General features: G+C 46.7%; 1 protein-coding gene across 1 annotated transcript; it reads left to right on the top strand.

Annotated features, from left to right (window-relative positions):
- The first annotated feature begins 15,655 nt into the window (after nt 1-15,655).
- lin7c (lin-7 homolog C (C. elegans)) lies at nt 15,656-49,964 on the top strand. Its single transcript, XM_072466648.1, has 5 exons — nt 15,656-15,774; nt 26,122-26,240; nt 29,245-29,316; nt 34,864-35,073; nt 46,608-49,964. Exons 1-5 carry the CDS (start codon nt 15,738-15,740, stop codon nt 46,767-46,769), a joined length of 600 nt encoding a protein of 199 aa, XP_072322749.1. The 5' UTR covers nt 15,656-15,737; the 3' UTR covers nt 46,770-49,964.
- The last annotated feature ends 22,125 nt before the right edge of the window (nt 49,965-72,089 follow it).

The following is a 72,089-nucleotide window of genomic DNA, read 5'->3' as shown; positions in this document are numbered from 1 at the left end:
AAGATCGGAATTGAACCCATTGACATTGTAGATGGTACACACGGCTGCCAATGTGTATCGGTGGTGGAGGGAGTGAATGTTTGTGGGAGGGTGCCAAACAAGCGGACTGATTTTTCCTGGATGGTGTCGAACTTGTTGAGTGTTGTTAGATTCTCGCCTGTTGGAGATGTTCATTGCCTGGCAGTTGTGAGACATGAATATTACTTTCCACTGTAAGCCCAAGCCTGCATCTTGTCCAGTTCTTGTTGCATTTGGACATGTACTGCTTCAGTATCTGAGTCATCGCGAATAGTGCTGAAGCTCAGCAAACATCCCCAATTTTGACGGAAGGAATGTCATTGATGAAGCAGCTGAAGGTGCCTGGGCCTAGGACTCTCCACTGAGGAACGTCACAGCTCCCAGTAAATCCCAACTGGGTCTAAATGGTCGGTGCCGAACTGGCTGACCTTATATACAATATGGATGGAGCTGATCCCACTCCCTCAATGAGGGCGTTCATACTCCGCAAGGGCACGGGGATGACAATCATCCCCGCTATGTTTGCTGAAAATCAGTGCAAATATAACCGAGTGCACTAAATGGAAAATCTATATTGATACAAAACAAAAAAGCTTCCTAACGAACCGAAAATGGTCAAATCATTTCTAAGAAAGACCAGAGCCAGTTAATCTTTAAAGAATGCAGTTAGAGAACTTCAGCTTTTCTGCATTACACTTATTTTGTACATTCCTTCTTTGTGTTGTCGACAGGATACAATACCTTCTTCCAAAGCAAAGCACCCTTTACATTGAAAGCTAAAACGTAAATTGCAAGCACTGAGTAAGCAACTGAATAGAAGTGAGTGCATATTTTCCAATACATTCACTGCGCTTGGGGTGCCTGGGCCTAGGACACTCCACTGAGGAACTCCTGCAGTGAAGTACTGCCCTCCAACAACCACAACTATCTTCCTTTGTGCCAGGTATGAGCCTAATCAGTGGAGAGTTCCTCTGCCCTCCCCCACCCGATTCCCATTGACTCCAGTTTTGCGAGGGCTCCTAGCCCGATACAGAGTCTAATGCTGCCTTGATGTCAAAGGCAGTCACTCTCACCTCACCTCTGGAATTCAACTCTTTACTCCATGTTTGATATAAGGCTGTCATGAGGTCAGGAGCTCTGTGGCTCTGGTAGAACACAAACTCAGCATCCGTGAGCAGGATATTGCTAAACAAGTGCCGCTTGATGACACTGTTGATGAGCCCTTCCATCACTTTACTAATGATCGAGAGTAAACTGATGGGGTGGCAATTGGCCAGTTAGATTTGTCCTGCTTTAAGGACAGCACGGTGGCGCAGTGGTTAGCATTGCTGCCTCACGGCGCCGAGGTCCCAGGTTCGATCCTGGCTCTGGGTCACTGCCCAGGTGGAGTTTGCACATTCTCCCCGTGTTTGCGTGGGTTTCGCCCCCCACAACCCAAAGATGTGCAGGCTAGGTGGATTGGACACGCTAAATTGCCCCTTAATTGGATAAAATGAATTGGGCACATTCAATTAAAAAAAAAAAGATTTGTCCTGCTTTCTGTTTACAGGACACACCTGGACAATTTTCCACATTGCCAGGGAGATGCCTGTATTGTAGCTGTTACTGGAACAGCTTGTCTAGGGGAGTGGCAAATGTTGGAGCACAAGTCTTCAGTACTATTGCCGGAATATAGCCTTAGCAGTATCCAGTGCCTTCAGCTGTTCCTTGGTATCATGTGGAGTGAGTCGTATTGGCTGAAGACTGGCATCTGTGATGCTGGGAGGAGACCGAGATGGATCATCCACTCGGCACTTTTGGCTGACGATTGTAGCAAATTTGCACAAAATGTGCTGGGCTCCCCCCTCATTGAGGATGGAGATATTTGTGGAGCTTCTTCCTCCATATCTGATCCATTGGTTGTGGGATTGTTTAGCTCTGCCTATCACTTGCTGCTTCTGTTGTTTGCTTGCAAGTAGTCATGTGCTATAGCTTCACCAAGTTGCCACCTTATTTTAAGGAATACCTGGTGCTATTCCTGGCATGCTCTCCTGAATTCATTGAATCAGGGTTGATCTCCTGGCTGGTTGGTAATGGTAGAGCAGGGTATATGTGGGGAAAGGAAGTTACAGATTGTGGTTGAGTACAGTCTGCTGCTGATAATGGCTCACAACGCCTCATGGGTTCCCAGTCTTGAGTTACTAGATCTGTCTGAAATCTATCCTTTGAACACAGTGGTTCTTACCACACAACACTTGTCCAGTAAAGACTGATCTATCTGTTGGGAAATATGTTTGTGGGGTTACCTGGAGCAGAATAGGAAGAATTGTTGGTCCTGATGCCAAGCCCAATGAAGCTGTCTGATTAATCAACAGTGTCTTGGAGAAACGCGTCTGATTCAGGTACGTAGAACATACAGTGCAAAAGGAGGCCATTCAGCTCATCGAGTCTGCACCGACCCACTTAAGCCCTCACTTCCACCCTATTCCCGTAACCCAATAACCCCTCCTAATCTTTTTGGTCACTAAGGGCAATTTATCATGGTCAATCCACCTAACCTGCACGTCGTTGGACTGTGGGAGGAAACCGGAGCACCCGGAGGAAACCCACGCAGACACGGGGAGAACGTGCAGACTCCGTACAGTGACCCAGCGGGGAATCGAACCTGAGACCCTGGCGCTGTGAAGCCACAGTGCTATCCACTTATGCTACCGTGCTGTAGTGGATAACAATTTGCTTTGGAGAGGATGGAACTTGTTTCCAAATTCCCACCATTGGGATTGTCATTTTAGACTCATTTTGACTTTGAGGAGATACATTTTGCCTTCTTCTTAAGAGGGATAGTCACAAGTGATCATGGCACGGCGAGAAATGCAACTGTGATCAATTCCACACACCAGGGTCCCAGGTTCAATTTCCGGCTTGGGTCACTGTCTGTGCGGAGTCTGCACGTTCTCCCCGTGTCTGCGTGGGTTTCCTCCGGGTTCTCCGGTTTCCTCCTAAAAGTCCTGAAAGATGTGCTTGTTAGGTGAATTGGACATTCTGAATTCTCCCTCCGTGTACCCGAACAGGCGCTGCAGTGTGACGACCAGAGGATTTTCATAGTAACTTCATTGCAGTGTCAATGTCAGCCTACTTGTGACACTAATAAAGATGATTATTATTACCATGCTCAGTCAGGTTAAAAGATGGAGTTTCAGCAACATTTTCTACCTTCTCGATGACCCAATCATGGATCCCAAATATTGAATTTATGATTGAATGCACTCATATCCAGCTTCCAGGTAGCTTTTGGCCTGTTTCTGAGTGTTAACTTTCCATGATTTCACATGATTCAATGACTGTAACACAACTACATCATTGTAAAATGAGTAGCATAACCTGTGGCTGGAAATGTTAACATCTACACAAAAAGCAGATCTACTTCTATCTCAAGAGGAGGTCAGCCTCTACAAGAGGTAGGTAACCTGTAATATAAATCAGACTCCCAGTGATCTTCTGGACTAGTTTTGCGCATGTAAATGGTTGGGAGATAAATTTACAGAATTTATTTTCCATGATTTTTGGGCTTTTAGTCTCCCCTGAGGAATGACATGCAATTCGGATTGGATTTGGAATTTGTTTATTGCCACGTGTACCGGGTACGGTGTAACGGGTACAGTGAAAAGTATTTTTCTGCGAGCAGCTCAACAGATCATTAAGTACATGAAAAGAAAAGGAAATAAAAGAAAATACGTAATAGGGCAACACAAGGTAGATGAGAGAGTGCCTGCATTGTGATGCTCTAGACATCACACTGTATGGGACAAGCCAGATGGACCTAAGGATATTCTCCTGTCTTTGGTTTTTAATATGTCTAATAGAAACAAAGTTAAATTATTTAATTCACCTTGAAGTACTGATTGTAGTGTTTACGTAGAACATGGAACATACAGTGCAGAAGGAGGCCATTCAGCCCATCGAGTCTGCACCGACCCACCCAAGCCCTCACCTCCACCCCAACCCCGCAACCCAATAACCCCTCCAACCTTTTTGGTCATCAAGGACAATTTATCGTAGCCAATCCACCTAACCTGCACGTCTTTGGACTGTGGGAGGAAACCGGAGCACCCGGAGGAAACCCACGCAGTCACGGGGAGAACGTGCAGACTCCGCACAGACAGTGACCCAGCTGGGAATCAAACCTGGGACACTGGCCTTGTGAAGCCACAGTGCTATCCATTTGTGCTACCGTGCTGCTTTATTCGGGAATATCATCCAGTTGCACATATTTTTGAGGTGTCAGCTATTTCACGTTTGCTCTCGGCAGAATTTTCCTTAGGGAGGTCTACATTTCTAATGAAAACTTCCCCTGTACAACTTGTCACCCTCTCATTACACCCTTCCCCAGTGGAGATGCTGCAGCACCATTAAAAGCAGCAGAGGCTAATTACAACATGACAAGTTTACACAGACAAGTTTCCTTTATGAAATTTGCAATTAATTTACAGAAATAAGAGTCTGTGATTTTGGAATTACATCCGCAACAAGGCCAGACACCCTAATCTTACTTCCTCGTGAAGATCGAGGCAGGTTTTCAGGCCCTGCCTGGGTCAGAAACGGAGGAGGACGTGGCCTGAAAATACTGGCACCGGTTTGCCGGCTGCCTGCACCTGTTTCCGGTGCTGGTCATTTGATTGTGATGAGTTTTGGGCTAGGCAGAGCCCAAGGGGCCGAATCCCCCTTACCCTTGCAAAGCAGTTAATCAATTAGAACACAGACACTGAAGAGGCCAATTCATCCTAGTCAATTGGGATTTTTCATTTGGGCTCCAGTTTCCCAACCCTACAGGGGGCCAGATTAGCTGCCTGGAGAAGGGAACCCAACTCAGGTTGAGGGGACCAGCACTCCAGGTGGGCTTAGACGCCCTCCCTGCCTGCCTAGATAGTCCAGTCAGACTGCCCTGCAGAGGGATTTCCACTGCCAACCATGCCCTCCACCATCTCCCCCCTGTCATAATATCCACTCATGTATATAATGAGATGCAGACAGGCAGTGAATGACACACAGGATGACCAGTAAGCACACAACACAGTGCAGCCAATCACCAGGACACTACCACCATAAAGCCAGAGGGCACTAGGTTTCCCGCTCTCTCGGGACCCAGCTACTGAGACAATCAGAGTGCACGAGCTAGCAAGTGCAAACACCATGCGGTAGCTAGTAAGTCTGGTCAGGCTACTAAAAGGTCTCCAGTCAGTTCAGTATAGTGTCGACCCACGGCTGAATATGTTTATCAGTTCTATCGTTGAATAAAACAGTGTTGGATCTTCTCCAGTGTTAGACGTCTGTTTCTAGCTTCCCTGCATCGAGTGCAGTCCACATCGAACCTACCTGCCTAACATATCATGGTAGCAGAGTGATACTGATCTTGACGGACCTACCTCGAGTGAATCAGCATTGACCAGCAAGCAGTCATCCGGTGAAATGGAAAACACCAGCCTCCTCCGCAGCTCCGCATCTCCGGCAACCTTGACGCCAATTGGAAAATCTTCAAGCAAAAGTTCCTCCTGTACATCGAGGCCTCCGACCTCGAAGCAGCATCGGATGCCAGGAAGATCGCGCTATTTCGCTCCACCGCGGAGGACCACGCTATCCACATCTACAACTCCCTTACGTTCGCTGACGGCAAAGACAAAACAAAATTCAAAACTGTCCTGCTGAAGTATGACAGCCACTGCGACATTGAGGTGAATGAGAGCTTTGAACGGTACGTTTTCCAGCAGAGGCTTCAGGGTAAGGATGAACCTTTTCAGTCCTTCTTCCCCCATGTCCACATCCTCGCGCAGTCACGTAACTATGACTCGACGGCTTATTCCATGATCCGGATCAGATCATTTTCGGGGTCCACTCCGACTCCCTTCGGCAGCAACTCCAGAAAGTCAAACAGTTGACCATCTCTGTCACTATCGAGACATGCGTTGTCCATGAGCATGCTGAGAGCCATTGCTCCCACATCAGAGCAGCAGAAGCTGCGAGGCTGGCCTCCCATGAGGCGGAGCGGGCACAGGCAATTTCACAAATGCAGGGCCTGAGCATCGAGGGGAGTGGCCGTTTTGCGCGCTTTTCCCGGGTCCTAATTTTGGCTCCGCCCATTTAAAGCGGCAATGTCCGGCAAAAGGACGCCAGTGTCTACAGTGTGGCAAGCTTGGCCACTATGCGCCCTTTGCAGATCTGCTCCACCGCTCAGCAGCCAGCGATCCCAGCTGTGGCGCAGAAGTGTCCGTTCAATACAACAAGGCATGCCAGATTACAATCCTGACAGCCCAACGGACAGCCTCAAGTCCCCATACCGGGTGGGCATCATAACTACACATGCGCTGCCTTCCACAACATCTACGCAACGCCTCTCGATCCTCAGTGTGGATCCCGACGATGAGTGGTGTGCTGTCCTCACAGTGAACAAGGCCCGCATCCATTCAAGCTGGACACCGGCGCATCGGCGAACCTCATCTCGAAATCCGATCTCGACACCATCCATGCCAAACCAAGCATTCTTCCACCGGCCTGCCAGCTCCTTGACTACAATGGCAACGCCATAGCTGCCAGTGGCTCGTGTCAACTGGGGATATCCAATAAGGCGATCAAGGCGACGCTGCGGTTTGAAATCGTCAGGCCTGACAGAGCATCTCTGCTCGGTGCTCGTGCCTGCAAACTCCTGAACCTTGTTCAACGCGTCCACACCATGGCATCATCACCGGCGACGGCCTCGCCCGATGGAAACTTGCAAGCCGACATAGATGACATCATCACGCAGTACCACAGCGTGTTCGATAGAATGGGCACGCTCCCATACCGATACAAAATCCTGCTCAAGCCGAACGCCAGCCCTGTGATCCATGCACCATGCCCGGTGCCGGCGCCCCTCAAGGATCGTCTGAAGAAGCAATTACAGGACCTCCAAGACCAGGGCATCATATCAAAGGTCACAGAGCCCACAGACTGGATCAGCTCCATGGTCTGCATCAATTTACCCATGTTATGCTCTTCTTGCTCAATGTGGGAGTTCAGGGATGCGGCTGATGCCCCTGACTCCTTCATGTGCGGGAGGTGTATCCAGCTGTAGCTCCTGTTAGACTGCATGACGGCTCTGGAGCTGCGGATGGACTCACTTTGGAGCATCCGCGATGCTGAAGAGGTCGTGGATAGCACGTTCAGTGAGTTGGTCACACCGCAGATTAGGATTGGTAAGGGAGACAGAGAATGGGTGGCCAAAAGGCAGAAAAAGAGCAGGAAGGCAGTGCAGGTGTCCCCTGCGGTCATGTCCCTCCAAAACAGGTATACCGTTTTGGATACTGTTGGGGGAGATGACTCACCAGGGAAAGGCAGTAGTAGCCAGGCTCATGGCACCGTGGCTGGCTCTGCTGCACAGAAGAGCGGGAAAAAGACTGGCAGGGCTATAGTCATAGGGGATTCAATCGTAAGGGGAGTAGACAGGCGTTTCTGTGGTCGAAAACGAGGCTCCCGAATGGTATGTTGCCTCCCGGGTGCACGGGTCAGGAATGTCTCAGATCGGCTGCAGGACATACTGAAGGGGGAGGGTGAACAGCCAGTTGTCGTGGTGCGTATAGGCACCAACGTTATTGGTATAAAACGGGATGAGGTCCTACAATCAAAATTTAGGGAGTTAGGAGATAACTTGAAAAGTAGGACCTCAAAGGTAGTAATCTCAGGATTGCTACCAGTGCCACGAGACAGTCAGAGTAGAAATTTAAGAATAGTCAGACTGAATACGTGGCTTGAGAGATGGTGCAGGATGATCATAGATTATCATAGAATTTACAGTGCAGAAGGAGGCCATTCGGCCCGTCGAGTCTGCACCGGCTCTTGGAAAGAGCGCCCTACCCAAGGTCAACACCTCCACCCTGTCCCCATAACCCAGTAATCCCACCCAACACTAAGGGCAATTTTGGACACTAAGGGCAATTTATCATGGCCAATCCACCTAACCTGCACATCTTTGGATTGTGGGAGGAAACCTGAGCCCCCGGAGGAAACCCACGCAGACACGGGGAGGATGTGCAGACTCCGCACAGACAGTGACCCAAGCCGGAATGGAACCTGGGACCCTGGAGCTATTCACAATGCTACCGTGCTGCCCAGGAGGGAGGGGTTCAGATTTTTGGGACATTGGAACCGGTTCTGGGGGTGGTGGGACCATTACAAATCGGATGGTCTACAGCTGGGCAGCACTGGCACCAATGTCCTAGGGGGTGCTTTTGCTAACACTGTTGGGGAGGTTTTAAACTAATTTGGCAGGGGAAGGGCACCAGATTAGGAAATTAGAGGTCAGTAAAGAGGCAGCAACTAAAGCCAGCAAGGTACAAGATAATAAACTCAATGTGACTAAGGGGAAGAGTAGACAGGGAAGAGATGGTGAATGCAAAAGGACAGGTGGTCTGAGGTGCATTTGTTTCAATGCGAGAAGTGTAGCAGGTAAGGCAGATGAACGTAGGGCTTGGATTAGTACCTGGGAATATGGTGTTATTGGTATTACTGAGACTTAGCTGAGGGAAGGGCAAGACTGGCAACTAAATATCCCAGGGTATAAATGCTTCAGGAGTGATAGAGAGGGAGGTAAAAGGGATGGAGTAGTTGCAATACTGGTCAGAGATGATATCACAGCTGTGATTAAGGAGGGCACGATGGAGGATTCAAGCACTGAGGCAATATGGGTAGAGCTAAGAAATAGGAAGGGTGCAGTAACATTGTTGGGACTTTACTACAGGCCTCCCAAAAGCGAACGTGAAGTAGAGATACAAATATGTAGACAGATTATAGAAAAATGTAGGAGCAATAGGGTGGTCGTGATGGGAGGTTTTAACTTCCCCAACATTGAATGGGACTCATGTAGTGTTGGAGGCGTAGATGGAGCAGAATTTGTGAGGAGCATCCAGGAAAGTTTTTTAGAGCAGTATGTAAATAGTCCAACTCGGGAAGGGGCCATACTGGACCTGGTATTGGGGAATGATCCCGTCCAGGTGGTTGAAGTTTCAGTCGGTGATTACTTTGGGAATAGCGATCACAATTCCGTAAGTTTTAGAATACACATGGACAAAGATGAGAGTGGTCTGAAAGGAAGAGTGCTAAATTGGGGAAAGGCCAAGTATAACAAAATTCGGCAGGAGCTAGGGAAGATGGATTGGGAGCAGCAGTTTAAGGGTAAATTCACATTTGAAATGGAACTTAAGGAAAGGTTGATTAGAGTGCAGGACAGACATGTCCCTGTGAAAATGAGGGATAGAAATGGCAAGATTAGGGAACCATGGATGACGAGTGGAATTGTGAGACTAGCTAAGATGAAAAAGGAAGCATACATAAGATCTAGGTGACTTAAAACTGATGAAGCTTTGGAGGAACATCGGGAAAGTAGGACAAATCTCAAACGCGCAATAAAGAGGGCTAAAAGGGGTCATGAAATATCTTTGGCTAACAGGGTTAAGGAAAATCCCAAAGCCGTTTATTCGTATATAAGGAGCAAGAGGGTAACTAGAGAAAGGATTGGCCCACTCAAAGACAAACGAGGGAATTTATGTGTTGAGTCAGAGGAAATGGGTGAGATTCTTAACGAGTACTTTGCATCGGTATTCACCAAGGAGAGGGACATGACGAATGTTGAGGCTAAGGATGGATGTTTAAATACTCTAGGTCAAGTCGGCATAAGGAAAGGGGAAGTTTTGGGTATTCTAAAAGGCATTAAGGTGGACAAGTCCCCAGGTCTGAATGGGATCTATCCCAGGTTACTGAGGGAAGCGAGGGACGAAATAGCTGGGGCCTTAACAGATATCTTTGCAGCATCCTTGAGCACGGGTGAGGTCCTGGAGGACTGGAGAATTGCTAATGTTGTCCCTTTGTTTAAGAAGGGTAGCAGGGATAATCCAGGGAATTATAGACCTGTGAGCTTGACGTCAGTGGTAGGCAAACTGTTGGAGAAGATACTGAGGGATAGGATCTATTCACATTTGGAAGAAAATAGACTTATCAGTGATAGGCAGCATGGTTTTGTGCAGGGAAGGTCATGTCTTACAAACCTAATAGAATTCTTTGAGGAAGTGACAAAGTTAATTGATGAGGGAAGGGCTGTAGATGTCATATACGTGGACTTCAGTAAGGCGTTTGATAAAGTTTCCCATGGCAGATTGATGGAAAAAGTGAAGTCGTATGGGGTTCAGGGTGTACTAGCTAGATGGATAAAGAACTGGCTGGGCAACAGGAGACAGAGAGTAGTGGTGGAAGGGAGTGTCTCAAAATGGAGAAAGGTGACTAATGTGTTCCACAGGGATCCACTGTTGTTTGTGATATACATAAATGATCTGGACAAAGGTATGGTTGTCTGATTAGCAAGTTTGCAGATGATACTAAGATTGGTGGCGTTTCAGATAGCGAGGAGGACTGTCAGAGAATACAGCAAAATATAGATAGATTGGAGAGTTGGGCAGAGAAATGGCAGATGGAGTTCAATCCAGGCAAATGCGAGGTGATGCATTTTGGAAGATCTAATTCACGAGCGGACTATACGGTCAATGGAAGAGTCCTGGGGAAAATTGGTGTACAGAGAGATCTAGGAGTTCAGGTCCATTGTACCCTGAAGGTGGCAACGCAGGTCGATAGAGTGGTCAAGAAGGCATACAGCATGCTTGCCTTCATTGGGCGGGGTATTGAGTACAAGAGTCGGCAGGTCATGTCACAGTTGTATAGGACTTTGGTTAGGCCACATTTGGAATACTGCGTGCAGTTCTGGTCACCACATTACCAGAAGGATGTCGATGCTTTAGAGAGGGTGCAGAGGAGGTTCACCAGGATGTTGCCTGGTATGGAGAGTGCTGGCTATGAAGAAAGGTTAAGTAGATTAGGATTGTTTTCGTTGGAAAGACTGAGGTTCAGGGGGGACTTGATTGAGGTCTACAAAATTATGAGAGGTATGGACAGGGTGGATAACAACAACCTTTTTCCAAGAGTGACGGTGTCAATTTCAAGGGGGTCACGATTTCAAGGTGAGAGGGGGAAAGTTTAAGGGGGATGTGCGTGGAAAGCTTTTTACGCAGAGGGTGGTGGGTGCCTGGAACACCTTGGCAGCGGAGGTTGTAGAGGCGGGCACGATAGCATCATTTAAGATGCATCTAGACAGATATATGAACGGGCGGGGAACAGAGGGAAGTAGATCCTTGGAAAATAGGCGACAGGTTTAGATAAAGGATCTGATCGGCGCAGGCTGGAAGGGCCAAAGAGCCTGTTCCTGTGCTGTCATTTTCTTTGTTCTTCTAAGAAGCCGTCAGGGGAGCTTCGCATTTGCATTGACCCTAAGAATCTAAACCGCAACATCATGAGGGAGCATTACCCGATACCAAAACGAGAAGAGTTGACCAATGAGATGGCTCATGCCAAATTCTTCACTAAGCTCGACGCCTCCAAGGGTTTTTGGCAAATACAACTGGATGCGTCCAGTCGCAAGCTGTGCACGTTCAACACCCCGTTTGGCTGTTATTGCTACAACCGGATGCTTTTCTGCATCATATCTGCCTCCGAAGTATTTCATTGCATCATGGAACAGATGATGGAGGGCATCGAGGGGGTACGAGTGTACGTTGACGATGTCATTATCTGGTCCACAACGCCCCAGGAATACATCGCTCGCCTCAAGGAGGTGTTCCAAAGAATCCATGAACATGATCTTCAGCTCAACAGGGCCAAGTGCTCATTTGGTCAATCGGAGATCAAATTCCTAGGTGACCACATCTCGCAGCAGGGCGTACGGCCAGACGCCGACAAGGTCTCGGCGATCAACGCCATGAAGACCCCGGAAGACAAAAAGGCATCCTCCGCCTTCTCGGAATGGTCAATTTCCTCGGGAAATTAATTCCCAATATGGCATCCCACAAAACGGCCCTCCGCCATCTCATCAAAAAGTGGACGGAATTCCAGTGGCTGCCCACATGAAGAGGAATGGCGCGAGCTGAAAGCAAAACTCACGACAGCCCCGGTCCTAGCATTCTTCGACTCAACCAAGGAAACCAAGATATCAACTGATGCAAGCCAGGACGGCATTGGGGCAGTGCTCCTTCAGCGGGATGACTCCGCGTCCTGGGCTCCAGTAGCGGATGCCTCCAGGGCCATGACGCCCACTGAGCAACGGTACGCTCAGATTGAGAAGGAGTGTCTGGGCCTCCTAACAGGGGTAGTCAAGTTCCACGACTAATTTTATGGCCTGCCGAAATTCACGGTAGAGACGGACCACAGGCCTCTAGTCCACATAATCCAGAAGGATTTAAGCGACATGACATCTCGGTTACAGCGTATTCTTCTAAAGCTACGCTGCTACAACATCGAACTGGTCTACACGCCAGATAAAGAGCTGATCGTCGCAGATGCCCTGTCCAGGTCCATTACCACGCCGCATGAACAAAGTGACTTCATCTGTCACATAGAAGCCCAAATGCAGTTGTGTGCCTCGAACCTTCCGGCCTCCGACGAAGGGGTGGTCCAAATTCGTGAGGAGACAGCCAAGGATCCTCTGCTGCAGCGCGTGATGCAGCACCTCAGCAACGGCTGGCAGAAGGGACAATGTCCCCAGTTCTATAACGTAAAAGACGACCTGACGGTGGTGGAAGGAATCCTTCTGAAACTCGACAGAATCGTAATTCCTCAGAGTATGCGTACTATGGTGCTGGGCCAACTCCATGAGGGTCACCTTGGGGTCGAGAAATGCCGACGCAGAGCTCGGGAGGCGGTCTATTGGCTGGTCATCAGCCAGGACATTGCCGACACAGTCCTCAATTGCCCTACCTGTCAGAAGTTTCAGCCAGCTCAACCCAAAGAAACCTTGCAGCAGCACGAGATTGTGACCTCTCCGAGGTCCAAAGTAGGTGTAGACCTTTTCCACGCCAAGGGGCGTGACTATGTACTCCTGGTCGACTACTTCTCCAGTTACCCAGAAGTAGTGAAACTGTCCGATCTCACGTCGAAGGCGGTAATCAAAGCCTGCAAAGAAACGTTCGTCAGGCATGGGATGCCGCTCACGGTAATGAGCGACAATAGTCCTTGCTTTTACAGCCAGGAATGGTCTGACTTCGCACAGTCCTATAACTTCCGTCATGTTACCTCCAGTCCCCATTACCCGCAGTCAAACGGGAAGGCCGAAAAAGGGGACCACATTGTAAAGCGGCTGCTATGTAAAGCTGCAGATTCAGGCTCCGATTTTAACTTGGCGATGCTGGCATACAGGGCGACCCCACTGTCCACTGGGTTGTCTCCAGCCCAGATGCTCATGAATCGCACTCTGAGGACCACAGATCCAGCCATCCATGTTCCCGACCTTGACCACCTCACGGTCCCACAGAAAATGCAGAAGTCACGGGCCCAACAGAAAGCCACGTACGATGCCCATGCCACGGATCTGCCCGAGCTGGCCCCAACTGATCATGTTCGTGTCCAGTTGCCTGAGGGCGGCTGGTCAGCCACAGCTGTTGTGCTCAAACAAGTGGCCCCAAGATCATTCCTTGTCCGCATGGCTGATGGCTCCCTGCTACGGCGCAACAGACGGGCACTGCGAAGAGTTCCACGCCCGCTACCTGACCGGTGTGCCCCGCCGCCTACGAGGCCTCCTCCGGACGTACCCGACCACAAGGCCACCGATCTACCAGCAATCCTGCTGGTCCACGCGCCCACCGTGATGCCAGCGATCCCGCCTCTCCAAGCGCAGGCGGCTCCTAATCCGCCTCTGCGGCGATCAATAAGAATTCATCGCCCACCACAAAGACTAAATCTATCGACTGAGCTTTTGTACATTTTTGTGACTTCACCAATTGGACCTCTGTAAATATCATTTTGTTTGCCATGTATCTGCACTATCGCAACCTTCCTATGTATATACGTTTGTTTAGACATCTTTCTGTATATAGTCAGGCACATAAATATATATATATTTATAAGCATCCACACCTTAGTATTTTTTTTTTAAAGTGGGAGATGTCATAATATCCACGCATGTATATAATGAAGTGCAGACAGGCAGTGATTGACACACAGGATGACCGGTAAGCACAGCACAGTGCAGCCAATCACCAGACAGGACATCACCACTATAAAGCCAGAGGGCACTAGGTTTCCCGCTCTCTCGGGACCCAGCCACTGAGACAGTCAGAGTCCACGAGCTAGCACAGTGCAAAGACCATGCGGTAGCTAGTAAGTCTGGTCAGGCTACTACAAGGTCTCCAGTCAGTTCAGTATAGTGTCGACCCACAGTTAAATATGTATGTTAGTTCTATCGTTCAATAAAACCGTGTTGGATCTTCTACAGTGTTAGAGGTCTGTTTCTCGCATCGCTGCATCAAGTGCAGTCAACACCGAACCGACCTGCCTAACACATCAAAACGGAGGAGGACGTGGCCTGAAAATACCGTCAACGGTTTGCCGGCTGCCTGCACCTGTTTCTGGTGCTGGTCATTTGATTGTGATGAGTTTTGGGCTTGGCAGAGATACCGAACCCCCCTTACCCTTGCAAGGCAGTAAATCAATTAGAACACAGACACTGAAGAGGCCAATTCATCCTAGTCAATTGGGATTTTTCATTTGGGCTCCAGTTTCCTAACCCTACTTGGGGCCAGGTTAGCTGCCTGGAGAAGGGAACCCAACTCAGGTTGAGGGGACCAGCACTCCAGGTGGGCTTAGACGCCCTCCCTGCCTGCCTGGATGGTCCAGTCAGACTGCCCTGCAGAGGGATATCCGCTGCCAACCACGCCCTCCACCATCTCACCCCCCCCCCCCCAACTGCTGGCCTGGCTGCTACTTCTTTACTTAATTTAACTTTGTACAAGGTTGGTGAAAAGGTGCCTCCATGTTGAAGCGCCCCCTTAGTTACTTACTCTTTACTGCAGCTTGCTGCACCTTTCAAGCAGGGTGGTTTCGATAACGCCCTCAATTGGACAGGTAACCTATCTCCATGCCAATTAAAGGGGCACCACCATGAAAATCCCAGATCAGTGACTGTATCCCCCCCCCCCCCCCCCCCACGTAAAGTGTGCATGAAGAAGTCCATGATGATGCAAGTTTTCAAACCATATATTGCGGCAGTAGTGTTAAAAATTATATTAAAAATGGCAGCAGGTAGCGCAGTGGCTAGCACTGCTGCCTCACGGCGCCACAGACCCGGGTTCGATCCCGGCCCCGGGCCACTGTCCGTGTGGAGTTTGCACATTCTCCCCGTGTCTGCATGGGGCTCACCCTCACAACCCAAAAAGATGTGCAGGATAGGTGAATTGGCCACGCTGAATTGCCCCTTCATCGAGAAAAAAAAAAGAATTGTGTCCTCTAAAATAAAATTAAAAGTGTAAATTTAAAAAAATACATTTTAAAGTGGAAAGAATGTGCGACTTTAAAATGAGGGGATGGATTTTCTGCAGCATTTTTGTTTTGACTGATAATTCCCTCAAATCCAATTCCCTTCCTCAAGAAGTCCATTGAGTTTAAAACCTGCTTTCCCCACTCTGCAGTTAAAATCTGCCATCACCCCACAGCCAGCAGCAGGATGGGCAAGCCAAGCTACCCTGGACAAGGGGGTCGACCAGGCTCCAGCTGAATGTCATGCGCCCTCCCGGCCTGCGGGTGACGCTGCGGCGGGCGGGCGCGGGGCGCCTGTGGGCGGGGCCCGGCGCGCCTGACGTCACTTCCGGAGCGGCTCTCTCCCCTGGTGGAAGGCTCTGGAAATGGCGCTGGTGATGGAGCCGATCCGCCTGGACCGAGGTACGTGTGTCGTCCCCCCTGCGGTATTTGAGTCAGCCTCCGTTGTAGATGTGAATCTCAGTTGATCAGGGCGGATGATGGGGGTGTGCACTGAGCAGGGCTCAGGTTCCTGCTTACCTGCCCTTCCCCCCCCCCCCCCCCCCCAACCTCCACCCTTCCTAACGTCTCCAGGTGCCTCACACAAAGATTTCCAACAGGTAGACTCCCCAGCAAGGGGGGGGGGGCACTTTCTCCCTGCCCTTGTGGTGGACAGGTATCATCCCCCACCCCAAGGGCCAAGACTGCCTGTGCCGGCGGGTTTTCATATCCCCATCAGACACAGTAAGAAGTCTTACAACACCAGGTTAAAGTCCAACAGGTTTGTTTCGATGTCACTAGCTTTCGGAGCGCTGCTCCTTCCTCAGGTGAACGCAGAGGTCTGTTCCAGAAACATATATATAGACAGATTCAAAGATGCCAGACAATGCTTGGAATTCGAGCATTAGCAGGTGATTAAATCTTTACAGATCCAGAGATGGGGTAACCCCAGGTTAAAGAGGTGTGAATTGTGTCAAGCCAGGTCGGTTGGTAGGATTTCGCAGGCCAGGTGGTGGGGGATGAATGTAATGCACCATTACACGTGAGAACACCACCCACCAGGTACGCGGTACATACCCGTGCGACTCGGCCAACGTTGTCTACCTCATACGCTGCAGGAAAGGATGTCCCGAAGCGTGGTACATTGGCGAGACCATGCAGACGCTGCGACAACGAATGAACGGACATCGCGCGGCAATCACCAGGCAGGAATGTTCCCTTCCAGTCGGGGAACACTTCAGCAGTCAAGGGCATTCAGCCTCTGATCTCCGGGTAAGCGTTCTCCAAGGCGGCCTTCAACGCAGAATCGCCGAGCAGAAGCTTATAGCCAAGTTCCGCACACATGAGTGCGGCCTCAACCGGGACCTGGGATTCTTGTTGTATTACATTCTGCGGTCCCCAGAGCATTACCCTATGTCTCTGATTAATAATTTCCTGACAACGCCACTGCAGCGCCGCCTCCCCGAGTCCGATATGACTTCTTCGGAACGCATAATAAAACTCCTTGCTTTCAAAACCCTCCACCGCCCTTGTTCCTCCCTAGCTCTGTAATCTCCTACCCCTATATACTCTGGCCTCTTGAGCACCCCTGATTTTAATCACTTCACAGTTGACGCTTGTGCCTTCAGATGACATGCTCCCTCAGCTCTGCAATTCCCTCCCTAAACCTCTCCTCGTCCCTCTAAAATGGAGCAGGAGTAGGCCATTCCTCATTCAATGCACTGCTTAAAACCTTCATTCTTGAAACAACATATTCGTCAGTTACACTCCTAACCTTTGGTACCTCAATGTCGCACTTTATTTGATGGTCCTTAAAGTATCTGAGGATGTTTTATAGTCTTACGGTTCTGTTGTTAAGTATCTGTCAGGGAGGAATCTTGGCCAAAACAAAATTATTCTTGTAATTATGCTGTACATTTTTTAACTTCCACCAGAGTAGCCAATTGCGCAGCCTAATTGAAACATAGAATCATAAAAGGTTTACTACACAAGGAACCCATTCAGCCCATTGAGACTGTGCCAGTAAACAAAGAGCTACCCAGTCTCATCCCATGTTCCTGTACCTTGTCTGTAGCCCTGCAGGCCACAGCTCTTCAAGTAGACATCCAAAGTAAATTTTAGATATGGTAACAGCTACAAACCTTCCAGGCACTGAGTTCCACCCTCTAAGTTAATAAATGTTTCCATATCTCCCCTCTCATTCTTCTATCAGTTACGGCAAATCTATGCCCCTCTGGTTGTTGACCCACTCTGCTAAGGTAAATAGATCATCCCGTTTTGCTTTTTCTACGTCCCACATAATTTTATGAACCTCAATTAAGTCATGTCTTCCTCTGTTCCAAGGAAAACAACAGCATAGCTACCCTTTTCCAGTCTTTACAATAACCTTGTAAACCTCTCCAGTGCAATTGCATCTTTCCTGTAATGTGGTGACCAGAATTGTATGCAGTACTCAAGTTGTGGTCTGTCTGATGTTGTGTACAGCATAGCTTCCCTGCTCCTGTATTCTATGCCTTGGGTAAGGAAAATCCTTCATTATGCATTACAAAGCAGAGTTTGAGCAATATTGAAACAGAACCAGCAGCTTTCTGAGCCTAACCAACGTTCAGGTTGCTGGCTTGGAATACCCTTTTGATAAGTGTGGCCCTCTGGTACTGCAGCATTCTCCATCCTGCTGTTAACAAAAGTTGTTGCATTTCTTTGTGGTGGTGGGGGGAGGGGGGAGAAATTAAGGCACAAAATGATTACAAAATAACAAGCTTGCTGGTCAAATCTAATTCATTTTAATGTAAAATTAGGAAAACATTGGCCAGTATACATTCACTCATTTTTCCCTGTTTTGGAGTAAGGGAGAGTTTGCGCGCATCAGCCTACCTGCTCAGTTCCCAGTGTGAGCTTTAAACCTGACCTAGAGACAGCAACGTATTTAACAAAGGAAATGGATTTGCTGAAGAGAAATATTAAATATATTTATGGCGGGGATGTGAAAAAGAGGTGTTTTGCCCTGGTTTCTGACAAACTCCGGAAGGGAAAAATCACATCAGAGTTTGAAAAGGAACGCATATGAGACAAGCATCTGGTTGACACTTCTGTTCCAGAACAGGGCCCATTAGTGTCATAAAAGATAAACCGTGAATGTCGCCACACTCCCGGAGGACCATAGGCTGCTCTCCCCTTTGGGAGATGACTGGTGGTAATTTAACCTGAAAATCACCACCCTCAGATGAGGGGCAGGGTTGAGAGGGTGGGGCCTTCGTGAATGACCTGAACCGGTACAGGAATTGAACCCACGGTGTTGGTGTCGCTCCGCATCACAACCCAGCCAACTGAGCTAACCAACCCCCAAATAAAAAATAAATGCAGCTTGAATATGTCAAGTGTGTTTATCAGCTGGGAACAACTGATGAGTTGCATCCCGGATCAGGGCAGGTATGATGTGGTTGTAGATTGGTACTTTGGAAAATGATAGCATTGAGCTTTTGCTGCTAAAGTGAAATACCACATGGAAATGAAAACAAACTGAGGCTGAACTGTTGAGACGATCTGTGCAAGGATCTGAAAGCAATGGGTACTTTGCAAGGGACAGAGAACAACATTGAGGGCAAAGTAAAGCATGAGGGAAAGAACCAAAATGGAGTTGAGAGATTTTAGGAAATTTTGAAAGAAGGAAAGGCTTAAACGTTGGTTTAGGGAGAGAGCCCTAAACATTAGGGATGTATTAACGTCAGGATCAGCCTCTAATGTGTCAGCAGGGAATGTGGGCAATGAACAGTTAATAACTTGCCAGTTGACAGACCTTTTCCTTCATGGCTGTTTTCTGTGTGAAAGAAGAGTGCCTCTTGTCCTTGTCTGTAATTTTGCCAAGTTGTGTTCCTTTACTGTTTAAGAGCATATCCCTTTTCTAACTTTTTTTTCAAGAATCTGTATCTGTATTGTGTTAGTAAGCACTTGGACTATGGAAGTACTAACTCTGGTTAATACCACCCTACAGTTTTGACCTCGGCAATGCTGCTAAGAAATAGGTTTGTGTATAGTTGGTGTACTTAGGAAGCTGACCTCATGCTTGTGCATATTTATGTCACAACATAGATGAGGAATTACAGAGAGGTTAAGGTTGCAGCTTTGAGAGCACTGGAGAGAACACTGGCACAGAAAAGGAAGCTACCAGAGGACATGTTCTGACTTGATTGGGCAGGAGAATAAAGGGCCATAGAGAGGGCCACAGGTGTATTTGAGGTAAGTACTTGACTGTATTGCAAGTTACTGGAGAGATTAAGGCTGAGGAGGATGCATTTCACTTTGCAGTCCCACAGGATGTCGCCAATTACATTGACCCATCTCAGGGAAAGACCAGGTGAAAGGAGTGAAGCAAGGAGTGCTGGAAGAGATGAGCAAGAGGTTCAGTGGTGGTGATATCCTTGAAGTTAAAGTTGGGTCAATATTTCAAGATGAGGGTTGAAGGTAGGATTTTAAGAGTGGAATAATTATTGAAGTTGGCCTGAGGAGGTTGCAGTACTTGGAACTGTTGAATGGGAAGGACCTCAAAAGGAAGCCTTAAGGGAGCTTATAATAGAGTTGATGGAATTATCTGATGTGGAATGCAAGGAATTGAGGGTAAATCTTTGGGTCAGGGGCATTAAGACTAGGGGCGAAGGACAACCTAACAATATGCCATCAGTTTAGAGAGAACTAGTCCGCATGAATGCCTTGTATTAAATAGTCTAAGCACCTTATGAGTCAGAAGAGAGGGCAAAAAAGATCTATCAGATGTGTTGTCTTCCAGGTCACTCATTAAACGGTGGTTCTGGTCTAGCCCCTCAAGTGAACACAAAAGGTTGCAGGATACTGTTCAGAAGAGAACAGGGAGTTAGTTCTGTGTCCTGGATAGATTCATCAACATCACTAAATCAAATTATCTGGCTATTTTATGTTATTGCTGGTTGTGACACACTGCTATGCACAAAATAGCTGATGTTTTTCACGTTTCACTGACTAGGCTTTGTAAAGTACTAGTTGGCTGTGAGGATGTTAAAACTGCTATATAAATTCAATTATTTATGTGAAGCAGAAAATGTGTTCTTGTTTGGGTCCAGTTTTACAGTTGCAAATGAAAAAGGGAGTAATGTCGTTTGTGTGCTATCTCAAAAAAATGGGATAAATGAGTGGACTGCTACTTTTAATTCCGCCTGGCCACAAATTGGCATTAGCAAAATAACTAATAATAAACTCAACTGCATGATGGTCAGCGTATTCCAAATTATGCAATAGATATTGCTGTAACAGAGAAACCAAAAAGCATGATGCTACAATTTAAAACATAAAACTTCTGTTTCCAAAATAGTGTACAGCAGTTGGACTGTTTCTCAAAGGCTTTGAAAGGTATATAACAATGACAGCATAAGAAGCTGCAGTAAAGGGAGAATACTGTACTGGCATTTGTTTAAGTGCAGCTACCCACTAAACTGACAACAGTAACATTGCTGGTGTCAGTCTGGTCATTTAGACATTGCATTGCAATCTCAAACCTTGTGTACGAAGGGCCTTTTCTAGGATCCGTGACCTAGACATACAGTGATGCGCTGTCATTGTAAAGTCAAACTTTTCCTAAAAATTCCAACATAAAAAGTCTTCCTGCGGTAACCAAAATTCAGTTGCTTGAAGCACGTTCTGTCACTGTTTTCGGACATGGCTATACTTGTAATAAAATTAGGATGGATGGTTACATCAAACTTGAAGTCAAAAGATTTTTTAATTTGTGGCTGTGCAACTTTTAATTTGCTGCTTTGTTCTGGAAACAAAGAACTAACAATGGGAATCTTTAGAATAATTATTTGATGTTATAACATTGAACTTTACATTGCATGAAGGCAAGAAAACTATTTTGTAGATATTTTCACACTTGTTCTGTATCTAGTGATTTGAGGAATCATTGCCTGAATTTGCATAGGGACCTGCTAGCAGACACTTTGTTTGAAGATCCTCTGTTATTTTAGTGAAAGTGTTAATTCATTAAAATGAAACAGGACAGGCACCCATGAGAGTAGCAGAATGAGATATTTCAGATGAAGGTTTCATAATGATACCTTTTTTTTTACATTTCACTTAATTAGCAGTGTACAGTCTGAATATGCCATGTGGGATAAGCTTTCTCTATGTTCCTGTCTCTGCTACTTCAGATTGTCAGGATATTTCATACTGTGAATATCTGATTCGTTTGTATTAATAGAAAAATACAGAAAATGCACATAAGGGTTTTATTTCTTTATCCTGTGTTTGCTATTTTTTGAAAAGGTTTATTCAAATGTAAAACAATGGTTTGGAAATATGTCCAATATCGCACTTCAACCATAGACCAATCTTTACTGCAGCATTACAGTGTGAAGCATGGCCCAGACCCTTGGAAGTTTGAAAATGTGTAAATTAAAGTGTGATAGTTTGTTTAATTCTTTTAATGGATTCGAATTAAAGCTTACTACTTTGGCAATCACCTGCATCAACATTTCAAGTCCTTGCTTTTGAAGTGTTTAGATATTGCAACTGAGTTACGACCAGATAGGTGTCGGATTTTGTTCGCTAGATCTCGCAGAAGCTAATAGAAGGGTTCGTGCAGCAATATACAGTTTCTTCTGGGAACAAATGGCAGAATTGCTGTTTCTGTTTATTGAGGAAAGATATAATTTATTAATATACAAAATGTCTGTTACACTTGCACCTAGTCCACACAAATTTCATACTCATTGAACAGCGGCCAGCTAAACTAAACACGTAGGGAATGTACCAATGATAAGTTGAAAAGTTTCCATTGACAAATTAATACAGCTATATGAAACCTCCCATTAACAATGAGCAGCAAGAAAAATTGCTAAATTAGAAAAGACGTGAACTATTAAAGTTGTCTAATCTACTTTAGTTTTTTTGTCATTGCCTTGGGCTCTCTAAATTTGGAGTTTATAGCATGTACAATAATTGCAACATCAACAAAAAATGAGATAACTCAATTGTGTAACAGCACTTCCATTTTTGAACTGTCTCCAGCATTCAGTTCCATTGAGATGCCCAAAGTTTGAGTCCATGGGAGGATTGATTTCTGACGTTAGCTTGGCAGAAAGTTAACAAACTGGTGTGGAAAACTGGCCAATTGAGAACAAGGAAAGCATTGATTAGCACTATACTGGGATAAACTCTCCGGAACAGTCTGCAACAACTTGATCAGTGGACAAATTTGGTAGATGGATACTGTGAAACAAGAAGGCAGAGTAGTGATTTAACTCATGATAACTAGAGTGCAGCAGGAAGGGATAGAGCATACAAACTTAAGATTGCACCTGCAGATATGGCCAGAGTCTTCACGGTAACTTTTCACAGTAATTTCATTGCAGTGTTAATGTAAGCCTACGTGTGACAATAATAAAGATTATTATTATTATTAGCTTGCAAAAATGGTAAGAAGGTAAAACTGACGGTGCTGTATCTAAATTCACAGAGCATTTGCAACAAAATGCATGAATTGTTAGCAGAACTGGAAATAAATATATATGACCTGGTAACCATTGCAAAGACATCATTGCAAAGTGACCAAGGCTGGGACCAGAATGTTCAAAGACATTTGAAGTTTCAGTAAGACAGAAAGCTAGGTGTCTCTGTTAGTTAAGGATGACAGTACAGTAGTGAGAGATAACATAAGCACAGAAGATCAAGATGTGGTATCAGTTTGGGTAGAGACAAGAAATGGAAAAGGTAAGAGGTCAGTTGCGGAAATGATTTACAGGTCCCTTAACAGTACCTACACTGTAGGACAGAGTGCACAGGACGAAGTAGTGGGGGAATGCAAGAAAGGTTGCTGCAATAATCATGGCATCATTAATCTACATATAGATGGGGCGAATCAGATCGGCAAAGGTATCCTGTACGATGAGTTCATTTTTTAAAAAAATATGTTTATTCAAAGTTTTTCCAACAAAAATTTTCAACCAATTAAGCCCCCCTCCCGTAACAGAAAAGAGAAAAGAACAGAACAGAACATAAACGTATCAATCAAACATACTACAGAACTTATACAATGGGTTTCTCCCGCACATAATAACCCTCCCATATGCTTTTTTACAAGTACCCCTAGGGAAAACCCCCTCCCCCTCCCGAAAGAGACACCCCCCCCCCCCTCTCCCTGGGTTTGCTGCTGCTGCTGCTGACCGACCTCATTCTAACGCTCCGCGAGATAGTCTAGGAACGGTTGCTACTGCCTGAAGAACACCTGCGCAGACCCTCTCAAGGCAAACTTTATCCTCTCCAGCTTAATGAACCCTGCAATGTCATTTATCCAGGCTTCCACACTGGGGGGCTTCACGTCCTTCCACATGAGCAAGATCCTCCGCCGGGCTACCAGGGCTGTACGATGAGTTCATAGTGTGTTCAGAACATTTTCTTAGAGCTGTATGTTCTAGCGCCAACCAGGGAACAAGCAATTCCAGACCTGGTAATCTGCAGTGAGCCAGGATTAATCAATAACCACATTGTAAATAACCTATAGGTGACAGCAATCATAAAATGTTAAATTTTGCATTCAGTTTGAAGGTGAGAAGTGTGAGTCTAAGACTAGAGTTTAAAACCTAAATTAAGGTGATTATAACAGTATGAAGGCAGAGTTGACTGAAATGAACTGAAAATCTACATTGAAAGATAGGGTAGTAGAGTTGCGGTGGCCGACATTTAAGGAGATATTTAATAACACCTAGCAAAGATTTATCCCAGTGAGAAAGTAAGACTCTTTGAGAGGGATAATCGTCCATGGCTAAATAAGGAAGTTAAGGATAGTATCAAATTTAAAGGAACAGTGTACATTTCTGTGAAATTTAGTGGTAGGGCAGAAGATTGGACCAGATTTTTAGAACCAGCAAGGAATGCTAAAATATATCAGAGGGAGAAATGAGGGTATGAGAAAGTCAGCTAGAAATGTAAACAGTATGAGTTTCTGCAAGTATTTCTAAAGGGAAAGAGTAACTAAAGTGAGCTTTGTCCTCTAGCGAGAGAGTCGGGGAATTAATAATGGAACACAAGAAAATGGTGGAGGCGTCAAACAGGTATTTTGTGTTTGTCTTCACTGTAGAAGACTTCAAAAACTTCCCTAAGATATTTGAAAATCAAGAGGTAAAAGGGACGGAGGAACTTAAAATAATCACCGTTACTAGGGAAACGGTACTGGGAACACAATTAGACCTAAAGGCTGAAAAGTTCCCAGACTTGATGGCTTGCATCATCATGTCTTAAAAGAAATGACTTTAGAGTAGTAAATGTATTGATTCCAATCTCCCAAAATCCCATGGATTCTAGAAAGGCCCCTATCGATTGGAATAGCTAACATGCGTTCCTTGAAGAAAGGAAGGAAACTGAAGGAAACGATAGGCCAGTTAGCCTACCGTCTGTTACAGGGAAATGGCTCGAATCTATTATTAAGGAGCTTACACCAGGGTAGATTGGAAATCATAATTTAATCAGCAGAGTCAACATGGTTTTGTGAAAGGGAAATCGTGTTTTACTAATTTATTAGATTTTTTTTCAGGAAGTAACAAGCAAGGTGGATAAAAAGAAACCTGTAGATGTGGTGTACTTGGATTTCATAAAGGCATTTAATAAGGTTCCACGTCAAAGGTTACTACATAAAATAAGAGCTGCATAAGTTACTGCACAAAATAAGGTGTAGGGGTAATGTATTAGTGTGGGTAAAGGGTTGGTTAGCTAATAGAAAGCAGGCAGTACGGATAAATGGGTCATTTCAGGTTGGCAAACTGTAACTAATAGTCTGCCATAGGGATCAGTGTTGGGGGCATCAGCTGTTTACAGTCTATATGAATGAGTTGGATGAAGTACGGTAGCTAAATTTGCTGATGACACAAAGGTAGGTAGGAAAGTAAGTTGCCAAGAGGAGATAAAAAGTCTACAAATTAATGTAGACAAGTTAAGTGACTGGGCAAAAATCTGGCAGGTGGAATATAATGTGGGGATATGTGGCTTGTCTACCTTTGCAGGAAGAGTAGAAAGGCAGTATGTTATTTAAATGAAGAGGGGCTGCAGAGCATGGTGACACCGAAAGATCCGGATAACTGCTGCATAACTCTCTCAATGCGGGTGCAGTAAGTGATTAGGAAGGCAAATGAAATGTTGGCGTTCATTGTAACTGGAATGGGATATTAAAGTAGGACATTTTACTGCAGCTGTAGAGGGTCATAGTGAGATCGCATCAGGGATACTGTACACTGTTTTGGTCTCCTTATTTGAAAAAGGATATAATTGTGTTTGAAGCAGTTCACAGAAGGTTCACGCAACTCATTCCTGGGATGAAAGGCTTTATCTTATGAAGAAAGGTTGGACAGGTTGGGCTTGTACCCATTGGAGTTTTGGAGAATGTCACTGGGGAGACTAGAACTAGGGTACACTGTGTAAGAATAAGAGGACTCCCTTTTAAGACTAAGATGAGGAGAAATGGTTTCTGAGGATAGTTAGTTATTTGCCCCAGAGAGCAGTGGAGGCTGGGTCATTGAGTGTGTTCAAGGGCTGAGTTGGATAGATTAGTGACAAACAAGGGAGCCGAGGGTAAATGGGGACAAAGAGGAAAGTGGAGTTGAGGCCAGAGTCAAACCAACCATAATATTATTGAATAGCTGAGAAGACTCGAGGGGCTGAATGGCCAAGTCCTATGTTCCTATTTTCCTAATTGCAAATAATTAATTCTGGCTGGCTCTATCTGACTTGACTTAACTGTGCTTGACTTTCCAGATGTTTCCCGGGCTATTGCACTACTGGAGAAGTTGCAGAGGAGCGGAGAAGTGCCACCCCAGAAGCTACAGGCTTTGCAAAGAGTACTTCAAAGTGAATTCTGCATTGCTGTGCGAGAAGTATGTGCCTGTACATTTTTCCCCTCTGTATCATGTATAGTGAAGTAAGAAAGATGCTTAAATGCACTCAATAATACCTATATGCATTATTATAAGCAAACATTTTAGGAAAATCATCTACAGGCAGAAGTAGAACTATGAAATGGTTATATTAACCAAATGCAAAATGACTCCCACCACTCTTAATGATAGAATGGAATTGTAGAATGCTTGGTGTTTTGGAATCTATTATTAAGTACAGCAGGATATTTAGAAATTCATAATGTGATCAGGCAGAGTCAACATGACTTTGTGAAAGGAAATTCATGTTTAACTTATTTTGACAAAACTTGAAAGTCACCATAGTCCCAGATGACCATAGGCTGCTTTCCCCTTTGAGGGGGGAGAGCTGACTGGTGGTGATTTTAACCTGAGGATCACCACACCTCAGGCGAGGGGCAAGGTTGAGAAGACCTTCATACCTTCATGAATAACCTCAGCCAGTACGGGAATTGAACCTGTGCTGCTGGCCTCGCTCCGCATCATGATCCAGTCACACATACCGGCCAGCAAGGAGGGAGGCAGAGGATACCTCTGATATCCTAAGCCCCAGACCGAGCAGATGTCTGTTTGCAGTCCCATGGGTGCTGATTTTAAGTGCTCATGAAGAACAATTTCCTGAGCAGGGAAGGGTGAGACGTTGCCTGGACTTTGGGGGCAACACATGTGTGAATATCTCGTAGAAATCCAGAGTCCAAGTTACAGGGCAGACTATTTGCAAGTGAGATGTTGAATTTGGTTGTAAGTATCTCAAATCCAGTGTTGTTAAGTGGCCATGCAAATACCATTTAAAAACCCCAACTGGTTCGCTCGTATCCTTCATGGAGAGACTTTTCCCCCGTCTGGACCATTTATGACTCCAGTCCCACGTCAATGTGACGATTCCGATCATCCTTTGCAGTGGCCTGGTAACCTGTTCCATTTATCCTACCCTCAGACCGATATATGACCTGCAGTGCTAACATCCGGAGGGAATAAATATTAAGAGGACTCGTGGCAGAGGGAAGGTGCTAAAAATAAACCCCCACAGCCGATTAGGTGCAGGATGAAGGCAGACTTGCATGGATGGATGTGCTAAACAACCTAAATCCTCCAATTATAAACTGCAGCATTTTCTGAGTTGTAGAGTTTCTTGATTTGGGACTCGATTATAATAGACCATAATGCTGTTTGGAATTGTGTAATATATTGATGTTTTGCAAGCATTTAATTACACTCATTGTGCAGAATAAATGACTTACAGCTGTGTTTGCGTTTTACACATGACATCTCCCACCTTGTTTCCTATCTCCCTAGTAATAAATGCTACTGCATTCACAGTCTTAAAAAAAATATATTTTGACAGTGACAAGCAAAGTGAATAAATGTAGATGTGATGCCACATCAAAAATTACTGCACAAAATAAGAGAACATTTGGTAGCGAGTAGTATATTCACATGGATAAAAGATTGGTTAGCTAAAAGGAAGAAATGAAAAGGGTTAAATGGGTAATTTTTGCGTTGGCAAGCTGTAACTAGTCGAGTGCCACAGGGATGAGTCTACATGCTATGGACAAAGTGCAGAAAAATGGGATTAAAATAGATAGGTGTTTGATGGCCAGCACAGACACAATGGGCCAAAGTCCTCTTTTTGTGCTATTAAACTCTGTGATCAGTGCTGAGGTCTTAACTATTTACATTCTCCATCAATGATCTGGATGAAGGCACTGAATGTATGGTAGCTGCATTTGCTGATGACAAGGTAGGTAGGAAAGTATGTTTTCAAGAGGAGGTGGACATAGACAGTCAAAGTGAGTGGTCAAATTTGGTAGATGGATTATAACAAGGGAAAATCTGACCTTGTCCACATTGGCTGGAAGAGTCAAAACACAGTATTCTATTTAAACGGAGCGGGATTGCAGAACACAGTAGTACAGAGAGATCTGGGTGTCCTGGTATAAGAATCACAAAACATTAGTGTCCAGGTAGAAAAAGTGATTAGGAAGGCAAATGGAATGTTGGCATTTATTGCAGGGGGAATGGAATATAAATTTTACTGCAGCTGTACAGGGCCTTAGTGTGACCACATCTGGAATACTGTGTGCGGTTTTGGCCTCCTTGTTTGAAAATATATATAATTGAGTACGAAGTAGTACAGAGAAGGTTCACGTAATTCATTCCTGGAATGGAGGGATTTTATGAGGAAAGGTCGGACAAGTTGGGCCTATATCCATTGGATTTTAGAAGATTGAGAAGTGATCGTATGGAAACATATAAGATCCTGAGGGAATTTGAAAGGGTGGATACCAGGAGGATGTTTTCACTTATGGGGGAGACTAGCACTAGGGGACTCAGTTTAAGCATAAGAGGGTCTCCCTTTGAGGAGAAATATTTTCTCTGAGGGCCTTTAGTCTGTAGAATTCGCTTCCCCAGAAAGCAGTGGAGGCTGTATCATTGAATTTGTTCAAGGCACAGTTAGACAGATTTGTGATAGACAGAGGAGTAAAGGGTATTGGAGGACTGACGGGAAAATGGAGTTGGGACCACAACCAGATAGTTATGATCTTATTGAATGGTGGAATAGGTTTGAAGGGCCGAATGGCCAGCTACTGTTTCTCAGTCCTGTGTTCCTATGCTCTCATTTTTAGCTGATAATTACTCACCGAGTTTTATTCTAGGAAACCTGAAATGACAATGTCTTCATTTGTGAAAAATACCTTGAATAAGAATGACCCCAGCTTCTCGCCAGCCTAAACAAGTGACTTGTGAGGCATGACTCATTGAATGCTGTATTTTACTTGCTGGGATTTTCAGTTAAATCTATGTCTTTAATTAGACATAATTAACTTTAACGTTTGTGTTTGCCTGCAGCTGGTTTTGCTCAATTTTGTTCTACTGAAATAATCAAACGCTTATTTATCAATGAATACTGTAAGCCTGGAAATGTGTCAGTTCTTAGCAGTAACATCCATTATATTGCCCACAGGTTTACGAGCATGTGTATGAAACGGTGGATATTAATAGTAGTCCCGAGGTGAGAGCCAATGCTACTGCTAAGGTAAGAAAATATATTGTAAATAGATTAATGGATCATACTGTGTATTCACCTAAATCTTTCTGTATTACCTAATTGGACATGCTTCATGTGAGGAGATTTGAAACAAGAAAGATTGGCGTGGCACTTTTAAGCTGTGATAACACCACAGCTTTTACAATGAATTAAATTGTATTGTGTGGTCGTCACTGTCTCTTTCCACTCCCCTATATCCCTCTGTACCATTTTCCCTCAAATGAATCTCATTTTTATTTTGTATATATTTAGTGCATGTTATGATGATTTTCTTTTATTAGATTTATAGTATTTTTTTTACAAGGGGTTCCCACTTTTTAACCTAAGTTGTCTTTCCCATTTGCTTTTATGAGAGTGTCTGGTGAGTAGCCAGATTGGCAAATTCAGTACGCAAATATTTCTTCCAATTATGCCTTGCTATCAGCACAGGATTTACTTTTGGTACTTGCGGGGGAGACATGGTGTAGTGGTAATGTCACTGGACTAGTTACTCGGAGGCCACTGGTGAATTGAAAATCTCAATAATGGTGACCACGAAACTGTCACCGATTAATGTAAAAAACCATCTGGTTCACTAATGCCCTTCAGGAAAGGAAATCTGCTGTCCTTACCTAGTCTGGGACTCCATGTGACTCCAGTCCCACAGCTGCTTCTTAACCGTCCTGTGAAATGGCCTAGCAAGCCACTCAGTTCAAGGGCAACTAGGCTGAGAAACAAATGCTGTTCTTGCCTGTGACTCATGTCCCAGGAAAGAACAATGGATGATAATTCTGAGTTGTCTTTTCCCACGTGATCATTGCTTCAAACTAGGTAGTTTAAACATATCCTCTGCTGCCTACACCCTATTGTGATAAGGAAGATGATTAATTAAGCATGTTGTTTCTCAGATTGGTCTTCAGATAATACTCAATTTGTTTTATTTCACACCAGACCCATAATCATTTGTCTCTGTTTTTGTCGGGAACAAGCCCAAAATAATAGATTTTTTTTGTTTTTAATCGCCGTTTCAAAAATTGTTTGCAGGGAATGAGCTTGGCACTTTGTTGCCCCAACATGCTGCATAGTAAAGAGGTTGGATACGTTCATGCATGCACTGCATCACTTGTTCACTTCTCTATCTGAACTGTGATGAGGTGCCAGGTAGAAACAATGCATTTTCCATAAAGAACGAAAATAGGGGTTTGATCCATTCACCTACAAACAATTGGTTCCTAAGAACCGAGAAACCTAATTCCAAGATTGGAAATGTTACCTATGATGTGGGTAAATACAGTAAAAGGGAGTACGTTATGTATTTTCCTCAAGAAATTGGAACATTCTGTTTATCACTCTGAGGTATCACATCACCGATGCAAATGATTCAAAGATCATTGATTATACCCTGAAGTGGATTTATTTTCTTCAAATATGTTTCTGGGAAGGTTTTGTGCCTTTTGATCTTGTTATTTTGCTCCTGACACGATGCCTTTCAGCTAAGAAAGTGACTTTACTGGAGCTGCTATGAGGTGATGGGCAGCATGGTAGCACAAGTGGATAGCACTGTGGCTTCACAGCGCCAGGGTCCCAGGTTCGATTCCCCGCTGGGTCACAGTCTGTGTGGAGTCTGCACGTTCTCCCCGTGTCTGCGTGGGTTTCCTCCGGGTGCTCCGGTTTCCTCCCACAGTCCAAAGACATGCAGGTCAGGTGGATTGGCCATGCTAAATTGCCCTTAGTGACCAAAAAAGGTTAGATGGGGTTATTGGGTTACTGGGATAGGGTGGAAGTGAGGGCTTAAGTGGGTCGGTACAGACTCGATGGGCCGAATGCCCTCCTGCACTGTATGTTCTATGTGCCAAGGCCCAAGCATGGATCTCTCCCAATTTTGTGTGTTCCCCACTACTCTAATCAGCCATTTGACAATTTATTATTTTATTGGGGGCGAGAGTGGTTATTGTGCCTTTATTGGTACGTACTCCATGGAGCCAATGTTCGCTCCCACTTCCCAGATGGCTCTTTATGTAATAAAAGCAAAATACTGTGGATGCTGGAAATCTGAAGTAAAAGCAATAAATGCTGGAAGAGCTCAGCAGGTCTGACAGCATCTGTGGAGAGAGGAACAGAGTTAATGTCAAATGGCTCTTTGTTCTTGGTGCCATGTTAAAACAAAATTGCAGTTTTGTCTTTTAGAAGGATTGATATAATGCCACTTGAAACCAAGTTTCAAGGGGAAATACAGTCTTGTTGGCTATGCCATTTTCTACTTAATCCTCCTGGATGTTATGGTCCAGACTGTAGAGCTCAGTGTAACTGAAGTTCCAGCCAGTTTACATTTATTGCTGACAGAAAATTAAGCAATGCTTCTCTTGATGAATAAGAAACAGATTTCACGATGTGCTGCTAAAAAATCTTTCTTTTAAGTTTGCTTGTAAAAATGCTGCCATTTGCAATTTTTGTTTACCCCTTCCTCAACACAAACTGAAAATTTGTTAATGAGAATTCACCAGTGAATATTGGAAAAGAAACTTGAGTTAAAGCAGAGATTTTTTTTTATTTTTTTTGCTGTGTACTTTGGGGTTACTCTTAACATTTACCAGAGTACAATAGACTGGGCAGTGTGTTTTCTGACCATTTTAGATCTCAATGCTCAAAATGTGAGTTTAAATTACACTTATTTGGTTTATATCAATTTCACTGCTTATCAATGCTTGCATAAAGATAAACATGCAACTTTAATGGGATTTATACTGTTAACTTTGTTGCATCTATCGTGTATCTGTAATGCATGGGATTGGTGAGGCACACTTGCAACTGATTGATTAAATTACTGTTAATTATGTCGCTTTGGTTGAATATATATCAAGTAAGAAAAAAATCATTGCCAGTATGCAAGTGTGAGAAATTATTGAACGCCTTTTTTTCTGATTTCTTTCTGTTTCCTCAGCCAACTAAATTTATATGGGTAAGAATGCAGTTCATAATATATAAACAAATGGTTGGGGGAAAATAGAACATGTACATAATCAATAAGGTTTCACTTCTAGAAGTCTGTCCTTTATTAGGCATAGGCTTTTTCTGTTCTGATGGGCCTTTCCATTTTGATATTCCTGCATGTGTACCCCCTACACTCTGTGGTCAGCCTTGTGCAGTCGGTGCATCTTTCTTACATGGGCTATTGCTACTGCGTTTGATCCTGGTGCAGTCAAAGCTGATCTGTGCAACTGTTATCTGTGTGACTGTAGCTTCTATGTTCTCTTGACCTTGTCAGTTCCTCTACTTTCCATCAGAGTGTTAACAAGCCCAGGATCCCGCTCTTCCACGGCATACTGCCAGACTTAGAGGCGCCACCAGTGCTTCAACCACTAGTTCATCTCAATTTCTTCTGACCATTTTTTTCTTAATATGCCCAAACTCCATCATTATCTCTCCCCCAGGAATGCTGCCAGGCAGAAGAGCAACACAGAGTACAACTTGATTCTCTGCCTCCTTGGCACCATGCTTGCAAACACCAACACCCCTGCTCCATGCCTGACTTTTGCAAAATCCAACATCTCTCACTTACATGTCTTCTTCATCTGCTGGGCAGTTTTCCCTTGTTTGAACCCCATTATTAATTTCCAAATCTGCGTATTACCGTATTACCTATAATCTTACTACCTATGCTGTACTTTAAAACAAAATGGCCATGGAAATTGAGAAACTAGGTAAAGAACCACATAGGCACTTGGGTTGCACAGTGAAGAAGAATTTTGCATGACAAAAAAAATAATTGGGAAAAAATGGCACTTCAATGAAAGTTCTGCCTGGCATACGGAGGCCAATCTGCCTGCACAGGAGCCAGACTGACTGGCATACAGAGGCCAATCTACCTACATAGTGGCCAGGTTGACTGGCATACAGAGGCCAATTTGCCTGCATTGGAACCAGACTGACTGGCATACAGAGACCAATCTGCCTGCGTAGGGGCCAGGCTGGCTGGTGTACAGAGACAAGTGGGCATTAAAAAGAGTAGGCAGCAAGCAGACAGGCATTGAAAACCACGAGTTAGTGTTTTAATTTGTTCTTGGGTTTGCACATTGGCATGGTAGTAATCATTGCCAATCTCTAGGTGCCTCAATTTCATAGAGAGTCAATCACACAAGTGTGGAACAGGAGTAATTTGTGTTTCAGACCAAGCACATGTGGCGTGGTTATCTTTGAACCGACAAGAGTGATAATGAGATATTTACTGACTTTCTGAAAACCACTACTGAAAAAATATAACTCACCAAGTGTTCTGCATTTCATAGAATCATAGAATTTACAGTGCAGAAGGAGGCCATTCGGCCCATCGAGTCTGCACCGGCTCTTGGAACGAGCACCCTACCCAAGGTCCACACCTCCACCCTATCCCCATAACCCAGTAACCCCACCCAACTCTAAGGGCAATTTTAGACACTAAGGGCAAGTTAGCATGGCCAATCCACCTAACCTGCACATCTTTGGACTGTGGGAGGAAACCGGAGCACCCGGAGGAAAACCACGTACACACAGGGAGAACGTGCAGACTCCGCACAGACAGTGACCCAAGCCGGGAATGGAACCTGGGATCCTGGAGCTGTGAAGCAATTGTGCTAACCACCATGCTACCGTGCTGCCCTTTAAGTCACAGGCTCAGATAATGAAGCCTGTTTACCTATTGCACTTTGCACTCTTCTCTTTCCTCTCTGTCACCTCTGCACAGCTTCTTTGGCTCTGTGATGCAGCGCAGTCCTCCATTGAAGCCAGATATTAGCCAAAGCTTTCAGTATCAGTGTTAAATACTTTGGTGTGCTTCTTCTAAGTGTTTTTGCACTTGCCACTCTGGTTTAAAGTTGTTGCAAGCTCCCCACACAGGGGATCCTATGGAATATGTTCAATTTCCATCTATTATAAAGGACTGGATCTTTTTTTTTTTAATTTAGAGTACCCAACTATTTTTTTTCCAATTTAGCATGGCCAATCCACCTAACCTGCACATCTTTAGGTTGTGGCCCTGGGCCGGGATTTGAACCCGGGTCCTCAGCATCGCAGTCCCAGTGCTATCCACTGCGCCACATGCCGCCCCTATAATTTAATTCATTGTTTGATTGCAGAAGTCTTTGGTGATGTTAGAAAGGCAGGAAAGATCATTCAGGTGGAATACCACATTTGCTAATTGGATTGGTTGCTTTGAGATGAAATCAGTGGTGTCGATTTTTTAAACTATTCTCATGGCATTACCAATCATGAATAAAGATCAAGTGCAATTTTCCAGTGGAGAGTTACAGCATGGGGATAATTGAATTATTAAGAAAAGCAGGAGAAAGGATGGGAGGTGAAGGAGGAGGGTGGAGAGTGGGGAAAGGGATCAGAGCTGTAGGAAGGTTCCAATCAGCACATGTCCTCTATTTTTCTCTCTCTGTCTCTCTCTTGCCCTTGTTGGAAGCGGTACCTCATTGCGAGTTGGGATATTTCACCCCTCGTCGTTGTAGTGTTTGGAATAAGTATTATGTAGGATCGATGTTGAGTTTCAGTTTATGTTGTAATGTGTCTCATCAGGCAACAGTGGCAGCATTTGCTGCGAGTGAGGGTCACTCCCATCCAAGAGTTGTGGAACTGCCCAAAACAGATGAAGGACTAGGATTCAATATCATGGGTGGAAAGGAGCAAAATTCGCCTATATACATATCCCGCATAATCCCTGCTGGCATTGCTGATCGTCATGGAGGTCTGAAGCGTGGGGACCAGCTCCTCTCTGTCAATGGAGTGGTAGGTATCTTGGATGTTCTCCTGCAAGAGTTTGCTTTATAATACCTTTTACATCTTCAAGACGTCCTAAGAAATTTTGCAGCCAATTAATCGCCATTGAAGTGCAGTCACTTATGTAGATGAAAGCACATTTAAACATTTACATCATGTGTACGCCAATATTTTAATCGTATAAAAGGAGTCATTGGTATTGCACTTACGCCGTGCAAAAGGCTCCCTGTTAGATTGTGTAATTGGTGTATAATTTCAATAAGGAATTAGATATAGCTCTTGGAGCTAAAGGGATCAAGGGATATGGGGGGGAAGGCAGGATCAGGGTATTGAACTTGATGATCAGCCATAATCATAATGATCATTTGTCGGGCAGCACGGTAGCATAGTGGTATCACAGTTGCTTCACAGCTCCAGGGTCCCAGGTTCGATTCCCGGCTTGGGTCACTGTCTGTGCGGAGTCTGCACGTTCTCCCCGTGTCTGCGTGGGTTTCCTCCAGGTGCTCCGGTTTCCTCCTACAGTCCAAAGATGTGCAGGTTAGGTGGCTTGGCCATGCTAAATTGCCCTTAGTGTCCAAAAAGGTTAAGTGGGGGTTACTGGGTTACGAGGATAGGGTAGATACGTGGGCTTGAGTAGGGTGCTCTTTGTTAGGGCCGGTGCAGACTCGATGGGCCGAATGGCCTCCTGCTGCACTGTAAATTCTATGATTCTATGAATGGGGAAGCCGGCCAGAAGGGCTGAGTGGCCTCCTCCTGATTCTATTTTCTCTGATTCTGAGTCCCAGTCAATGCAGAATTCGCAGATCACACCTTTCTTTATAAATGTTTTTTATTGGGTTTTTGAACAAAGTATGTTTACAGTTATGGACACAGAATAAAATATATATATAGAAGAAAAAAACCCAAAACTGGTATATTTTGCATTAGCTCAACAACAGCAACTCTGTACAGTTAGCAATATCATTTTTAACAAATAAGTAGGCACCTGTTTTTTTGGGGGGGGCGGAGACTGGAGAGGTACATATACATTTGGGTGCCGGAGAAACAATTACATTAGTTCTGTCCAATACAGAGAGGGCAGTACTAGAATGGATCTGGCGTTGGTATTGTTACTTGCTGCCGATCACCTGAGCAACCATTTAGACTTCTATTTCTGAGGAAGGGAGTGAAAAACCCACACACGTTCATTATATTTCTGATTATAAGTAGCTTTTAAAACCTATAAAATATTTATTTTGATTTGATTAATCTTTCAAGTTGATTGCAAGAGGATGTTTATCCAGTTCCATTGAACTTCTGTTGAAATTGCAATGCTGTTGTTCTTAATTCTAGTTACACCTTTTTGTTTTTGGGAAGAAGCTAAGCCCCAAAGAGCTACAATCTATGGATTTCATTAATTAGGCACCCACAGATGTTGGCATTTCTTTAGAAAAGTGCTCAAAATGGAGCTTGTGAAACCACATTGTGATGGTGAATTCCTGCCCCCTGCTGCGTCGATCGTCGGCTGAAGTCTCCCACTTGTCGCGGTCAATGCTGAAGGCTTTCATGTCCTTTTTAGTGGCCCGAGAAAATGGGACAGATTGCAAAATGAGGATATTGCAAGTCTGAAGTAGAAAATGCTGTCAGGAACAGGAAGGTGTGACAGAGAGGGCGGCACCCGTGTGGAGTTTTCACATTCTCCCCGTGTCTGCGTGAGCCTCACCCCCACAAACCCAAACATGTGTAGGGTAGGTAGATTGGCCATGCTAAATTGTCCCTTAATTGGGGGGAAAAAAGGAGGGTGCTGACAGTGAGTGAGACGGATGTGGGGGCCCAGAAGGTGAAAGTGGAAGAGCCCACGGTTCTTGCAATTGTCCCATGTGTTTGACGTTCTTGCAGCCTGTATGGATGAAAGCAGTGGCTGCAGGTTGGATGAGGAGACTGACGTGGTACAGGAAGCCATTGAAGGGGAGGGAATGTAGTGGAAGTTGGGGACAGTACAGTAAGGGAGATAGACACAGCTGTCTGCAGACGAGAGCGCCAGTTCAAACTATTGTATTTTCTGCCCTATGTCAGGGTTTGGGACATCGGCTTGAGGTTCGAGAGGAACTTGCAGTGGGGCTGGAGGAGGGGGTGTTGGGGGAAGGTGGCTGTGGTTCACATTGATCCCGATGCCATAAGACGAGGAAATAAGTTCTGCTTATGGATTATGAGCAGCTAGGGACCAAATTAAAAGGGGGAACCTCAAAGATCTGGATTGTTAACTGAGTCACCAGCAAGTTGGCATAAACCAGATTAAGAGAGGTGAATACCTGCCTCAAAGACAGGTCTGGGAGAAATGGGTTTTGATTCATGGGGCACTGGCACCAGTACTGGGGAAAATGGGACGGTTGGGACGACCTTCACCTGAGCTGTGCTGAGATCAGTATATTGGGAGTCGTATAACTAGTGTGTTAACATAGAACATACAGTGCAGAAGGAGGCCATTCGGCCCATCGAGTTTGTACCGACCCACTTAAGCCATCACTTCCACCCTATCCCCGTAACCCAATAACCCCTCCTAACCTTTTTGGTCACTAAGGGCAATTTATCATGGCCAATCCACCTAACCTGCACGTCTTTGGACTGTGGGAGGAAACCGGGGCACCCGGAGGAAACCCACGCAGACACAGGGAGAACATGCAAACTCCACACAGACAGTGACCCAGCGGGGCATCGAACCTGCGACCCTGGCCCTGTGAAGCCACAGTGATTTAAAAAAAATATATATATTAAAGTTTTTTAACACGATATTTCACCCTTACAAACAATAACCCCCCCCCCCCCGCAGAACAAAATAGCAAGAAATCGCACAAAGCAAGATATCTACATGGTAAAACAATATGTTACATAGCTTTTTACACTGGCTTTCTCCCGCATGTGCCAGTTTCCCAGATCCTTCATGTTTTCTCTTGCTCAACCACCCCCCCCCGGCAAGCCCCCCCTTCCCCCTCCCTCCTCACAGGACGTCCCCTCTTCCCCCTCCCCCCCGGGTTGCTGCTGCTGCTGACCGACCTTCCTCTAATGCTCCGCGAGATAGTCTAGGAACGGTTGCCACCGCCTGTAGAACCCCTGCGCAGACCCTCTCAAGGCAAACTTTATCCTCTCCAGCTTAATGAACCCAGCCATGTCATTTCTCCAGGCCTCCACGCTGGGGGGCTTCGCCTCCTTCCACATTAGCAAGATCCTTCGCCGGGCTACTAGGGACGCAAAGGCCAGAATACTGGCCTCTTTCGCCTCCTGCACTCCCGGCTCGCCCACTACTCCAAATATTGCTAGCCCCCAGCTTAGCTTGAGCCGGACTTTCACCACCTGAGATATTGCTCCCGCCACTCCTCTCCAGAACCCCTCCAGTGCCGGGCATGACCAAAACATATGGGCATGGTTAGCCGGACTCCCTGAGCACCTTCCACATCTGTCCTCTACCCCAAAGAACCTACTCAACCTCGGCCCCGTCAAGTGCGCTCTGTGAACTACCTTGAATTGTATCAGGCTGAGCCTGGCACACGAGGAGGAGGAATTAACCCTACCTAGGGCCTCAGCCCATAACCCCTCCTCAATCTCCTCCCCCAGCTCCTCCTCCCATTTACCCTTCAACTCTTCTACTAGCGCTTCCCCCTCTTCTTTCATCTCCTGGTATATTGCCAACACCTTGCCCTCCCCGACCCATACACCCGAGATCACCCTGTCTTGAATTTCTTGTGCCGGGAGCAACGGGAATTCCCTCACCTGTCGCCTCACAAACGCCCTCACCTGCATGTATCTAAAAGCATTTCCCGGGGGTATCTCAAACTTCTCCTCCAGTGCCCCTAGGCTCGCAAACGTCCCATCAATGAACAGGTCCCCCATTCTTCTAATTCCCGCCCGATGCCAACTCTGAAACCCCCCCGTCCATCCTCCCCGGGACAAACCGGTGGTTACCCCTGATCGGGGACCACACCGAGGCTCCCATTGCACCCCTGTGCCGTCTCCACTGGCCCCAGATCCTTAGCGTTGCTGCCACCACCGGGCTCTTTGACGGCGAGAGCGGCAGCGGTGCCTTCACCAACACCCCCAGGCTCGTTCCTTTACAGGACGCCATCTCCATCCTCTTCCATGCCGCCCCCTCTCCCTCCATCACCCACTTGCGGATCATTGCTACATTTGCTGCCCAGTAGTAGCTCCCTAGGTTCGGCAGAGCCAACCCTCCTCGGCCCCTACTGCGTTGCAGAAACCCTCTCCTTGCCCTCGGGGTCCTATTCGCCCACACAAACCCCATAATACTCCTGCCTACCCTCTTAAAAAAGGCCTTGGTGAACACGATGGGAAGGCACTGAAACACAAAAAGAAAGGACCACCATTTTGACCGACTGCACTCTACCCGCAACGAGAGCGGTAACATGTCCCATCTTTTGAAGTCCTCCTCCATCTGCTCCACCAACCTCGTCAGATTCAGTTTATGTAGGGCCCCCCAACCCCTGGCTATCTGGATCCCCAGGTACCGAAAGCTCCCCTCCGCCCTCCTCAGCGGTAGATCCCCTATCCCCCTTTCTTGGTCCCCTGCCTGTACTACAAAAAGCTCACTCTTCCCTACATTGAGCTTATAGCCCGAAAAATCCCCAAACTCCCTTAGAGTCTGCATGACCTCCACCATCCCCTCCACTGGATCCGCCACATACAGCAACAGGTCATCCGAATAAAGCGACACCCGATGCTCTTCTCCCCCTCGGACCACCCCCCTCCATTTCCTAGACTCCCTTAATGACATGGCCAGGGGTTTGATCGCCAATGCAAACAACAGGGGGCACTCGTCCCTCGGTACAGCCGAAAGTACTCCGACCTCTGCCGGTTCGTCACCACACTCGCCACTGGGGCTCTGTAAAGGAGCTTAACTCAACTGATAAACCCTCCCCCGAACCCAAACCTACACAGCACTTCCCAGGGGTACTCCCACTCTACTCGGTCAAAGGCCTTCTCCGCGTCCATAGCTGCCACTATCTCTGCCTCTCCCTCCTCCGATGGCATCATTATCACGTTTAAGAGCCGCCGCACATTGGTGTTTAGTTGCCTGCCCTTTACAAATCCCGTTTGGTCCTCGTGGATCACCCCCGGGACACAGTCCTCGATCCTTGTAGCCAGCACTTTTGCCAGCAACTTAGCATCCATGTCGAGGAGCGAGATCGGCCTGTACGATCCACATTGCAGTGGGTCCTTGTCCCGCTTTAGGATCAAAGAAATCGTCGCCTCCGACATTTTCGGGGGCAGGGTCCCATCCTCTCTTGCCTCATTAAAGGTCCTCACTAGTAGCGGGGCCAACAGGTCTACGTACTTCCTGTAGAACTCCACCGGGAACCGTCCGGTCCCGGGGCCTTCCCCGCCTGCATGCTCCCCAAACCCTTGCTCAGCTCCTCCAACCCAATTGGTGCCCCCAAACCAGCCACCTCTTGCTCCTCCACCCTCGGGAATCTCAGTTGGTCTAGAAATCGTCTCATCCCCTTTTCCCCCGCTGGGGGCTGGGATCTGTACAGCTCCTCATAGAAGGCCTTGAATACCTCGTTTATTTTCGTCGCACTCCGCACCGTGGCTCCCCTTCCATCCTTGACTCCCCCTATTTCCCTCGCTGCCATCCTCTTACGGAGCTGGTGTGCCAGCATCCGACTCGCCTTTTCCCCATACTCGTAGGTCGCCCCCTGCGCCTTCCTCCACTAAGCCTCTGCCTTCCCTGTGGTCAACAGATCAAACTCCGTTTGGAGGCGTCGTCTTTCCCCAAATAATCCCTCCTCAGGGGCCTCTGCGTATCTCCTGTCCACTCTTAAAATCTCCCCCACTAACCTCTCCCTTTCCATGCCCTCTGTCTTCTCCCTATGAGCCCTGATGGAGATTAGCTCTTCCCTGATCACTGCCTTCAACGCCTCCCATACCACCCCCACCCACACCTCCCTGTTGTCGTTGGCCTCCAAGTACCTTTCGATGCACCCCCTCACCTTCCCACACACCACCTCATCTGCCAGCAGTCCCACATCCAGCCGCCACAGTGGGCGTTGATCCCTCTCCTCTCCCAGCTCCAGTTCCACCCAGTGCGGGGCGTGATCCGAAACGGCTATGGCCGAATACTCCGTTCCCTCCACCTTCGGGATGAGCGCCCTGCCCAGGACAAAACAATCTATCTGGGAGTAGGCTTTGTGCACGTGGGAGAAAAAAGAAAATTCCCTGGCCTGCGGCCTGGCAAACCTCCACGGGTCCACTCCCCCCATCTAATCCATAAACCCCCTGAGCACCTTGGCCGCCGCCGGCCTCTTTCCAGTCCTCGATCTGGAACGGTCCAGTGCTGGGTCCAACACCGTATTGAAGTCCCCACCCATTATCAGGCCTCCTACCTCCAGGTCCGGAATGCACCCCAACATGCGCTTCATGAATCCAGCATCATCCCAATTCGGGGCGTATACATTTATCCACTACAATATTCTTGGCCTCAAATGACACCTGCTTCCCCACCAATATTGCCCCCCCTCTATTCTTCGTGTCCAGCCCCGAATGGAATACCTGTCCTCCCCATCCCTTTCTTAACCTGACCTGGTCCGCCACCTTCAGATGTGTCTCTTGGAGCATGACCACGTCTGCCTTCAGTCCCTTTAAGTGCGCGAACACTCGAGCCCTCTTCACCGGTCCGTCCAGGCACCTCACGTTCCACGTTATCAGCCGGATTGGAGGGACTCTCACCCCCTCTTTCCCCCCCCCCCCCCCCCCCCCCCCCCCCCCGGCCGACTAGCCATCTCCTTTTCTAGGCCAGTCCCGTATCCGCGCCGCCCTCACCCTCCAGTCCCCCAGCCGGGAGACCCCCACCCCGACCACCTCTTCTGTGTCCCATTCCCTTTCGGCCAGTGCAGCAGCAACTCTTTTTCCTTTCCCCCCTCCCCTCCCCCCGCTAGACCCGTGTCTAGCTTTTTTGCACCCCCCCATATCACTCCCGTAAGTCAGCTGACACCTGCTGACCCCGGCTTCCCCCGCCGTCCCATTGACCTCCCCGTGTGGGAGTCTCCCAATCAGTGTGCGTTCCTCCATTCCCCTTCCCGCCTTTCTTCCCTAGCGCGGGAAAAACCCCGCGCTTTCCTAAGTCTACCCTGCCCCCTCTGGCGCAGCTCCTGTCGTGGCCTTGTCTCTCTCCCCCAGCCCGTGTAACATTTCCTGCGCGTGATTGACCCCCTATATACAACAACCATTAAACATCAAACATCCCCTCCACCCTCACAAACCCTCAGTTTGAGTCCAATCTTTCGGTTTGAATGAAGGTCCACGCCTCTTCAGGCGTTTCGAAATAATGGTGCTGTTCCTTGTGTGTGACCCACAGTCGCGCTGGCTGCAACATTCCGAATCTCACTCCCTTCCGGTGCAACACCGCCTTAGCGCGGTTGAAACCCGCTCTCCGCTTTGCAACCTCCGTGCTCCAGTCCGGGTATATTCGGATCTCTGCATTGTCCCACTTGCTGCTCCGCTCCTTCTTGGCCCATTTCAGGACCCTCTCTCTGTCCGTGAAACGGTGAAATCTCACCACCATCGTCCTTGGCGGCTCGTTTGCCTTGGGCCTCCTCGCCAGCACCCGGTGTGCCCCATCCAGCTCCAGCGGCCTCGAAGGGGCCTCCGCGCCCATCATCGCCCCGAGCATCGTGCTCGTGTATGCCACGGCATCGGCCCCCTCCACTCCTTCAGGGAGACCCAGGATCCGCAGGTTCTTTCTCCTCGACCTGTTCTCCAGGTCTTCGAGTCTTCCCGCCCATCTCTTGTGCAGCGCCTCGTGCTCCTCCACTCTCACCGCCAGGCCCAAGATCTCGTCCTCATTCTGGCTGACTCTTTTCTGCACCTCCTGGATCTTTACCTCGTGGGACTTCTGGGTCATCCCTAGTCCTTCAATTGCCGACAGCATAGGCGCCAGCATCTCCTTCCGCAGCCCCTCGAAGCAGCGCTTGATGAATTCCTGCAGCTCCGGCCCGCACTCCGCTTTGTCCCCGGCCGCCGCCATTTTGTTTTTCTTCCCTCGCTGCTCCAATGCCGCTTTTTTGGCCGTTTCACTTCTGGTCCGGTCCATAAAAGTTGAAGGGGGACCTCTCTCTTCCCTTCCCCACGGGTTGTCTTCAAAAAAATTCCCGTTGGGGCTCCTCTAAAGAGCCCGAAGGTCCGTGATAGCGGGAGCTGCCGAATCGTGCGGCTTAGCTCCGCATAGCCGCAACCGGAAGTCATGAAGCCACTTGTGCTGCCCAAAGAGGGCTTTGAATTAAATAGTGGAGGGAAGTGGATGATGCAAGCGGAGATGTTGTAAATCACAGGGAAGCAACAAGATACTTGAGCAGAATGGTGATTTGGGTAATGATAACCAGGGTTTGGCAGGAAGGAACAGAGCGTTACAAAGCTAAGATTGCACCAGCAGGTGCAGGCAAGGCCAGAGAGTGAAAAAACAGTAAAAAGAGAGGGTCGAAGGCACTGTATCTGAATGTATGCAATGTCGATAACAAAATGGATGAACATAGGAAATAGGAGCAAGATTTGGCCATTCAGCCTATTGAGCCTGCTCCATCTTTCAATGAGACCATGGCTGGTCTGCTTCAACACCATTTTCCTGCACTATCCCTGTATCCTTTGATATTTCTACCGTGTAGAGATCGATCAATCTCAGTCTTGAACACTCAATGACTGAGACTTCACAGCCCTCTGGGGCAGAAAATGTCAGAGATTCATTACCCTTGAGTGAAGAAATTGCTCTTCTTCACTGTCCAAAATTACCTGCCCCTTATTCTGAGACTCTGCCCCCTGGCTCTAGATACCCAGCCAGGGGAAACACCTTAATTGCTTGCTGTACCTGACCATTAGCTTTCAGTGACTCATGAACAAGGACATTTAAGTTTCTTTGAAGTTCAGCACTTCCCAGCCTCTCACATTTAAAGAATAATCTGTCTTTCTGTTTTTCCAACAAAGTGGATAATCTCACATGAATTAGTAGCACAGATAGAAATAAATATGTATAACCTCTACAGACATGGTTGCAAGGTGACCAGGGCTGGGACCTAACTATTGAAGGGTATTTGACATTTTGTAAAGCTAGGAAACTAGGGGGAGCTTTGTTAATTCAGCATGTCATTGGTGCAGTAGTGAACAATGACCTTGGCTCGAAAAAGCAAGATGCAGAATTAGTTTGGGTAGAGATAAGAAATAGTAAAGGTGAGAGTAGTTTATAGGCCCCCTAACCGATGTTACATCGGAGTATGTAACAAAGATGTCACCATAATCGTGTGTGACTTTAATCTACATGTAGCTTGGATGAATCCGCTGGCAAAGCTAGCCTAGAACATGAGTTCATAGTGTATTTGGGAAAGTTGGCAAGCTATAACAAATATACTGCCATGGATTAGTGCTGGGGCCTCAACTATTTACAATTTACACCAATGACTTGAATGAATATATGGTAGCTAAATGTATAAATGACACCATGGTAGTTAAGAAAGTAAGTTGTCAGTGGGAGGAAGCGATTCTACAAGGGGATATAGACAGGGGAAGTGAGTGAGTAGATTGAGTATGATGTGGGGAAAATGTGAACTTCAGAAAGATTTAAAAACAGTATACTCTTTAAATGCAGAGAGATTGCAGAGCGTGGTACAGAGGGGTCTGGGTGTCCTGGTACATGAATCTCAATGTTAGTATGCAGCTACAGCAATTAATTAGGAAGACAAATTGAATATTGGCATTTAATGGAAGAGAGATGGAATAAAAAAGTGGGAAAATTTTACTGCAGCGGTACAGAGCCTTGGTGAGACCACATCTGGAATACTGTATACCATTTTGTCGCCTTATTTCAGAATATTACATCCAAAACAATTCAGTAAAGGTTTACTTGACTCATTCCTGGGATGAGGGCACATCTTATAAAGAAAGGTTGAACAGATCTATACCTAACTGGAGTTTAGATGAATGAGGGGTGATCTTACCGAAACATTTGAGATTCGGAGGTAATTTGAAGGTGTAGTTATGGGGATGGTGTTTCCGCCTTTGGGGAAGACGAGAATTAGGGACACAGTTTAAAAATAAGGTAAAGGAAAATACTGCAAATGCTGGAACCTGAAACAAAAACAGAAACTACTGGGCAAGAGAGAGAAAAGGGAGCCAACGTTTCAAGTGGATGACTGTCAAAGGTAGGGGCAGCACGGTAGTACAAGGGCAGCATGGTAGCACAAGCGATTAGCACTGTGGCATCACAGCGCCAGGGTCCCAGGTTCGATTCGCTGCTGGGTCACTGTCTGTGCGGAGTCTGCACGTTCTCCCCGTGTCTGCGTGGGTTTCCTCCCACAAGTCCAAAGACATGCAGGTTAGGTGGATTGGCCATGATAAATTGCCCCTTATTGTCCAAAAAAGGTTAGGGAGGGTTATTGGGTTACGGGGATTGGGCTTAAGTGGGTCGGTGCAGACTCGATGGGCTGAAAGGCCTCCTTCTGCACTGTATGTTCTATGTCAGCAGAGCAAAAATAAGAGGTTCTTTTTAAGATGTCGATGAAAATTGTTTTCTCGGAGGATGGTTAGGCTGTGGAATTCTCTTCCCCAGGGAACAGTGGGGGCTGGGCCATTGCACTCACTCCAGTCTGAGTTAGATAGATTTTTGGTAGACAAGGGAGTCATGGGGGTGGATGGCAAAGTGGAACTGGGGCCACAGCCAGATCAACCATGATTTTATTGAAGGACAGAACGGCCTACTCCTAAAGTCCAATCTTTCCTACTTGTTTCCTTCTTTGCCTTTCTTCCTAATTCTGTTAAAACGCTTGCTTTAATTTTCAGAAATGACGAATTGCCATGCCTGAAATTTTGATCTAACCTCTGCATTTCCAGCATTTTCTTTCATCCCAATTGTCCTGGTTATTGTCGACCAAATGTACCGCATGAGAGCTAATGCTGTAATAACAAATCAGAAGAAAGGGAACAAGTCCGCCTTGCGTTACTCTAGCACAGTCCTGAAGCAATGCTTCTTCACAACATTACTGCTTTACTGAATCCCTTTTAAAAATGCACTATCCAGTGCTTTTCATGCCCTCGGGATGCCCCAAAGCATTTTGCAGCCAATGCATTAATTTTGGGTATAAATGGGAATATTAGGCAGATGCGAGAACCAATTTTCATGCAGCAAGGTCTCTCAAAATTGCAGTGACCTAAGATTTTTGATGGTGGAGGGTAGGGTACTAGAATAGACCAGAGCAACGTGACACCTCTTGGTTCCTGTTCAAACATCACCGAAATTTATCAAGTCTACTTGAAAAAATGGATGCCACCCTGTTTTAATGTATCATCTAAACAACGGCGCTTCCAGCACCACCTCAGTATAGCACTAAAGTGTCACTTTAGATTATGTTGTTAGCTTTGGAGTAAAACTCGGAACACACAATCTTGTGAGAGATGCAAATGCTACCAGCGGAACCAATCTGACATTGCTGCATTTGTGAAAACATGTTGAAATTTCCTGACACGACGAATATGCAGTGTAATAATGAACTATTTTTTTTTTCCATGTGCAGAGCGTTGAAGGAGAACACCATGAAAAAGCAGTTGAGCTCCTGAAAGCTGCCCATGGGACTGTTAAATTAGTGGTTAGATACACACCAAAAGTGCTGGAAGAAATGGAATCGCGATTTGAGAAAATGAGGTCAGCAAAACGCAGGCAGCAAATCAACTATTAATGGTTTTCATGCTTCATTACTTTATCTTACATGACAGCTGGGATTTCTTAATGTGTTCTACTCACTATTGATGTGACATGATCAGGCAGTGTCATACTCAAATTAGTTAGTCACACTGACACTACAATAATGCATTTTTGCTTATTGTTAATCCAGTGTTAGATTTACAGTGAAGCCAGTTTTAATATGTTTTGAGTATTCAGATTTTTAAATCAAATAATTATTTCTTTTCCTAATTTGCAAGTGCTGAAAAATACCACAAGGCACTTCTGTGTCGATGGTGTAGCGTCGATGGTAAGAATGAGGCATTTCCTCTGCCCACAGTGTAGTGTAGTGTGATTGAGTCCAACTGCAACAGTGAAAAATCGAGACTTGGAAAACGAGCATCTCCTTCAAATTGGGTGGACAATGCATGTATAGTAAAAGAGGGGAGAACAACATCCAAGTTACGTTCTTCCACTTAATTGCTATGAACTCAACTCTGATCAACAATTAATTGTAAGACCTACAGAGAAAGGGAGTTGTTGCTTTTGACCATGTTCCGATGATAGATAGCTAATATCATCAGAGCACGAGAGCAACTTGGGAAATTCAGGAACAGAGTTACTTGAACTGTTCCAGTATTACTTTGCTGAAACATTCCTTGTGATTTCCCGTATTCTGTTCAACACTTGCTAATTAAGCCATCAACAAAATGGGGGTGAGGAGAATTATATAACAGGATATGGAGTTCCTAATTTTTTTAGAATTGTCCCATATTTATTTAAAAGGCGCACTAATGATGAGACTTCCTCTTCAAAATAGCCTAGAGTTGTCCATTTTGTATACAACTTTGTCAAATGAACAACCTGTGGTGATATTTAAGAAGAAGTCACATTCCTTTCAGTAACTGACCTACTCTTGTTCTACACCTGTAAATTTGATAACAGAGCAAATGAATTAATCTAAACCAAATAATATGAGATGTGACAGCACCTTTTGTGTTGCTTGTTGCTAATTGTCCAGTATTTATCACTTCAACACAATTCCACAAAATGCAAGGAAGTCACATCAACTTGACTTCACTTCAGGGCCGATTTATATCCCCTTTTGTATTTTTTTACGCTGTTCCAAGCTCAGAGGTAAGAGTGTGCCCAGCCATGACGCTTTGGTCTATCCAGACGGTTGTCCAGCACATGGGGTCTATGAGCAAATTGAAGGGGGAATTCAAAATTCATTCTCGACTCCTGAGCTCACTTTGTTTCTGCCGCCAACAACATTTTTTATCTCCATAATAAATCCTCAATCAGAAACTACTGCGCTCAATTTGAATACACTTTTATACGGGGCTTCTGTTAATTGACTTCTTGCTTCAGCTTTTCTACCACTTATAAAACTAATAATTTTTACAGAACGATTTTTTGTATCAGGACATCTTAATTTTTGTACCAGCTTTTATATTAAAAGAGGCATTTCAGTAGCCCCTGCAATTGAACGGACAAAATTCGTATTAGTTTCTTCAATCTTTGGTCGTGCGCCTAAGATTAAAAAGGCAACCACTGAGCCTTTGAAAATCGTTAAACATGTTGCAATCCCTTTTGGTCAGAAATGTCTCATGGTGATAGGAACTGAAGCAAATTTCCGAATTATTGTGCTTGTAGATTGTTTAACCAAGTAGATATTTTAAAGAAGCCTTTTTCTCGCACTACCACCTATTGATTTGTTTTGACTTATCTAGTATAACACTAAATACCAACACTTTTGTGTTTGTTCGCTTATAACATTTTGTATTTCCATTTTATCTGAATAACTGCACTGCTTCCAATTAATTAGAGTATTATACAACTGATTGTAAGACAACCGTGTAATTTTTTTAAAACTCTGATCGTCAGAAATGTATGCTTTTCTTTGTCTGCGGCGTTGTCAGTGTATGCTGTGCTGTGTAATGATAATGCCATTGTTATTTTTGTGTTTAAATAGAAATCAGATTGGTGTTGACAATGGTTCATTTTGCTCAAATGTTTATCTAGTTTGGCTGAGCTGTATATTGTACCTGAGCATTGCAATCCTTTAAATTGAAGAATCTACGCACAAGTGTAGTTATATGGCATCTCTCAAATATCTCACAACGTTGACATCTTTTATTGTATTGGAATGATTCAGCTTATTCCTAAACCATATTTTTTCTTGTCGCCATTCAAAGGAAAGGACAGATTTGCTTACGGCTGAAATGATTTTTAGATATCCTTCAGTCTGTTCAATATTTGTATTAGGTACTGTTCCAATCATGTCTTATTGTTGAAATGTTAAGTTGTTTGTTACAGCTGCATCTTCAAAATTACTTTTGTTTCCTGGCTCCAGCTTGGTGTGAAGACTTTACTTCATACACTGATGTGTCTTGATTTTAAATGTATTTTTTGAGACCTTCCAAAATATCCAGCACCAAATGTTGAGAATCAAATATATCAGTCTTTGTTACCACTTGCATCAAGTCACCGGAGTCTGATCAAATCTGTGGAACCCTAATTGTATTGCAGCAATGCCTATCTGCTACTCAATGTCTCCTAGTGAGGAAAAATTATTGCAGCAATTAGTATTGAAATGTTGTCCCAAAACCATGGCATTTAGATAATTATGTGATCAGTAATGTCCGTTCACAGATTCTTTGCTTTTTGGAATCAATTGATTATTAGCACTGAAGGGAATAAAATTATGTCCTATATTTGAGTTGGTAAATGATACTGTCAGACCCAAGGAGCAGCTTATAATGGTTGAAACTTAAACATAATGGTGTCTAATTTTGTTTGTATCTGTGTATAATAACTTTTGGAAAGATGGGCAGCAGGTGGCGCAGTGGGTAGCACCGATGCCTCACGGCGCTGAGGTCCCTGGTTCGATCCCTGCTCTGGGTCACTGTCCGTGTGGAGTTTACACACTCTCCCCGTGTTTGCGTGGGTTTCACCCCCACAACCCAAAGATGTGCAGGGTAGATGGATTGGCCACGCTAAATTGCCCCTTAATTGGAAAAAATTAATTGGGTACTCTAAATTTATTTTTTTTAAACTTTTGGAAAGATAGATCCATCTTGCACTGGGGGTCTTGTGTGTAACCAGTTAAAATTATATGCCTGTGGCTCTTTTTTAATCTGATTTTTGTCTACTCTGATTTCTGAATGTTGAAATTTGTACTTAAAATAAAATTATATATGTAATAGTATGCTTCATCAAATGGTGTGCTTTGTTCTAAGTGTCTTCATTTGAACAATTATAATGCACTTTCCCATTGTATCGTTTGCTCTTGTTCACTTCATAAATTTCACACTTTATAAACATGTGTCAGCTGAAAGCATTCGTCCTTTTAAAGGTCCAGTCACTGGATATGAAGCAGGGGATGGTTTGTAGTCAAGACAATTCGCCTTTAGTCATGCTAAAGGTGATGGAACTACGAGTGAGAACACACCTTGAATATTGTCTTTAGTTCTGACCTTTGAGCCATAATGATGATGGTTAAAAGTGATGAGCAGTTTTCTGGTGTCAGATTTTTGCAATGGAAAAATACAGAAACTTGGGCTTTTCAGCTCTGAAAGGAGGAATGTAAGAATTGAGATGCAGAAGCAGTATGAAGAAGATGAACCTCAAATTTACTTGGAAATAAATTAAGACTCGGACAAGGGGACACTAGTAAAAGGCCAGATTAGATTTAAGTTGGGAAGTTCTTCCAAGTAACTTGCACCCTAATCAATTTGTAGCAATGTTTCTGTCAATGCCACTAAATTTAATCATCCTGGAACATAATGATTTATAATTCCCCCAGTTTATTTCTCTTATTCAGCATTTCAAATCATTCACTTTGACTTTTTTCTACATTGAAAACTACTTTTACCATTTTCGTCCAAGCTCCCATCTCATTCCTTTATCTCCATCTTTGTTTTACAAATAACTGATTTTGTTTTGCACCAGAACAGGTGAACATTCATACTCCAAATTAACCTTCTCCCACTAACCTTTTCCCATCTTGTCGCCCAAATTACTCTATTCCCTTCTCCTTGACCTATGCTTGTTTCTTCTAATTTTCCCACATTGGTTCTTTACCTGTATATTTCTACCTTCTCAGCTTGTTCTTTCTGATTTTCTCTTTTTCCCTGCTTTCCTTCCCGGGTTTAGCTGACTCTTCACTTTCCTATTTCTGTTTAGCCAATTCATTAGTTCCTCTGGAGATCTTCCCTCCACAGTTTCTAACCTCATAGTCTCCCCCCAACCCCAACACATTCCCCAAACTTACAAACAGGACTGCCCAGATAGACCCATGGTATCAACCTGTTCCTGCCCCACTGAACCCATTTCTTCCTAAATCAAGTCCATTCTCACATCCCTTTCTAGTCTTTTCCCATCTACATTTGTGATTCCTCCAATGCCCGACATCACATCAACAATTTCTAGTTTCCCAGCCCTAACCGCTGCCTCCTGACTGGATGTCCAACCCCTCTGCACCTTCATACCCCACCATCAAGGTCTCAGTTTCTTCCTCGAGCAGAGACCCGAACAATCCCCATCCACCATCACTACTGAACTTCGTAGTCATCCGCTTCATTCTGGATCACAACGTCTTCACCTTCGACAACAAGTTCTTCATCCAGACGCACGGAACAGCCATGGGGACCAAATTTGCACCCCAATACGCCAACATCTTCATGCACAAGTTTGAACAGGACCTTCAACCGATGTTATACATCGATGACATTTTTTTCCTTTGGACCCATGGCGAAGAATCACTGAAGCAACTACACAATGACATTAATAAGTTCCATCCAACCATCAGACTCACCATGGACTACTCTCCAAAATCAGTTGCATTCTTGGACACACTCGTCTCCATCAAGGACGGTCACCTCAGCACTTCGCTTTACCGCAAACCTACGGATAACCTCATGATGCTCCACTTCTCCAGCTTCCACCCTAAACACATTAAAGAAGCCATCCCCTATGGACAAGCGCTCCGTATACACAGGATCTGCTCAGACGAGGAGGAGCGTAACAGACATCTACAGACGTTGAAAGATGCCCTCGTACGAACGGGATATGGCATTCATCGATCGACAGTTCCAACGCGCCACAGCGAAAAACCGGACCGACCTCCTCAGAAGACAAACATGGGACACAACCGACAGAATACCCTTCGTCGTCCAGTACTTCCCCGGAGCGGAGAAACTACGTCATCTTCTTCAGAGCCTTCAACACGTCATTGATGACGATGAACATCTTGCCAAGGTCATCCCCACACCCCCACTACTTGCCTTCAAACAACTGCGCAACCTCAAACGAACCATTGTTTGCAGCAAACTACCCAGTCTTCAGAACAGTGACCACGACACCACACAACCCTGTCATGGCAATCTCTGCAAGACGTGCCAGATCATCGACATGGATACCACTATTACACGTGAGAACACCACCCACCAGGTACGCGGTACATACTCGTGCGACTCGGCCAACGTTGTCTACCTCATACGCTGCAGGAAAGGATGTCCCGAAGCGTGGTACATTGGTGAGACCATGCAGACGCTGCGACAACGAATGAACGGACATCGCGCAACAATCACCAGGCAGGAATGTTCCCTTCCAGTCGGGGAACACTTCAGCAGTCAAGGGCATTCGGTCTCTGATCTCCGGGTAAGCGACCTCCAAGGCGGCCTTCAGGACCCGCGACAACGCAGAATCGCCGAGCAGAAACTTATAGCCAAGTTCCGCACACATGAGTGCGGCCTCAACCGGGACCTGGGATTCATGTTGCATTACATTCATCCCCCACCATCTGGCCTGCGAAATCCTACCAACTGTCCTGGCTTGGTACAATTCACACCTCTTTAACCTGGGGTTACCCCATCTCTGGATCTGTAAAGATTTAATCACCTTCAATTCCAAGCATTGTTTGGCATCTTTGAATTTGTCTATATATGTGTTTCTGGAACAGACCTCTTCATTCACCTGAGGAAGGAGCAGCGCTCCGAAAGCTAGTGACATCGAAACAAACCTGTTGGACTTTAACCTGGTGTTGTAAGACTTCGTACTGTGCTCACCCCAGTCCAACGCCGGCATCTCCACATCATGACTACTGAACTTGTTCTCTCACTCAACAAATTCTCCTTTAACTTGTCTCCATGCAAATAAAATGTGTGGTTAAAGGTACCACATGGACCCCAGTTACGCCTGTCTTTTTGTAGAATATGTGGAACATTCCTTGTTTGAGTCTTGCATGGGTGCTGTCACGCAACTCTTTCTCTGTTATGGTGGCACAGTGGTCAGCACTGCTGCCTCACAGCACCAGAGACCCAGGTTTGATTCCAGCCTTGGGTGACTGTGTGGAATTTGCATGTTCTCTCCGTGTTTGCGTGGGTTTCCTCCCGAGTGCTCCGGTTTCTTCCCACAGTCCAAAGATGTGCACGTTGGGTGGATTGGCCATGATCAACAGGGCTGTTTAGCACAGGGCTAAATTGCTGGCTTTGAAAGCAGCCGAAGTCAGGCCAGCAGCATGGTTCGATTCTCGTAACAGCCTCCCCGAACAGGCGCCGGAATGTGGCGACTAGGGGCTTTTCACAGTAACTTCATTTGAAGCCTACTTGTGACAATAAGTGATTTTTATTTCAATTTTCATTTCAATGCGTGGGATTACAGGGATAGGGCCAGGCAATGGACCTAGATAGATGCTCTGTCAGAGGGTTGGTGTAGACACAATGGGCCCAATGTTCTCCTGCACTGTAGGAATTCTATGATTGCATCGATGACTATATCAGTGCCGCTTCATGCTCTTGTCTGGACCAGGCAAAATATATCAATTTTTGCTTCCAATTTCCACCCCTCTCTCACCTCCGTGTGGCCTTATTTCTGATATTTCCTTGACCTTTGCCTCCATTTCTGACGATAGACTGACCACCAATATTCATTACAAACCCATCAATTCTCACAGCTACCTCAACCATAGCTCAAACTCTGCTCCCTGTAAGGACTCCATGCCATTCCTCCAGTTTCTTGTATCTTGTCACATCTCTACTGATGATGCTACCTTCGAAAACAGCACTCTGGACATGTCTGCCTTGTTCCTTGACCAAGGATTTTCCTCCCCACTATGATTGACAGGACACCCGATCATACCTGATCCATCTCCTGCACCTCTGCCCTCACCCCTTCCAGAACCATGACAGGGTCCCTCTTGTTCTCACTTTTCACCCCAACAATCTCCACATTCAAAGTATCATCCTCCTCCAACTCCAGCATAATTCCACCATGAAACACATCTTCACCCCCCCCCCCCCCCCCCCCAACCCCGTCAGCATTCCACAAGGACCACTCCCTCCGCCACACTGGCCGACTTGTTCATCCCCCTTCCCTCGGCACCTTCCCATGTGATCACAGAAGGTGTAACACCTGCCCCTTTACCACCTTGCCCAAGTGTCTATTGTCACATCATTTATGATATATTCCAGCATTTTCCCTCCGACTGATGTAAGGCTAACAGGTCTGTAGTTCCCTCTTTTCTCTCTTCCACCACCCCCCCCCCCCCCCCCCCCCCCCCCCCCATCCCCTTTCTTAAATGGTGATTCCCTTATGAACCATGATCATTGGCGGTTCTTCCTCCTGTTCTACAATCTTAAGTCTTTCCAAAATGGCCTGAAATCTGCTCACTGAGGCAGAAAAGATCAAAGGTTTTGGCCTAGGTTGCCACTTCAGCTAATGAGTCCCTGTTGCTAATTGAATTAATCACTTCCAGCAATGTTTCCATGATTCCTGTTGCAAATAACTTGTGTGATCCTGCCCAGGATCTTTATCCTTGCCACAGGAAACGAGTGCTCCAAACCTTTTTTTCCCCTTTAAATTTAGAGTACCCAATTCATTTTTTTCCAATTAAGGGGCAATTTAGTGTGGCCAGTCCACCTACCCTGCACATCTTTGGGTTGTGGGGGCGAAACCCACGCAGACACAGGGAGAATGTGCAAACTCCACACGGACAGTGACCCAGAGACGGGATCGAACCAGTGGTAACCACTACGCCACCGTGCCACCCTCCCAGTGCTACAAACCTGTTGGAAATTACCATTTTCTCTGCATGCTCTTGCTCTACTCTGCCACTTGTTTGTCCTTGCCTTTGAATAGTCACCTGTCTTCCCTCCAGCACTGCCTATTTTGCAGCTGTCTGAAGCCCTTGCGCCAGAAATTCTGCATCTTCCCTGATTTGTTGTGCTGTCTCCAATTTGGCCTCGACGTCAACGAGCTGCTTTCCTGGAAAATCCTCCCACGATGCTTCACAGAGCAGAAGGCAAAATTGTGCGTTTCCAGCAATCTGACGTGTATTCCACAAAGGAGAACGCAAGATAATTAAATGTAAAAACCCATAACATATGCAGTTAATTGCTGATTTCCACAGACATTGGCATGAAATATATTTGCATCAGGATCTTTGTAAGCTTCAGATAAATATCGGCAGCCATGAAATTGATTTTCTGCAGCTTATTTAATTAACTCCAATTCAATCTAAATTATCCATAAAACACTGAATAAAATGGGTGTAAAAAGATTTTTTTAATTGAATTGTCCTGGGCTAAATTGTTAAATATAGCATTTTATGCCTGCTTCAGAATTTTGAATTTACTGTCCATAAGATGCTTTAGTCCCAAGATCTGTGGGGCTTCAGTGAAGATGCCTATGGGACGGGGAATGTGAAGGTCCTGCCGGATTTAATCGTAGGGCCTTGTGATACCTTTCTTCCATTTCCCACCTGACACCCATCCAAATTGACAAGCAGCAAGATGTACAAACCAGACCCCAGCGGAATGATAGACTGTCGGAAGGAAAGGGTTGGACGACAAATTGGAAAGACAGAGTGGAACCTGTAAAAGGGACCTCCTGAACAAACTGCACTGCTTCTTCCAATCTTCATGGGTGCTTCAGCTATACAAATCCCTGGTTAGACATCATCAGCAGTACTGTTCGTATCACCTTAGGGAGGTGGTGGCTCAGTGGTGTAAAAACCCACCTGGTTCAGTAATGTCCTTTAGAGAAGGAAATCTGCCATCCTCACCTTGTCTGGCCTACATGTGACTTCAGACCCACAGCAATGTGATTAACTTTGAACAGCCGCTCAGTCGAAGGACAATAAATGCTGCCCCAGCCAGCAACGCCCACATCCTCTGAATGAGTATTGAAAAAAATAAAATAACCTTGAAGGGAGAGCAGCATAGATTTACTAGAATGAAATGAAAATCGCTTATTGTCACAAGTAGACTTCAAATGAGTTACTGTGAAAAGTCCCTAGTCGCCACATTCCGGCACCTGTTCGGGGAGGCTGGTATGGGAATTGAACCGTGCTGCTGGCCTGCCTGGGTCTGCTTACAAAGCCAGCGATTTAGCCCTGTGCTAAACAGCCCCAGAATGAAACCTGAACAAAAAAATAAGGGGAGGCCTTTTATCTCCTTCAGCCATTCAATAGAAATGTTACTGATCTGTGACCTAATTTCTGCAAATCTTTGCACGAAGAAGTGTTTCCTAATGTCACTGAAAGGTCTAACTCTAAATCTTTTGACTCTTACCTGCCCCACAATCCCCAGCCCGCCTCCCCCCCCCCCCCCCCCCCCCCCCCCAATCCCCACCCCCCACACACACACAATCCTACACTCCACAACCAGCAGAAATACCATTCCTCTATCGACCCAACATGTTCCTCTTCAGATTTTGGAAACTTCAATCGAAGCATTCCTTAACCTCCTAAATTCCAGGGAACGCAATCCTAGTTTATTTAATCTCTCCTTTTATCTCAGCCCTTCGAGTGAAGGTGCCTTGGACTGCTAGCACATTCATGTTGCCGATATCACCTTCCTCAGGGTTGGTACCCAGAACCGCTTGCAGTGCCGTTTGTGCGAGCTAATCAGAACCTTGTATTATTTTACATAAGAATGACTTTTACCCTGTTGTATTTTAGCATTGCATTAGCCTTTGAAATGTCATGAACAAGTACAGGAAATAATCAATGAGTTCTACACCTGGAGCTTGGACTCTTTGAACCTCCACCATTTCTCGCTTTTCAACGTGTAGAAAATACACTGCCCAACCTATTTAGGTTCAAAGTAGATGACCTCACATTTGCTGACATTGAAATCCATTTACCACAATCTTTTCCATTCACTTGATAGTAGTAGTAGTGTAGCCACCTAAATTGGCCAACTCCCGATTTAAAATGGCGAACGGCAAAGGCTGATGGGAAAGTCAGCCAACACAGACAGAAACCAGCAGGTGCAGGTTTGCTGTGTATTTAACTCTGCAAAAGGCCAGACAACATTGATACCAGCGACCATCAGCATAACAATGTAGCAGCCATCTACATACTGATGAGCAATCCCTGGGAATAATAAGTAACATTTGGGACACACAAAGCAAAACCAGACTCCCCGGCGCCAGCAGGAGCCAACACAAAGGAGGTGAACGAACACCTCAAGACCGCCCATCGATCAGGGAACCGCTCCAGTATTGGAGAAATCGAACCAAGTGATTGGGACAAAGTCCAATCACTTGGCACCAGGTACAGGGTCCGCCCCGAAAGGCGGGAAGCCCCTGGGGACTATAAGAGTTAAGCCCCAAGTTAAAATCGCTCTCTCTTCGTCCTGCCCGGGTCACCCAGCAACGCGAACCAACCTTGACCTTGACCGGTGCAGTGACCACCGATAGACGTAAGTCTTAATTCAACGCTCGCTACGAGATAGGCGCTCCTAGCTACCAATCCGTACCAACTTCGAATCCCGCAGACTCAGAACCCGAAGGAAAGGCCATTTGTTCCCCTGACCTGGTGGGCCAGTTCCAAGTTAAGTATAGGCCTGTTAGTTGTAAAAGTAGCTTAGACGTAGAATTTGTGCACGAGTAGCGATTACTGTGTATAATAAATGTGCTTTGATTTGAATCTTACTAATCGGTGTATTGAGTTATTGATCATTACTCGGACTTGAACCTCGTGGCGGTATCATAAAGATACCTGGCGACTCGAGAGCAAAGGTAATAAAACAGAGCAACTGAACCAACCGGAAAGTTAGCAACATTATTTGGCGACTCCGGTGGGACCCGATCTAGAAGTGGCTTCACCACTCCGGGAGAACCCAGAATTTGAATTAGAGATCCAATTGGGAACAGAAAACCACAAGCGTTCAAGCAGTTCTGATAAATAACTCAATACACCGATTAGTAAGATTCAAATCAAAGCACATTTATTATACACAGTAATCGCTATTCATGCACAAATTCTACGTCTAAGCTACTTCTACAACTAACAGGCCTATACTTAACTTCGGACTGGCCCACCAGGTCAGGGGAACAAATGGCCTTTCGTTCGGGTTCTGAGTCTGCGGGATTCAAAGTTGGTACGGATTGGTAGCTAGGAGCGCCTATCTCGTAGTGAGCGTTGAATTAAGACTTTCTTCTTTCGGTGGTCACTGCACCGGTCACAGTCAAGGTTGGCTCGCGTTGCTGGATGACCCAGGGCAGGACGAAGAGAGAGCGATTTGAACTTGGGGCTTAACTCTTATAGTCCCCAGGGGCTTCCCGCCTTTCGGGGTGGACCCTGTACCTGGTGCCAAGTGATTGGACTTTGTCCCAATCGCTTGGTTCAATTTCTCCAATACTGGAGCAGTTCCCTGATCGATGGGCGGTCTTGAGGTGTTCGTTCGCCTCCTTTGTGTTGGCTCCTGCTGGCGCCGGGGAGTCTGGCTTTGCTTTGTGTGTCCCAAATGTTACTTATTGTTCCCGGGGATTGCTCATCAGTATGTAGATGGCTGCTACATTGTTATGCTGATGGTCGCTGGTATCAATGTTGTCTGGCCTTTTGCAGAGTTAAATACACAGCAAACCTGCACCTGCTGGTTTCTGTCTGTGTTGGCTGACTTTCCCATCAGCCTTTGCCGTTCGCCATTTTAAATCGGGAGTTGGCCAATTTAGGTGGCTACAGTAGTCTCATACTTCTGACTACATCACCAACTATCTTTGTGTTATCCGCAGATTTGGCTTTAGGGCTTTCTCTCCCATCATACAGGTTTTTGAATATACTGAGTAGTTGGGGCCCCAACACATATCCTTGAGGCACACCACTTGTCACATCCTGCCATTTAGAGTATCTTCCCCATATCCTTGTACTTTGTCTCCTTGCACTCAGCCAATTTTCTAATTAGGTTAATCATTTCCTGATTAGTTGGTGATGTCAAATCTGATTGGCTGATGTATTGCCATGGAGACAGCAACATTGAGCACTGGCTCCCCAGCTCCTGGGGAATTCAAAAAAGATGCAAGGTTTGAACATACTTCTTTTGTTTGGGTCCCTGTGTATGAATGTATGTTGCTTCTAGCAAGGGTAAATCAGCCACATTCCGAGTATGACTGATTATCCTATAATAATAATCTTCATTGTCACAAGTAGGCTTACATTAACATTGCAATGAAGTTACTGAAAAGTCCCTAGTCACCACATTCTGGCACCTGTTTGGGTACACTGAGGGAGAATTCAGAATGTCCAAATTACCTTGAATTGGTTGTTAGTGTAGCTATCAAACACTCAGGATTATTCAGCAAGTGCTGCCCGATCACAAACTCACATATAACAGTCAACATTTTGGTTTAGGTTTTGTAAGCACAAGCTGGTTGAGTAGCATTGGGCAGCACTGGCTTAGCCAGGGACACTTAGCAAAACGTTAATACGAAGGGTCTCCATGAAACCTTTTACCATGGAGAATAGCTGGAATAGTGAGGAGAAATCACAGTGAATTCCAGAGAACTGTGGCATACTTGCTTTGAATTCCGTAAGGAGAAGTGAATGAATTCTCATAACGTATAAAGAAACTCTTGGGTGGAATTAGAAGTACAAGAGAACTGGATTTAGACTCTTAAGTCATGACAAATATAGTGTTAAGTTAGTAGTGCATGCTTTGTTTAAGTTGTTTATGTATACCGTAAAGTTTGTTCTTGTTTAAAAAATTGAAATCTTGTGGTATGTCTTTCGGTCTGGATAGTGGTAAACCTCAGGATATTGATAGTGGGGGATGCAGCGATGATAATGTTATTGAATATCAATGGGGAGATGGTTAGATACTTACTTGTTGAAGATGGTCATTGTCTGGCACTTGTGTGGCATGGATGTTACTTGCCACTCATCACCCCACGCCTGAATATTGTCCAGGTTTTGCTGCATATGGACATGGACTGCTTCAGTATCTGAGGAGTCACAAACGGCGAAGAAAATTGTGTAATCCTTAGCGAACATCCGCACTTCTGATCTTATGATCTAAGGAAGGTCATTGTTGAAGCAGCTGAGGATAGTTGGGCCTAGAACACTACCCTGAAGAACACCTACACTGATGTCCTGGAACTGAGATGATTGACCTCCAACAACCACAACCATCTTCCTTTGTGCCAGGTAGGATTCCAACCAGTGGAGAATTTTACCCTGATTAACATTGACTCCAGTTCTGCTACAGCTCCTTGATGCCATACTCTGTCAGAGGCTGACGTGATGTCATAGGCAGTCACTCTCACATCCCCTCACAAGTTCAGCTCTTTCCCCTCAACTCTCATATTTTTCTTTATAAATATCACTATAAATCAACAACAATAAAATGATATTTATATATCACTCAATGTAATAATATGTCACTAGGCACTTCACATTGTTGTGATCGCTGATGATGTTAACACAGGACAAATCCGATCCCAGAGTGAAAACTGGCTTGATACATCCTAACCTCTTTTATAGAAAATGGGGGAAATTACTGAATAAATTCACAGGAGTCTGCTGATGAATTTTTAACAAACAAGAGTAAAACATTTATTAAACAAGAAAAATTGACTTTATTACAGCAGACAGAAAGGTTGAAAAATCTCAATACAAACACCTGACAATTGTTTGATTATCCAATATTTCTTCACCCCAGCTATATCTTTACCGTCGGAAAGATAAAACAATTTATCTAATACTCTAATATTCAGGTATGTATGCAGTACATGTGAACCAATTGGTGAACTGTGATCAGACATGCCACACTCCAAAGTAAATGACAGATGCGACCAAATCAGATTCTCTGGATTTCTCAACAGCCCGCTCGGACGCTTGTCCCATCATGCGGCAACTGGTCGCATGGAAACTTTCACTTTCTCACAAGGGTTTCCAATCCCCACCTTTGAATACCTCTCTCTCCAAACACCGCTCCCACTCGGACATCTTCAATAAGGATCTACCTCTGGAGTTTCAATCTTGCCTTCTGAGATTCCTTTCCTCTGGATCTTCATGTACACTCGGGCTTCACCTTCCAAGTACAATTTCAGACCTTTGGCCGTGCCAAGCAGAACACCCCTGCGCCAAAAGGGTCCCCTCACCCTTGCCGTCCACGGTACGGAATCACCAGTACCTCTCAGATCTCAGCTTTACTTTACAGAACCTGTTTCTGATCTCTGCCCTTGTCCCTTACCTAGGACCTTCTTCTGGGACCTCCCTTGTTTGGGATCTTTTTTGGGGAGCTTCCCTCCATCTCCCTCCCCGTGTCCTGCTCCCTGGGACACCTCCTCCAGTTCAGGTCACCCGACCTGCATTTCCCACTGCACTTCATATCTTTCTCTTCTGCACTTGCGCAATTGGCCAGTTTCTGACTTAAATGGCTAAAGAAGTGAACTCGGCACATGCGCAGGGCTGGTTCCCGACCTGAAGACAAGAAAAACCACTAACTACGCAGCCATTCTCTGGTTGGCACATGGACTGAACTCCCAAGGCCCAGCGGGACCCATAGTTCCTGGTCTCCGAACTCTCAAACCTCTGACTGCCGATTAGGGTAAGCAGCGGAGCTTGTCACAACAGGCACGTTATAAAGAACAAAGAAATGTACAGCACAGGAACAGGCCCTTCGGCCCTCCAAGCCCGTGCCAACCATACTGCCCGACTAAACTACAATCTTCTACACTTCCTGGGTCCATATCCTTCTATTCCCATCCTATTCATATATTTGTCAAGATGCCCCTTAAATGTCCCTATCGTCCCTGCCTCCACTACCTCCTCCGGTAGTGAGTTCCAGGCACCCACTACCCTCTGCGTAAAAAACTTGCCTCGTACATCTACTCTAAACTTTGCCCCTCTCACCTTAAACCTATGCCCCCTAGTAATTGACCCCTCTACCCTGGGGAAAAGCCTCTGACTATCCACTCTGTCTATGCCCCTCATAATTTTGTATACCTCTATCAGGTCGCCCCTCAACCTCCTTCGTTCCAGTGAGAACGAACCGAGTTTATTCAATCGCTCCTCATAGCTTATGCCCTCCATACCAGGCAACATTCTGGTAAATCTCTTCTGCACCCTCTCTAAAGCCTCCACATCCTTCTGGTAGTGTGGCGACCAGAATTGAGCACTATACTCCAAGTGTGGCCTAACTAAGGTTCTATACAGCTGCAACATGACTTGCCAATTCTTATACTCAATGCCCCGGCCAATGAAGGCAAGCATGCCGTATGCCTTCTTGACTACCTTCTCCACCTGTGTAGCCCCTTTCAGTGATCTGTGGACCTGTACTCCTAGATCTCTTTGACTTTCAATACTCTTGAGGGTTCTACCATTCACTGTATATTCCCTACCTGCATTAGCCCTTCCAAAATGCATTACCTCACATTTGTCCAGGTTAAACTCCATCTGCCATCTCTCCGCCCAAGTCTCCAGACAATCTAAATCCTGCTGTATCCTCAGACAGTCCTCATCGCTATCCGCAATTCCACCAACCTTTGTGTCGTCTGCAAACTTACTAATCAGACCAGTTACATTTTCCTCCAAATCATTTATATATACTACAAAGAGCAAAGGTCCCAGCACTGATCCCTGTGGAACACCACTGGTCACAGCCCTCCAATTAGAAAAGCATCCCTCCATTGCTACCCTCTGCCTTCTATGGCCTAGCCAGTTCTGTATCCACCTTGCCAGTTCACCCCTGATCCCGTGTGACTTCACCTTTTGTACTAGTCTACCATGAGGGACCTTGTCAAAGGCCTTACTGAAGTCCATATAGACAACATCTACTGCCCTACCTGCATCAATCATCTTAGTGACCTCCTCGAAAAACTCTATCAAGTTAGTGAGACACGACCTCCCCTTCACAAAACCGTGCTGCCTCTCACTAATACGTCCATTTGCTTCCAAATGGGAGTAGATCCTGTCTCGAAGAATTCTCTCCAGTAATTTCCCTACCACTGAAGTAAGGCTCACCGGCCTGTAGTTCCCGGGATTATCCCTGCCACCCTTCTTAAACAGAGGAACAACATTGGCTATTCTCCAGTCCTCCGGGACATCCCCTGAAGACAGCGAGGATCCAAATATCCAAATAAGTAAAATATCACACCAAACTACATAAGTAGGTAAGAGGGAAGATTTATGACTTAGTGCCTTGGCAATTGAAGAAACAGCCGCCAATGGTGAAGTGATTAAAATCAGGGATGCTCAGGAGACTAGAATTGGCGATGTGCCGATATCTGGCAGGGTTGTGGGGCTAGATGTGATTACAGAGGTAGTGAGGGGGTGAGACCGTTTGGGGAGGTGGGGGCGGGGCTTGAAAACAAGAATAGAAATTTTAAAATCAAGGTGTAACTGAACTGGGAGCAGATGCTCGGCTGTAAGCACAGGGGTGACGGGTGAACAGGACTTGTTCCGATTAAGGATACGGGCATCAGGGTTTGGATGACCTCAAGGTTACAGAGAATAGACCACACAGAGAATCATAGAATCTACAGTGCAGAAGGAGGCCATTCGGCCCACCAAGCCCGCACCGGCTCCCGGAAAGTGCACCCCGCCCGAGCCCGCACCCCCACCCTATCCCCACAACCCAGTAACCCCACCCAACACTAAGGGCAATTTTGGACACTAAGGGGCAATTTATCATGGCCAATTCACCTAACCTGCACATCTTTGGACTGTGGGAGGAAACCGGAGCACCCGGGGGAAACCCGCGCACACAGGGGGAGAATATGCAGACTCCGCACAGACAGTGACCCAAGCCGGGAATTGGAGCTGTGAAGCAACAGTGCTAACCACTATGCTGCCCATTGACATTGGAATACTCGAGGCTAAACCGAGAGGTGACAAAGGCACAGTTGAGAGAGGTTCAGGGTCACATGTTGCAGAAGTGGAACTAGGCAGTCTAAATGACGGTGCAGGCAGGCGATCAGAGGTTCATCACAGGGTCACATACGACAGCGAGGTTTTAAACAATCGGCTCCAGCATCAGACAGTGTCCAGGAGAAGGATGAAGCTGGGAAATAGAGTTTGTTTAATTAAACAAACTTTCTACTCATCCAGCACTGGATAGAGGACAGACTGTCTGATAATCGAGAGATCATTTCTCTAAATTTCTCACTCTTGCTCCCAGATACCATATTTAAGGTTTCCCCCAAATCATTTATATCTTTCCACAACTGTGCATTTCCTATTCTGATTATTCCTGAGGGTCACGTCTACCTCAGCTTTAGTTAAAGTGGTGATATCCCTATGTGGGTCAGAAGGTCATAGATCCAAGTTCTGGCCCATTGACAGTTAAACATGTAGTTGACATGGCATTGACTGTACAGTACCGGCCTTTTGGCTAAGATCAAGTGTCTGTAGATTGAGCCTTTGGGTTCAGATCTGGTATTTCTCTCTTGTGGGGACCATGAATTCGATTCAATTTGAATTAGTTTTTTGGAGCAGGCGAGGAGCTGGATTAGGGGTTCGCCCCTGACCCTCACTCTGAGCCCTGGCTTGGTAACTCAGAAAAGGAAAAAAAAAATTTTAAATAAAAAAATTGATTGTACAGTACCATGGGACTGCTGTGTTCAGGGGCTGTTTAGCACAGGGCTAAATCGTTGGCTTTGAAAGCAGACCAAGGCAGGCCAGCAGCACGTTTTGATTCCCGTACCAGCCTCCCCGAACAGGCGCCGGAATGTGGCGACTAGGGGCTTTTCGCAGTAACTTCATTTGAAGCCTACTTGTGACAATAAGCCATTTTCATTTCATTTTATTTCATTAGGGCTGAGAATGAGATATTAAACAGAGACCACATCAGCCTGTGCGACTGAACATCAAAGATTCCAGATGCTGTCGTCGCCAAAATGTACCAACAGATTCATCACATGACTGATGCTGCATAGAGGTAGCTGAAAGATATTGGGAGCGATCTAACGGAAAGGTTCCTAAGTGCGGTAGCGAGTGGGAACACCGGGTGTTTCCCGACGGCTGACCCAGCGCGGCTGTCACCGGTATCTAACTCGAATTAGGACATTTAGTGATGCCCCACAGACTTCGCGCGGAAAAGACTTTCCCGCCGGCTGATTCACCTGGACCACGCCTGGCAGCTCTCCGCTGCCAGCCTCAAGTCACTGTCTGTGTGGAGTTTTCACATTCTCCCCGTGTCTGCGTGGGTTTCCTCCTACAGTCCAAAGATGTTGCAGGTTAGGTGGATTGGCCCTGCTAAATTGCCCCTTACTGTCCAAAAGGTTAGTTGAGGTTACTGGGTTACGGGGATAGGGTGGAGGCGTGGGATTAAGTAGGGTGCTCTTTCTAAGGGCTGGTGCAGACTCGATGGGCTGAACGGCCTCCTTCTGCCCTGTAAATTACACGTTTCTATGATGCCTTGTTTCCCCGAGGGGGTCGGAAGGCCAGCCCCAGGGTTGCCAGTGCTGCGGCCATCGGTGCGGGGAGTGTCAGCAGGAGGATCGCCATCCAGTGCCGTAAGAACCTAAACAAACTCCACCAGGCCACACGGGTGAGTTGGCATCGGCCCCCTTGCACCGGTCTCGCCTGCCACTCCCACCCTCCCCGCGGCCCTGTGGTTGGTACCGCATCACCCCCCCCCCTCACACAATACCGTGCCAGTGCCCCGGCACCCGTCTACACACCCCACCCATGCCCAGCGGTAGTGCCCATGCCTGTCCCCTGTCGTAGCCCCCCCCCATCATCATGTATGAAGCGTGCGGTTCGCGATGCCCTCTGTCCCCTCCCGCCGGAGTACTTGTCCCACAACAGATGGGAAAGGACCAGACGGGCAGCGGGGTGCCGAACATCAGAGTCCTCATCCCCGCAGGAGGAAGAGGCCTTGGAGGTCGCGGGAGTGGCCAAGGACAGATCGGTCACTGGCATCGTGATTGACCCTCACCTCAGAGGTGAGTATTCGCCGGCCCTCACCCAAAAGACATGTCACTCGTGTGATGTTCATGCCAGACATAATGGTCCTTCCCTCTCACTGACCCCATGTCCATCATCCCGCAGGACCCCCATCCGATGGAGCCGTCCCATCCGGGTTGGCCCCTTGCCATCCGAGAGAACACCTCGGAGGAGAGCGCCCAGGATGCCACTGTTGAGGCGTCACAGTTGTCATCCCCGCCCTCCACCAGCTCAGAGAAGCACACCACACCGTGAAAGTAGTGGACAGGCTTCTGGGGCCCAATCTGGTGAGCACCAGACAGCTACTGATGCACATCAGGCGGAGGCACGGACATCCAGGCGTGACAGCAGCCGGAGGTCTGCTGGATCCCAGGACCCAGCTGTGTCCCAGTCGGACACTGACCCCCTTTTTCGTTCATGGTTTGTTACAGGCTGGGCCAGCATTTATCGCCCATCCCTAATTGCCCTGTGGCTGTGGGTCTGGAGTCACTTGTAGGTCAGACCAGGTAAGGACGGCAGATTTCCTTCCCTGAAGGACATTAGTGAACCAGGTGGCTTTGTATGAAAATCATGGTCATCATTAGACATAATTCTAGATTTTTATTGAATTCAAATTTCATCATCTGCAGTGGGGGATTTGAACCTGGGTCCCCAGAGCAGTACTCTGGGTCTCTGGTTTATTAGTCCAGTGGCAATACCACTGTGCCACAGCCTCCAGGTGGAACCTGGACGAGGTTTACCCGGAGCTGATGCAGACTCTAGGATACGGCCGTGATATTCAGAGGGGGTTGTCAGCGACCCTTCAGCGGGTCCATAGCCGATTGGAGGAGTCCAAAAAGTTACGTGCGCAGGAGATGAAGCAAAGAATACGTGGCTCCGAGGCTAACACTGCTAGGGTGGTGCCCACAGTGGGGAGACTGGAGAACGGTGTCAGCACCATGAGTGGTGTTGTCCAAGGCGTTGCTCAGCCACTGACGGCCGTGGCTGAGGACCTTGACTGCGTGTCCTGGTTGCTTGGCGATGTGTTCCTGATGCATATGGACCTTACTAAGGTGCTGCGGAGCAAGTCCCAGTCTCAGGTGGGCATTGCCAGGGTGCTGCGGGGCATGTCCCAGACGCAGGTGGACATTGGTGAGGCACCGCAGAGCGTGGCCTCGTAACAGAGGGGCATCACTGAGGGCATCGAACCATGGCGCAGGCAATGGGGAGCCGCCGCCAGGGCTGGCAAAGCCAGATGACGCAGAGGCCTCTGGAGTTCAATCCTGGGGACACACCTAGACGTAGTGGCAGAGAACAAATGGCGAAGAAGATTAGGATCACTGAGAGGGCACTGGATGGGAGGGAGAGGCGGCACCATCGATAGCTGGGGGCAGTTAGAGTCACGATTGTACAAAACTGAAAGGCGTTACACCAGAGACATGTGAAGCCTCTGATATGTTATTCCACGCTGCGGATTGGCCTGCACCCTCTCCCCCTTTTCCCTCCCCCAGCCCCAGCTCCCCATGGCACCATGGTCCAAGATTTGGGCTACTCCCTCCACGCCCCCCGAAGGCATACCACATACAGATAGTGGGTGTGAGCGCTTTGTCAGCTGACAGACAGGAGTGCTAGGGTGGAACAGGGCAATTGGGGGGAATGGGTGGGTGGGTGGGAGTGAGAGGCGGATCAGGTGGGGTGAGGGGGCAGATGGGTGGGGGAGCGGTGGGTGGGATGGTGGGAGAGGGTGAGATGACGGACGAAGCCACGTCCTATGAGAAGCTGGCGAGGATGAGGACCTCCCTGATCCTCCTGGCATGCCGGGCCCTTGCCGCCACCGCCTATCCTCCGGCTGCTCCCACGGGACATCGCAGGGCTCGTCCTACAGCCCCTCCAGGCCTGGTTCCTCCTCTGATAAGGCCATGTGTTCCTCCTTCTCCACCTCCAGCACGTTGCCCCGCTGCTGTGCCAGGCTCTGGAGGACACAGCAGACCACCACAAAATGGGCGACACTCCAGGGGGTGTACTCAGTGCACCACCAGAGCAGTCAAGGCATTGGAACCGCATTTTAAGCAGTCCGATGCACCGCTCAATGGCAGCCCGAGTGGCCACATGGGCTTCATTATATCGAGTCTCCGCATCGGTCTCTGGTCTCCATACTGACGTCATTGGCCAGGCCCTTGATGTGTTGGGTACTCTGCTACACAGACGAACCAACACGGTTGCAAATGGTACAACTCAGTTTTATTACTAACATTTATTTACAGTGGTAAACTGGTTACTGAGGTTCGATCATAACCCTAGAATCTGTGGACCTATTCCTAATACTATCTTGTGGTGGCACTCAGCACATGGTGGATGTCTGAGTGGCTTGCTATGAGCTCTGTGCTCTGAGCTGTCTCCTGCTGGAATGCTCAGGAAGTGTCGTGTTCCCTGTTTTGTACTGTGTATGCTCTTGCCTGTGATTGGCTATAGTGTTGTGTGTGTGTTGATTGGTCCGTTGATCTGTCCATCAGTATGTATGCATGTTTGTGCTATGATGTTTACCTGAATATCATGACATCCCCCCCTTTTTTTACAAGAACATGTGCCTATGTGGTTATAAATAGAGATGTGTACTGAGTGCAGCTAAATGTGTGTGTGTGCAATATCTACAGCATGTACATGGGGCTAAACTATATACAAGGGGCGATGTCGGGTGCGACATAACAACGAGGTTGTACCATAAACAAAGAATGGGGAAATGGTGAACGACAAAACAAACTCCTGTAACGACAAGGAAGAACAGAAACATATTAACACAGTGGTATTATGAGTTCAATGTACAAACAGGCTCATAAGTCCAGTCTAGTAGGTGGGCGACGAATTCGGGTTGACCGCCTCAAGGGTGGGTCTGGATCCACCGGCTGAGGAATGGGCCTGGCCACGGGTGACGACGGAAGGGGCATGGTGGCAGGAAGCTCCACAAAGTCGAAATCAGGAACAACAGGAGGGCGCGGTGTAGGTGTAAGTTCCTGTAGCGAGCGTGGAAGTAGGCGAAGAGCCCGGTGATTGCGCGTACGAATGGATCCATCAGGCATGCGAACCAGGAACGAGCGGGGAGCCACGCGTCGGAGAGCTTCGGCAGGTGCTGACCAGCCACCTTCTGGTAGGTGGATGCAGACGTCGTCTCCAGACGCCAGGGCGGGAAGATCAGTTGCCCGTGTGTCATATGCCATCTTCTGGCGAACGTGCTGCTGTTGCATTCTGTGTAGTACTCCGGAGCATGGTTGGTTGTGGGTACCAGAATGGATGACACAGTGGTCCTGAGGGCGCGACCCATCAACAGCTGGGCTGGTGAGCGGCCAGTGGCTAGTGGGGCCGAGCGATAGGCCAGCAGGGCTAGGCAGAAATCCGATCCGGCAGCAGCAGCCTTGCAGAGGAGCCGCTTGACGATGTGAACGCCCTTCTCCGCCTTTCCATTGGACTGGGGATGCAGAGGGCTGGACGTCACTTGTGTGAAGCCATACGAAGCAGCAAAGGACGACCATTCATGGCTGGCAACACAGGGCCCATTGTCCGACATGATAGTAATCGGAATGCCGTGGCGAGCAAAGGTGTCTTTGCAGGCCCTTATGACAGCGGACAATGTCAAATCGTGCAGGTGTATGACCTCTGGATAGTTGGAAAAGTAATCAACGATGATTACAGAGTCCCTGCCAAGTGCGTGAAAAAGGTCCACACCCACCTTCGCCCAGGGGGACGTTACCAACTCATGGGGCTGAAGCATCTCAGGAGGTTGCGCCGGTTGAAACCTTTGGCAGGTGGGGCAGCTGAGCACCATGTTGGCAATGTCATCACTGATGCCCGGCCAGTATACCGCCTCTCGGGCCCTCCGTCTGCACTTCTCGACCCCCAAATGGCCTTCGTGTAGTTGGTCGAGGACCAGCTTGTGCATGCTGTGCGGAATCACAATCCGGTCCAGCTTTAGAAGGACACCACCAATGACGGCCAAGTCGTCTCGGACATTGTAGAACTGCAGGCACTGTCCTTTGAGCCAGGTTTCCAGCGACTTGTAGCGGCTATGGTGTGCTGACGTTGTTCATGGTGCAGGATGGCAGATTCCGGAGGATTCGTAGGTAGGCCCGTAGGTCCCACAGTTACTCCTGGTACTATGATGTGTTGGGTACTCTGCTACACAGACGAACCAACACGGTTGCGAATGGTACAACTCAGTTTTATTACTAACATTTATTTACAGTGGTAAACTGGTTACTGAGGTTCGATCATAACCCTAGAATCTGTGGACCTATTCCTAATACTATCTTGTGGTGGCACTCAGCACATGGTGGATGTCTGAGTGGTTTGCTATGAGCTCTGTGCCCTGAGCTGTCTCCTGCTGGAATGCTCAGGAAGTGTTGTGTTCCCTGTTTTGTACTGTGTATGCTCTTGCCTGTGATTGGCTGTAGTGTTGTGTGTGTGTTGATTGGTCCGTTGATCTGTCCATCAGTATGTATGTATGTTTGTGCGATGATGTTTACCTGAATGTCATGACAGTCCTCAGCAGTTATCCATTCTCCCCCAAGATAATAATAATAATCCTTATTAGTGGTCTTGTGGTCTTATGGTGTGGCAGCACGGTAACGCAGTGGTTAGAACTGCTATGTCACGGCGCCGAGGCCCAAGGTTCAATCCCGGCTCTGGGTCACTGTCCGTGTGGAGTTTGCACATTCTCCCCGTGTTTACGTGGGTTTCGCTCCCACAACCCAAAGATGTGCAGGGTAGGTGGATTGGCCACGCTAAATTGCCCCTTAATTGGAAAAAATGAATTGGGTACTCTCAATTTTTTTAATTTTAAAATCTTTATTAGTACCACAAGTAGGCTTACATTAACACTGCAATGAAGTTACTCTGAAAATCCCCTAGTCGCCACATTCCGGCGCCTGTCCGGGTACACGGAGGGAGAATTCAGAACGTCCAATTCACCTAACAGCACGTCTTTCGGGACTTGTGGGAGGAAACCGGAGCACCCGAAGGTTACCCACGCAGACACGGGGAGAACGTGCAGACTCCGCACAGACAGTGACCCAAGCCGGGGATCGAACCTGGGACCCTGGCGCTGTGAAGCAACAGTGCTAACCACTGTGCTACCTTGCCACCTGGATTCAGCTGGCCGTGCTGGGGTGTCCCTCGAAGACGCCGGGGATCCCCGCCTGCCCCGGGATGTAGCTGTGGTGCACACTCCCTGGGGGTTACAGAACCTAATCCATTTAATATGACCTTAAAAAGGTTCAAAATGTCATTGAATTCTCGGTGCTGTTTGGTGACTGTATTTGTAATTATGACCCACTAGGTGGCAAATGTCTGCCAAATTTCAACAAAATGAAATGAAGCTGTCTCGATAGCATCATGATGCTGAAAGTATTGCAAAAATACGATGTAAGACGCTAGAAATATTTCAGACAAGGCAAGGTCGTTTGAACCAGCAAAGCTGCGCGTTTTTGATTGAACTGAACCCCACCTCACCCACCTTTCTGCCAGGTTGCACAATCCCTTCTGGGCCCCGGGGTGCAGCTCGCAGCTTTAGCTGCGGATACGGGCCCCCCGCACCTCCGGGTGCGAGTCCGCGCATGCGCACGGCGGCGGCCTCAAGCGGCCAAGCCGAACGCGATGGCGGTCTCAGCCGGCGGATCAGGACCAACAAACAAGGTCCCACCGATCTGCCCCACGCCGCTCCCTATGACCCGCCCGATCGCCGCCCCGGCCACCCATAAGTTCCCCCCAAACCCCAGTACTTGATCCCCCCCCCCCCCCCCCCACTGCCCCCCACCGCGCAAGAGTCCCCACCGGCCAGACGTGGTTAGAACCACGCCATCGGGAATTCGGCCAGTCGGAACCGGAGCATCGCTAATCACGATTTCGGCGGAGAATCCAGTCCAGGGTCATTGAATATTTTTAAGGCAGATGTAGACTAACAAGAGAGTCAAAGGGGATCGGGGGTAGGTAGGACAATCAGCCGTGATCTTATTGAATGGCGGAGCAGGAGCGAGGGGCTGAATGGCCTATTCCTGCTTTCCTGGCAACTATCCGAGCTGAACTACACTGTTTGCCACTTTGGTGCCCTATTTGACCCTGAGCAGAGTTTCTAACCTCCCCCCCCCCCCCCCGCCCCCACACCCCCTCCCCACACCCCCTCCCCGCACT

The sequence above is a fragment of the Scyliorhinus torazame genome, chromosome 10 (assembly GCF_047496885.1).
Source record: "Scyliorhinus torazame isolate Kashiwa2021f chromosome 10, sScyTor2.1, whole genome shotgun sequence".
Taxonomy (NCBI): Eukaryota; Metazoa; Chordata; class Chondrichthyes; order Carcharhiniformes; family Scyliorhinidae; genus Scyliorhinus; species Scyliorhinus torazame.
The sequence above is the reverse complement of the archived record's forward strand: the minus strand, read 5'-3'. Positions and strand labels throughout refer to the sequence as shown.

Bases quoted from the DNA above. Each gene is read 5' to 3' on its own strand.
- lin7c (XM_072466648.1), top strand. From the start codon at position 15,738: ATGGCGCTGGTGATGGAGCCGATCCGCCTGGACCGAG. The intron at 15,775-26,121 runs GTACGTGTGTCG...TTGACTTTCCAG, and splicing joins GCCGATCCGCCTGGACCGAG to ATGTTTCCCGGGCTATTGCA. The intron at 35,074-46,607 runs GTAGGTATCTTG...TTCCATGTGCAG, and splicing joins TCCTCTCTGTCAATGGAGTG to AGCGTTGAAGGAGAACACCA.